Below are 72,089 nucleotides of genomic sequence, written 5' to 3' on the forward strand. Positions count from 1 at the left end.
GTTGAACTCCGGGAATTTGCGTTTAAAGTTTCCCGATTAATAAATCTGAAAACGTCTAGTTTTTCAACTTTTATAAATATTTTTACTAAAAGTATTTCAAATATGAAATTAAATATTTAGCTATAGCTTGAGTCCAAAAATGCTTTAAGAGTTTCCCTTTCAGGTGTACATGTCCTTCAACGGATAGAAACGATTTTAACGATTGTAAGAAAATCAGTATTATACTGGTTTCGGATTCTTAAAACGGTCGTATCTTTTGCATATGAACTCCGTTTTGGACGTTCTATATATTTTCGGGGTCAGGGAAGCACATACTACGAGGCTAGAGTGTTTGTATTTCTAAAAACAGTTTATTCCGGAATTTCAGTTTTTCAGACGAACTCCTACGGTTGCCGTTTGATTTGTTTGCCAGATTACATATTTGGAAGTAGGATATCATCTGGTCATAAGTTATTTCATGCTTAAAACGATTTTTAAATAAGCTTTGAAAAATCCAAACAATGTCTTGTCATAAGTTATTTCATGCTTAAAACAATTTTTAAACGAACCAAGTTTAAAAGTTGTGGTGAGAGAGAGAGAGGGAGAGAGATTTGAATTAATGTTTATAGTGAGTCCTATAATCGAGCTATGTGACTTGAATATATACCCGACTACAACGCTTCATTGGACGTTGCAGTAAAAATTGTAGACACCTATCACCCGCTTCGATTGATCAGTCGCGGATTGTACCTAGCAACCGTAGGTGGTGATGTCAGCCCTGTATAAATCTATACATAAGTATCTCGCTCCGAAGATTAACGATTATAGTAGTTTGGGTATGCTAAGTGTTTAACTCAGCTAATGAATAACGTAGAGTCTCACTAAAAATTCCTTAACTAAAAAGTTTGTGAATAACTCTCAGCCCTAACTTACTTATGGGTAAGTTCTAGACATAATGGATATCATTGTATAAAGTTTATAAAATTCGAGTATGTTTGACATATATGTAAAAGTGTATTGTGCTCGCTTTTACAAAATTATATGTTCCAAATTAATGAACATATGTACATATACAAACTTTATGCATATAAACATATAAATATACATGAATAATAATAGCTTCAAACATTGAAATACTACAAAGTGTTATAACGTGTTTGTCATAATATACAATGTCGCATAAAAATCATACATTTTTGTATCATGTAACATTTGTCATATGGACTAGTTATTTCAGGATAAAATTTTCATAATATGTATATGAAAAGTTTATGTCATTTATTTGTAACAACATGTTAAATTTTTAAATAACATTTTTATAAACTAAATTTATTTTATTTTCGCATAAAGGATAATATATTTGTATATACAAAATATATAAGCAAATGTATATTTATATGTTTATATGCATATACAAACTTTATGCATATAAACATATAAATATACATGAATAATAATAGCTTCAAACATTGAAATACTACAAAGTGTTATAACGTGTTTGTCATAATATACAGTGTCGCATAAAAATCATACATTTTTGTATCATGTAACATTTGTCATATGGACTAGTTATTTCAGGATAAAATTTTCATAATATGTATATGAAAAGTTTATGTCATTTATTTGTAACAACATGTTAAATTTTTAAATAACATTTTTATAAACTAAATTTATTTTATTTTCGCATAAAGGATAATATATTTGTATATTCAAAATATATAAGCAAATGTATCCCCCCCCCCCCCCCCGGAAATAATTAATATATTGAAAAGGGCCATAAGTACTCACCCTTGAAGCGTGAGTTCCAATCGCTCGAATTCGGTTTATTTGAGAAGTTTGACTTTAGAAATCGCAAAGTCATGTTTCTTGAACTTTGAAATATTTCTTGGACACTTTGGTAACAAATTTGAACTACTGGGAACTGATTTGTAACTTTGCTAAAGAGTAGGGGCTTTTTGGTAATTTAATTTAATGAAATAGGACTGATTTGGGAAAGAATTTACCAAATGAGGGGTTATTTTAAACAAATGATTATGAATTTAAAGTTTGGCGATTGGAAATGTTTTACTAGATATTTGTCAAATGGGGGTAACTTTTGAGTAATTTAAATTTAAGTTTGCTTTGACCTTTGACTGGGTCAAAATCGAATACCCGTTTCTTTTTGAAGCTCCATGATCGATCCAGGCTCCATTTAAAAGGATTAGGGCTTTTAGCCTCCTGTCGTCATCAATTGCTTGATCAAAAAGAACCGTGAACGAAATCGGATAGGACGACGACGATTTGAAAGGAACGCGACGACAGACGATGGAAACACAAAATCAGGTGAGGGGTCCGATGGTTGCCGGTCAATCGTAGGTGGAGGGTGAGATAGGCCGATCCCCGTTCACCTTGTGGTTTGATCGTTGTCATTTGTTTGATCGGGCATCTGAAGCAAAGGAGATACGAATGCCATAGCAGTGAATGAAGACGGGAGATGAGGCTCAATTGATAGGTTTGCAAATCCGAGATGGTCTCCGACTCCGAAGTTCGATTAGGCCGAAGAAGGGGACGCGAGGGAGCAGTGGGGTTGCGTTCTTCCTCCTCCGGTAGTAGGGTGCGAAGGGGAGGGTCTGACGAGGGGTCCAATGGGAAGAATACAAACAACAGCAGTAGGCGAGGTTGAAGAACGAAGGGGGAAGCATCGAGGCTTCGGTGGTAATTTTCTCCGGTTGATAGGAGGTGAGTGGATCGGAGATCGCACTATCGTTCGATGTGGATGGTTCATCTGTCGAGCAAGGGAAAGTAAAAACGGAAGTAGATGGGCTCGGCTGTGGTAATCGCCGAGCAAGATGGGGAGGGACAGCCTCCCTCCCGCGACTGCAGGTAATGAATGGGGTGCTTCAGCAGTCTCGGTTCTTTCTTTTCCCCCCCTTTTTTTTATTGTTTAGACAGAAATCGTTAGGTTGTTTGGTTGGGTCGTTTAACAAGGAATGAATAAATGGGGTCTTCGGTGGTTGAAGATAATTGGATGGTTTTTTTTTTTTTTTTTTGGTGTGTGTTGGGTTTGATTCATTTGTTTGTCTTGATAGAAATCACTGGATAGACCTTGGCGTTTGGTTTTGGTGTTTGGCTGAAAATCAAAGCAAATGAAAAACATTAACAAAGATCTTCGGGGTGTTTTGATTTCTGACAGGGGAAATGAAGAAGAATCAGGAATGTATTCAGGTTGAGTGTTCTATTGGCGATGGTATTAGGTTGAGTGTTGAGGGGTGCACGGAATGTGTTCAGCTGTGAAGTGGAAGATATATTTTTTCGTTTATCATTTTATTTACTTAGAAGATTGTATACAGATTGTAATTTTACCATTGTGTTTGAGTGTATCTTTGTATAAAGAGAAATTTGGAAGTAATCAGTGATGGTTGTATAACTATAACAGTTGGCATAATTTGTACTACATAATTAATTTTTGTATTTAGTATTATGTATTTGTTTCATTATGTGATATAATGTGTGTACAGATTAAATTAAATATTTAGTATTATGTATTTGTTTCATTATGTGATATAATGTGTGTACAGATTAAATTAAATATGTATTTGTATATAAATTTATTGGTTGGTATATTTTTCCAATAGATTTAATGTATATTCCTTTTTTTAATAATATTGTATGTATACACAATATTTATGCATTCTCTTAACAGAGATTTAATATGTATGTTTGTGAGATATGCGAAGGATTCGAGATTTGTATAAAATCAGTGTTCAATTTGTCACATATTTTAGGAATTGTTGTATGGAAAATATTATACGACATACATAAATATTTATATATTTAGCGTTGTATAAAAATTATATAACAAATGGGCATTTTGTTTACACAGCTAATTTGAATATTTTCAAGCCGTATAGGACCCAATAAATATATACATTTATAGTGGTCTTGCCATTATACAACTTATAAATATTTTTCACAATAATAACAACAATGTATTTTAAATATATTTATTTATCGTGATGTATGTCTCGATTCTCGTGTCCAATACTGGACGTTGCGAAATTTTTCTGATAGTGCCGATCGATATATTTTTATTCTAGAATTCTACAAACCCGAACGGATAAATTTTTCGAGCTGTTGAACTCCAGGTATTTGCGTTTAAAGTTTCACGATTAATAAATCTGAAAACGTCTAATTTTTCAACTTTTATAAATATTTTTACTAAAAATATTTCAAATATGAAATTAAATATTTAGCTATAGCTTGAGTCCAAAAATGCATTAAGAGTTTCCCTTTGAGGTGTGCATATAGAAACGGTTTTAGCGATTTTAAGAAAATCAGTATTATACTGGTTTTGGATTCTTAAAACGGTCGTATGTTTTGCATGTGAACTCCGTTTTCGACGTTCTCTATATTTTCGGGGTCAAGGAAGCACATACTACGAGGCTAGAGTGTTTGTTTTTCTCAAAACAGCTTATTACGGAATTTCAGTTTTTCAGACGAACTCCTACGGTTGCCGTTTGATTTGTTTTCCATATTACATATTTGGAAGTAAGATATCATATGGTAACTAATAATACTTGAAATAACTCATTTATTTTACATTAGATTTACTAAAACTCAATAATTTTGAGGTTCAATAAAAGGTTGGTGAGTGTTACAGGTTTTCTGCTAATAACAGTAATACTTCTAAAAAGTCAAAAAATTATTTTCTTTATAAGTATACCATATTTAAATAAGCTTTGAAAAAACAATGTCTTGTCATAAGTAATTTCATGCTTAAAACGATTTTTAAACGAACCAAGTTTAAAAGTTGTGGAAAGAGAGAGAGAGAGAGAGAGAGGGGGGAGAGAAAAAGAGAGAGTTAATGTTTATAGTGAGTTGTAACGCCTGTGTTTCCGAGCTAGACATTAATGACGATGTAATAGTCTAGGTTAACCTTTGTAACTCATTTTGAAATAATAAGAATGTATTATTTGAGTATTATGTGTTTTATGCTTAATTGTGTGGCCTAATTGAATTAAGAATAAAAATAAGCGTAAAAATAAAATGTTAGATAAAACCAATATCGATACATGAAGACGTAGTGATCATGACAAGGATTCTGTATATATAAAGAATGCCGAAATCCGAGTTATAACGAAGAAGTTATGATTTGTCGAAGTTTCGCGACAGAACCAACACGACGCTGAATGACGTAAAATATGAATTAAAGATAGAGAGATATCTAGCCTTAGTGATCTAAACGAAAGTCGTAGAATATGTTAAACCGAGAGCATACATAAAAAGAACGTTTAAATCTGACTTCGTATGAGGAGGTTATGATTTTTCTAAGTTTCGACTTAGCGGTATGCAGTCCGAAGTTCGGATTTGAGATTGAGGGATTTCTAGCCGAAACAATCTAAACGAGAATCGAAGATCTCGTCGATAGTAGTCCAATGGTAGAAAGACAGACGAAAACGGATGTCAGATTAAGAAGTTATGATTTTCTAACGAAGTTTTCCTGTCCCGGCCTACTAAAATTAATATAATAAAAATAAAAGTCAAAATTAGCCGACGGAGTCTAAATGAAAGTTGTAGAGCATAATCTCGCCTACGCGTGAATATAAAGAACGTCAAAAACGAAGATCGCATGCGTTTAGTGCTTGAAGTTCGAGGCACGCATCCCAAAGTAGGAACGCCCCACGTTCAGTGCTTGGCTCCGGATTGGCCACATCGATGCTGACTCAACGAATAAAGGATAGGATCGGAACCCCGCTCCTATGCACCGCGTTCGAAGGGAACGCCATGCGTTCGGGGAACGCCCTGCGTTCGCAGCAGACTGCATCCTATAAACAGATCACAAAGGGCAGCCGTTTGTGGTTGCCAAATCTCTTCTCTCTCACCCTTATTTCATCGATATACGTGCAAATTATACCCCCGAATCCCCGGTATCATCCCGACACCCGAAGCGAGTCCCGAAGCCCTGAAGATCCCGAGAAGTAAAGTTTCTGAGCTAAAACTCTGCCCGCGAGAAGCCGGTTTTGTGAAGATCTCCTGGTTTCACCAAAGAAATACTACTCTTAGAGCCGTAGTACTGCCCGATCATCTTCTGATCAAGTGAGTGTGTAGTTACTTTCTTCTAACACATAAATACAAAGTATTTCCATAAAATACGTGCTATGTGTTTATATGTTATGTGTTATTTGAAATGAGTATTGGTTGAATGTTGTATACATGTTTTATGTTATGTATATATTTATATTTTTATCTACAAATATGTTGGGTAGAACATGGGTAGATAGTGAGGTGTGATGAAATAAAAATGATGAGAGACCTCGATGTTAATGTTGTTCATCTAGTCATCTAGCGGAGTATGGATGACGACCACGGACTCTTTCTAGACTGTCCAGTGGAACGCTGGCAGGTTCATAACATGTAGGTGTTGTGAACGATGTGTTCACCGATGTACTCTATCCCCCTCATGGTTTCCTTTAGGACATCTATTGTCCAGGAAACCCCTTTGCAGTAATGTCCGTCCCGATGAAAATCCTAAATTAGGTCCCTGGTAATAGATGTTGTTTTAGGGACGTAAAGTGAGGATAACGGGAATGGGTAATTGGGTTATTGTTGGTTGGTGAAATTAAATATAATTATATATTGTGGGTTGAAAACCCTATATGCTCACCAGGCTCCTAAGCCTGACCCACTCAGTGTTATTTGTATTACAAGTAGTGGTGCGAGGGCATAAGATGGATGAATCATCAAGTTGTTTTGTTTATAAGCCTGTAGTTGTATATAACTGTTGTAAGGCTTATAATATGCCGTTTATGCTTTTGTGTCTGTATCGGAACATGACATCTCGAGTTTTGATTACCTAATGAAAATACATTTCTTTACGAAATGCTTTGATAAATATTATTTTATCATATTTTGTTTGGAAACAAATTCCGCAACTCTTTTAAATCAATGGATTTACTCTGAAATTATTTTAAAAGCATAAATGAAACCGGTCTTTTCTGGCCATGATTTTGGGGATGTCACAGTTGGTATCAGAGCATTAGTTTAAGCGAACTAGGAATTTGTAGGATATCTAGACTTAAACTTAATGTTAAGTGAAGATTTTAAGATGAGTGTCTGTCATACTTTAGACACAAGCACTAGTTTATTTTAGAAAAGTTTCCTAAAATGCTTTTATGTGCTAAATGTTACATGTTTGCCATATATGGTATTATTTGTTTGGATCCATTGTTTGTTGCCAACCGGATCTAGAAGCCTTATGCGTTTAGGATTCTAAGCGTAGGACTACGATATTAGAACTAGCATGTAAACGTTTCAGAGTGATAAGAATGATTTGATTTTCTATCGTAATTGAGGATCTAAATTCACCTAGTTTGGTGTATAGATCAACGATGGCAAGAACAAGAAGTGGCGTTGGAAACGTAGACGAAAACAGGAACCAACGGCTTCAACCACTAGTGATTGAGGAAATACCCGTTGTAGCAGCAGCACTGAGCCAATGAAAATGGCTGGTGTACAATTGATGATTCAGACGATGTTGGATTGTCAGATAGAAGAAACGAGACGTCTGCTGCACCAGAATCGTGAAGAACCTTCGATGCCGATTGTACAGCCCGCATTAAGTGAAGGGCAGTCGGAAGGAAGAAACTTCAGTGGGATTATTGGTCAAGCCAACCCACCGGTGGTTAGACACAACAACCAGGATGGAGGAAATGATGGGCGTGGGTGTAAGTACAAGGATTTCATAGCATCCAAACCAACATGTCTATCCGGAAGCCTGATGCCGGTAGAAGTTGTAAACTAGATCTCTGAAATGGAGACAATGTTTGAAAGTTGCGAATGCAACAACAGACAAAAGACCGCTCTTGCGATCCCTATGTTAAAATCTAGAGTGTTGAGTTGGTGGAAGCTATTAGTCAACCTGATTCCCAAGGAAGAATCTAGCAAGATGTCTTGGGAAGACTTTGTGGAACAACTAAAACTGCAATACTGCTTAGAGCAGGACCTTCTGGAAATCAATAATGAGTTTCAGAATTTCAAAAAGGGAAAGTTGAGCATTACTGAATACGCTGCAAGTTTCACAGAAAAGATGAAGCTTATCTCATACCTAGTACCAACAGAACTCTCAAAGGTCAATAAGTTTGCCCTCTGATTACCAGCGAACTTTGGTCCAATGGTTAAACAAGCAGCCACATTGAAAGCCGTCATCTGGGTTGCTAAGAATGTTGAGACCCAGATCAGGGAGAAAGGTCTAGAGAGGTCAGAGGTTGGTGAGAAGAGGAATTTTGACGAACCCTCAGGGTCCAACAAGAAGGGTAAATTCTCAAAATCCGGTTCGAGAGGAGGTTGAGGAGGCGAAGTGGAATGGTGCGACAAATGCAAGAAGAAGCATCTTAGGAAATGTGGCGGGGAAGCCACACGCTTCAAATGTGGTAAGCCAGGGCACTATGTCAACGAATGCACCCTTACCAAGAAAGTTTGCTATGGGTGTGGTGAGGAGGGTCACATCTCGAAGGATTGTCCAAAAAAGGAGGCAGCAAGACCCAATATTCCACCAAAGCCGAAGGCGAGAGCCTTCCAGATGACACTGGAAGCTGCTAAAGAAGAAGCTGATGTCGCTTCAGGTACAGTTCTCGTAAACGAATTGCCTGCCTAAATTTTATTTGATTCTGGAGCCATTTACTCCTTTATTTCACATGAATTTGGTAGAAAACTAGCTTTGCCTACCGATAGACTAGATAATGCTTTATTAGTCGAAGTTGCTAGTGGCAAGTTTATACTTGTTAGCCATCATATGGAAAACATCATAATTGACTTGAATGGGAATAAGTTCCATGAGGAATTATTGCCAATTGAGTTAAATGGTTTCGGCATTGTGCTGGGGATGGATTGGCTTAGCGCCAATGATGCCGAAATATTGTGCAAGAAGAAGATTGTAATAGTAAACCCGCCAGGGAAAGAGTCATTTATGGTGTATGGGGAAAAACGCATAGTAAATTCTAGAATCATTTCTCTAATGAAAGCCAGAAAGTGTTTGGCCAAAGGATGTACATCGTATTTGGCATTCGCGATTGATGCAAAGAAGGAGAAAAAGGAGATGCAGAGCATTCCTGTCATGTGTGATTATCCGGAAGTATTTCCCGAAGATCTTCCGGGATTACCGCCTAATAGACAAATGGAGTTCAGAATAGACTTGTTACTAGGGACAATGCCAATAGCAAAAGCACCTTATTGATTACCACCAACGAAGATGAAAGAGCTGATGATGCAACTTCAGGAGTTATTGGACAAAGGTTTCATTAGACCTAGTTCATCACCCTGGGGAGCTCCGGTGTTATTCGTAAAGAAAAAGGACGGGAGTATGAGGATGTGCATCGATTACAGAGAGTTGAACAAGGCTACAATAAATAATAGATATCTTTTGCCAAGGATTGATGACCTGTTCGATCAACTACAAGGTTCAAGTTATTTTTCAAATATCGACCCAAGTTCAGGATATCATCAGCTGAAGGTGAGAGAGCAGGATATCGAGAAGACTGCATTCAGAACACGATATGGACACTACGAGTTTTTAGTTATGTCGTTTGGGCTAACCAATGCTCCAGCAGGTTTCATGGATTTAATGAACAGAGTTTGTAATCCGTTCCTTGATAAATCTGTGATAACGTTCATAGATGACATTCTGATTTACTCGAAAAGCCAAGAAGAGCATGGCAGACACTTGCGAGAAGTGTTAGAAGTCTTGAAGAAGGAGAAGTTGTATGCTAAGTTCTCCAAATGTGATTTTTGGATTCGAGAAGTCCAATTCTTGGGTTACATGGTCAACCAATAAGGAATAATGGTTAGAAGTCCAATTCATGGGTCACATGGTCAACAAAGATTGAAGTTGTGATGAAGTGGGAACAACCAAAAAGTCCCACGGAGATCCGAAGCCTTTTGGGATTAGCTAGATATTACCGAAGGTTTATCCAAGGCTTTTCTTCGATTGCTACGCCAGTAACAGCTTTGACCCACAAAGGAGTTACTTATGCTTGGAGTGCTAAGCACAAAGAAGCATTCGAGTTGTTAAAGAAGAAGCTATGTGAAGCACCGATTCTTTCTCTACCCAATGGAGTTGAAGACTTCGCTGTCTATAGCGATGCATCTTGTGTTGGGTTGGGTTGTGTTTTGACCAAAAGAGAAAAGGTGATAGCATATGCGTCTCGACAGCTGAAAGAGCATGAAAAAAACTACCCCACTCATGATTTGGAGTTGGCAGCAGTAGTTTTTTCTCTGAAAATATGGAGGCATTACCTCTATGGCTCGAAGTGCAAACTTTTCACTGATCATAAGGAATTAAATATGAGGCAACGACGCTGGCTGGAATTACTCAAGGACTACGACTGTGATATACTTTACCACCCTGGTAAAGCAAATGTTGTTGCTGATGCTCTTAGTCGGAAAGTCAATATTGAAAGAAGAAGGCCAAGAGCGTTGAGAGTAGAAGTTGTCTCAACAATTGTGGAAAGTATTAAGAAAGCTCAAGAGCAAGCTTTTGAAAAGAATGACCGGAAGGAGGAACATTTGGGCAAAACGTTGGTGTTTGGAACAAATGGTCATGGACTGAAGGTATTCCAAGATCATATTTGGGTACCTAAGTCAGGAGGAATAAGAGATCTTCTCATGGAAGAATCTCACAAAACCGTGTACTCAATTCATCCCGGTAGCACTAAAATGTATAGGGACCTGAAACCCTATTATCGGTGGCCGACGATGAAGCTTGATATTGCAAATTACATGGCGGAGTGTGCGACATGTGCGAGAGTCAAGGCACAACATTAGAAACCATACGGGAGTTTAGAACCTTTACCTGTGCCGATGGGTAAGTGGGAAGACATTTCCATAGATTTTGTCACTAAACTGCCCAAAACAAAGAACGGTCACAACATGATTTAGGTGGTCGTAGATCGCTTCACTAAGAGTGCGCATTTCATAGTAGCCAATGAGAAATGGTCTTTGGATAAGCTTGTGAATTCTTACATGAAGGAAATTGTGAGCTTCACGGTGTTCCGTTAACGATTGTATCGGATCGTGACAGCCGTTTCACTTTAAGGTTTTGGAGAAGTCTACAAGAGGAATTGGATACCAAGTTGTGTTTAAGTAAAGCTTACCATCCACAGAAAGATGGGCAGAGCAAACGAACAATACAAACGCTTGAAGATATGCTGAGAGCATGTACCCTGGAATTCCAAGGTAACTGGGATGAACATTTACCTTTAGTAGAATTTTCCTACAATAATAGTTTCCAATCGAGCATAAAGATGGCACCTTATCAAGCTATGTACGGATAAAAATGTCGTATGCCTTCTTGTTGGCTTGAGGCTGGGGAAAAGCAACTTATGGGACTGGAGATAGTCCATCAAACTGCTGAAAAGTCGAAGATAATTAGGGAAAGAATGCTAGCAGCTCAGGATCGTCAAAAGAGCTATGCTGACAACAAGCGAAGACCGATGACTTTTGAAGTTGGAGATTCGGTTTTGCTTAAAGTCTCGTCGTGGAAGGGACTTATAATATTTGGTAAAAGGGGAAAGTTAAGTCCAAGGTTTATTGGACTGTTTAAAGTTCTTTAGAGGATTGGGAACCAAGCTTACACGTTAGAACTACCCGAAGAACTGAATGGAATTCATAACACTTTCCATGTGTGTTATTTGAGGAAGTTCACGGGAGAAGTTCCCAACACAATTCCAATTTCTAAATTAAGAATTGATGAGAACAAAAGGTTGATTGAAGAACCAGAGGCAATCGTTCACCGAAAGACTAAGAAGTTGTGACGCAAGATGGTCAAATTAGTGCTTGTCCGATGGAAACATACGAATAGGCCAAATCTCACCTAGGAGATGGAGAGTGAAATGATGAGTCGCTATCTGCATTTGTTTGTTGATGTGTGATTCCAAGGACGGAATCATCCTAAGGTGGAGAGAATTGTAACGCCCGTGTTTCTGAGCTAGGCATTAATGATGATGTAATAGTCTAGGTTAACCTTTGTAACTCATTTTGAAATAATAAGAATGTATTATTTGAGTATTATGTGTTTTATTCTTAATTGCCTAATTGAATTAAGAATAAAAATAAGCGTAAAAATAAAATGTTAGATAAAACTAATATCGATACATGAACACGAGGTGGTCGTGACAAGGATTCTGTATATATAAAGAATTCCGAAATCCGAGTTATAACGAAGAAGTTATGACCTGTCGAAGTTTCGCGACATAATCGACACGACATTGCATGACGTAAAATATGAATTAAAGATAGAGCAATATTTATCCTTAGTGATCTAAATGAAAGTCGTAGAATACGTTAAACTGAGAGCATACATAAAAAGAACGTCTAAATCTGACTTCATATGAGGAAGTTATGATTGTTCTAAGTTTCGACTTAGCGGTATGCAACCCGAAGTTTGGATTTGAGATCGAGGGAGTTCTAGCCGAAACAATCTAAATGAGAATCGAAGATCTCGTCGATAGTAGTCCAACGGTAGAAATGCAGATAAAAACGGACGTCAGATGAACAAGTTATGATTTTCTAACGGAGTTTTCTTGTCCCGGCCTACTAAAAATAATATAATGAAAATAAAAGTCAAAATTAGCCGATGGAGTCTAAACGAAAGTTGTAAAGCATAATTTGACCTACACATGGATATAAAGAATGACAAAGACGGACATCGTATGCAAAAATTATGAATTTCTGAAGTTCGAGGCACGCATCCACAAGTGGGAACGCCCCGCGTTCAATTGGGGAACACCCCGCGTTCAGTGCTTGGCCCTGGATTGGCCACATCGATACTAACTCAACAGATAAGGGATAGGATCGGAACCCCGCTCCTATGCACTGCGTTCGAAGGGAACGCCCTACATTCGCGGCAGACTTCACCCTATAAATAGATCACAAAGGGCAGCCGTTTGTGGTTGCCAAATCTCTTCTCTCTCACCCTTATTTCATCGATCTACGTGCAAATTATACCCCCGAAGCCCCGGTATCATCCCGACACCTGAAGCGAGTCCCAAAGCCATGAAGATCCCGAGAAGTAAAGTTTCCGAGCCGAAACTCTGCCCGCAAAAAGCCCGGTTTTTGTGAAAATCTGCCGGTTTCTCCGAAGAAATACTACTCTTAGAGTCGTAGTGCTGTCTGATCATCTTCAGATCAAGTGATTGTGTAGTTACTTTTTTCTAACACATAAATACGAAGCATTTCCATAAAATACGTGTTATGTGTTTATATGGTATGTGTTATTTGAAATGAGTATTGGTTGAATGTTGTATACATGTTTTATGTTGTATATATATTTACATTTTTATCTACAAATATGTTGGGTAGAACATGGGTATATAGTGAGGTGTGATGAAATAAAAATGATGAGAGGCCTCGATGTTGATGTTGTTAATCTAGTCATCTAGCGTAGTATGGATGACGACCATGAAATCTTTCTAGACTGTCCAGTGGAATGCTGGCAGGTTCCTAACCTGTAGGTGTCATGGACGATGTGTTCACCGGTATACTCTATCCCCCTCATACTTTCCTTTAGGACATCTATTGTCAAGGAAACCCCTTTGCAGTAATGTCTGTCCCGATTAAAATCCTAGATTAGGACCCTGCTAATAGATATTGTTTTAGGGACGTAAAGCGAGGATAACGGGAATGGGTAATAGGGTAATTGTTGGTTAGTGAAATTAAATATAATTATTTATTGTGGGTTGAAAACCCTATATGCTCACCAGACTCCCAAACCTGACTCACTTAAAAGTATGTGAATAACTCTCAGCCCTAACTTACTTGTGGGTAAGTTCTAGGCATAATGAATATCATTGTATAAAGTTTATAAAAGTCGAGTATGTTTGACATATATGTAAAAAATGTAGTGTGCTCGCTTTTACCAAAATATATGTTTAAATTAATGAACATAGGTACATGTACAAACTTTATGCATATAAACATATAAATACACATGAGTAATAATAGCTTCAATCATTGAAATACTACAAAGTGTTATAACGTGCTTGTCATAATATATAATGTCACATAAAAATCATATATTTTTGTATCATGTAACATTTATCATATGAACTAGTTATTTCATGATAAAAATTTCATAATATGTATACGAAAAGTTTATGTCAGTTATTTGTAACAACATGTTAAAATTTTAAATAACATTTTTATAAACTAAATTTATTTAATTTTCGCATAAAGGATAATATATTTGTATATACAAAATATATAAGGAAATGTCTCCCACCCCCCCCCCCCCCCCGAAATAATTAATATATTGAAAAGGGGACGCGAGGGAGCATTGGGGTTGCGTTCTTCCTCCTCCGGTAGTAGGGTACGAAGGGGGAGGGTCTGACGAGGGGTTGAATGGGAAGAATACAAACAACAGCAATAGGCGAGGTTGAAGAACGAAGGGGGAAGCATCGAGGCTTTGGTGGTGATATTCTCTAGTTGATAGGAGGTGAGTGGATCGGAGATCGCACCATCGTTCGATGTGGATGGTTCATATGTCGAGCAAGGGAAACTAAAAATGGAAGTAGATAGGCTTGGATGTGGTAATCGCCGAGCAAGATTGGGAGGGATAGCCTCCTTCTGGCGACTACAGGTAATGGATGCGGTGCTTCAGCAGTCCCGGTTCTTTCTATTCCCCCCTTTTTTTATTGTTTAGATAGAAATTGTTAGGTTGTTTGGTTGTGTCGTTAACAAGGAATGAATAAATGGGGTCTTCGGTGGTTGAAGATAATTGGATGGTTTTTTTTGTGTGTTGGATTTGATTCATTTGTTTGTCTTGATAGAAATCGGTGGATAGACCTTGGGGTTTGGTTTTAGTGTTTGGCTGAAAATCAAAGCAAATGAAAAACATTAACAAAGATCTTCGGGGTGTTTTGATTTTTGACAGAGGAAATGAAGAAGAATCAGGAACGTATTCAGGTTAAGTGTTCTATTGGCGATGGTATTAGGTTGAGTGTTGAGGGGTGCACGAAATGTGTTCAGCTGTGAAGTGCAAGATATATTTTTTCGTTTATAATTCTATTTACTTATAAGATTGTATACAGATTGTAATTTTACCATTGTGTTTGAGTGTATCTTTGTACAAAGAGAAATTTGGAAGTAATGAGTGATGGTTGTATAACTATAACAATTGGCATAATTTGTAGTACATAATTCATTTTTGTATTTAGTATTATGTATTTGTTTCATTATGTGATATAGTGTATGTATAGATTAAATTAAATATGTATTTGTATATAAATTTATTGGTTGGTATATTTTTCCAATAGATTTAATGTATATTCCTTTTTTTAATAATATTGTATGTATACACAATATTTATGCATTCTCCTAGCAGAGATTTAATATGTATGTTTGTGAGATATACGAAGGATTCGAGATTTGTATAAAATCAGTGTTCAATTTGTCATATATTTTAGGAATTGTTGTATGGAAAATAATATATGACATACATAAATATTTATATATTTAGTGTTCTATAAAAATTATATAACATATGGGCATTTTGTTTACACAACTAATTTGAATCTTTTAAATCCGTATAGGACCCAATAAATATATTCATTTATGGTGGTCTTGCCGTTATACAACCTATAAATATTTTTCACAATAATAACTACAATGTATTTTAAATATATTTGTTTATTGTGATGTATGTCTTGATTCTCATGTCGGACGTTGCGAATTTTTTCTGATAGTGCGGATCGATAGATTTTTATTCTAGGATTCTAGAAACCCGAACGGATAAATTTTTCGAGTTGTTGAACTCCAGGAATTTGCATTTAAAGTTGCGCGATTAATAAATCTGAAAACGTCTAACTTTTCAACTTTTATAAATATTTTTACTAAAAGTATTTCAAATATGAAATTAAATATTTAGCTATAGCTTGAGTCCAAAAATGCGTTATGAGTTTCCCTTTCAGGTGTACATGTCCTTCAACGGATAGAAACAGTTTTAACGATTGTAAGAAAATCAGTATTATACTGGTTTCGGATTCTTAAAACGGTCGTATCTTTTGCATATGAACTCCGTTTTGGACGTTCTATATATTTTCGGGGTCAGGGAAGCACATACTACGAGGCTAGAGTGTTTGTATTTCTAAAAACAGCTTATTCCTGAATTTCAGTTTTTCAGACGAACTCCTACAGTTGCCGTTTGATTTGTTTGCCAGATTACATATTTGGAAGTAAGATATCATCTGGTCATAAGTTATTTCATGCTTAAAACGATTTTTAAATAAGCTTTGAAAAATCCAAAAAATGTCTTGTCATAAGTTATTTCATGCTTATAACAATTTTTAAACGAACCAAGTTTAAAAGTTGTGGTGAGAGAGAGAGCGAGGGAGAGAGATTTGAATTAATGTTTATAGTGAGTCCTATAATCGAGCTATGTGACTTGAATATATACCCGACTACAACGCTTCATTGGATGTTGCAGTAAAAATTATAGACATCTATCACCTGCCTCGACTGATCAGTTAAGGGTTGTACCTAGCAACCGTAGGTGGGAATGTTAGTCCCGTATAAATCTATACATATGTATCTCGCTCCGAAGATTAACGCTTATAGTAGTTTGGGTATGCTAAGTGTTTAACTCAGCTAATGAATAACGTAGCGTCTCACTAAAAATTCCTTAACTAAAAAGTTTGTGAATAACTCTCAGCCCTAACTTACTTGTGGGTAAGTTCTAGGCATAATGAATATCATTGTATAAAGTTTATAAAAGCTGAGTATGTTTGACATATATTGAAACGACCCAAAAATACCACCCAAAAATTTCGATTTTTATTATAACAAAGCCACAAGACTAAGTATCACATAATAAAACCATATGCTGCGTGTATCGAAAACCATAATAAAATACTGTGAGAAAAACTGTATCACAACTGTCATCTAAATATATCAAGAAAACTAGATCAACTCCCAGGACAAGACTGAAACTGTGGTGTGTGCGATGCCATCATCCCGAGCTCTTCCCTTTGCTTGCGGAAGTACCTGAAACCAAAACTGAAACTGTAAGCACGAAGCTTAGTGAGCTCCCCCAAACTACCACATACCAAACAATACATATAAAGCACATCCTGGGCCTTGCCCACTGCATCAGACCGAAGTCTGGAACTGGCTGCATCGGACCGAAGTCCGGAACTGACTGGGACCATGTCCCCTGCATCGGACCAGAGTCCGGAACTAACTGCATCGGACCGAAGTCCGGAACTGACTGCATCGGACCAAAGTCCGGAACTAGCTGCATCGGACCGAAGTCCGGAACTGACTGGGACCTTGTCCCCTGCATCGGACCGAAGTCCGGAACTGACTGATCATAGCATATCATAACACATATCCATTATTATAATCACACATATACTGCATACTGCATCGGAACAGAGTCCGGAACACATAACACAAACATGCTTGAATCACAAAGACATCAAGCGCTCTAACTACTGCATCGGACCAAAGTCCGGGACTACTGCTAACTAGACGGGCCGGCATTGTGGCCGTAGACCCGTTCCTACTGAAAGGAGACTCACCTCGTGAACTGGCTGCTGTGTGAATGGCTCTGGAAGCTAACTGCTGCTGCTCCGGTATCTCCCCGGCTACAAGTCCATAAACACACTCAATCAAATACTAAACACTGCATTGGGGTAAAATGACTCTTTTACCCTTGGTCAAAGTCAATTCTCAGTTGACCTGACTCGCCGAGTTGGGCCGCCAACTCGCCGAGTCTCTAGTCTCACTTCTCAACCCTACTCGTGGCTACTCGTCGAGTATGGCATCGACTCGACGAGTACCCTCTCGATCCAAGAACTCAGACAATCTTCATCCGACTCGCCGAGTCATATGAACAACTCGACAAGTTGTTCTTGAGCTTAAGAAGATTGCCTTGGACTCGCCGAGTTGTATGAACAACTCGTCGAGTCCCTTCATTACTGAGTCTGCTCTCCAACTCACTGAGTCCACTCTACTACTCACGGCTTCCACTCGACAACACTCAAAAAGGGGAAAAACGGGACTCGCGTCCTGACTCGCCGAGTCGTTCTTCCGACTCGCCGAGTCGCTTGCATGCAGCAACTCAAAACTCGATTTTGTTTGAATCCAGTGTATAAAACTTATAGATCTGGACTCCCTTAACTCGATTAGCACGTAAAGATTCTATCTTTACATGCCCATATGCATCCATGAAGCTAAAATGGCTCAAAAAGCACAATAAAGGCTAGATCTAGGGTTTTCATGCAAGGTGAAACGACCCAAAAATACGACCCAAAAATTTTCATTTTTCAATATAATCAAAACCATAATATGAATATCATAACATAAAACATATGTGATGTATCCCAATTCATAATAAAATATTGTGCGGAAAACTATATCATACTACATCAATCCAAAACAACTAAAACCATCCCCAGGATAAAGGCTAAACCATAGTGTGTGCGATGCTGTCACCCCGAGCTCTTCCCTTTGCTTGCGGAAGTACCTGAAACCAAAACTGAAACTGTAAGCACGAAGCTTAGTGAGCTCCCCCAAAATACCACATACCATACAATAACATATAAACACATATTGGGCCCCGCCCACTGCATCGGGCCGAAACCCGGAAACTGCATCGGACCGAAGTTCGGAACTGACTGGGACCTTGTCCCCTGCATCGGACCAAAGTCCGGAACTAACTGCATCGGACCGAAGTCCGGAACTAACTGGGACCTTGTCCCCTGCATCGGACCAAAGTCCGGAACTAACTGCATCGGATCGAAGTCCGGAACTAACTGCATCGGACCGAAGTCCGGAACTATCTGGGACCTTGTCCCCTGCATCGGACCGAAGTCCGGAACTAACTAACTGAACATAGCATAGCATATCAACTACCATAAACACATATACTGCATACTGCATCGGGCCGTAGCCCGGAACATATAACACATAACACATAAACCCTGTCTGAGCCACGAAGGCATCAAACATACCAACTACTACATCGGACCGAAGTCCGGAAACTACTGCTAACTGGACGGGCCGGCATTGTGGCCTTAGACCCGTCCCTACTGGAAGGAAACTCACCTCGAAAGCTGGCTGCTGAGTGTGTGGCTCGGGAAGCTAACGACTGCTGCTCCTGAATCTCCTCGGCTACAAGTCCATAAGCACACTCAATCAAATACTAAACACTGCACTTGGGGTAAAATGACTCTTTTACCCTTGGTCAAAGTCAACTCTCTTTGGGCTGACTCGCCGAGTTGGGCCACCCAACTCGCCGAGTCCTACTCCCACTTCTCAGTTCTACACGCTGCTACTCGTCGAGTGTGGCATCGACTCGACGAGTACCCTCTTGATCCAAGAACTCAGACAATCTTCATCCGACTCGCCGAGCCGTATGAACAAACTCGACGAGTTGTTCATGATCCTAAGAAGATTGCCTTGGACTCGCCGAGTTGTATGAACAACTCGCCGAGTCCCTTCATCACTGAGTCTACTCTCAACTCGCTGAGTCCACTCTCTAACTCACTGGATTCACTCGACACTGACCAAAATGAAGGAATCGGGGACTCGCGACCCAACTCGCCGAGTCGTTCTTCCCGACTCGCCGAGTTGCCGCCATGCAACTGATTTTTACTCGATTTTGTTTGAATCCAACACATACAATTGATAGATCTGAGTCCAATAAGCTGATTTACCACGTAAAGTTTCCAACTTTACGTGTACAACCTCATGAGAAAGGGAAATAAGGCTAAAAGATGCACAAAATGGGTAGATCTATGATTAATATGCAAAGTAACTCCAAAAAGACAGTAGATCTGGGCTCTACAACACCCCAACATCCAGATCCAAAGGTATTTCGACTTATTAAGACATTCATGCAAACATAAGGCTTGGAACAAACATCAAATAGCTCTTAGAAGAGCTCTAATGGAAGTTTAAAGCATATAACAAGAAGGGAACTCCGAAAATACCTCAATAAACTCAGATTTGCCCTTGGATCTTTGCACTACAACTCGTTTCCTTGCTCTTTCTTCTTCTCCTTCTTCACACCTTCACAAAATGGCACCAAATCACTTATAAGCTCTCAAGGGAGGATTAGGGTTCTCTCACTGTGTTCTCAGGGTGAGGGAGGCGAGAATGGGGCTATAAGGTGGTTTAAATAGTGGGCAACCCGGGGATTTAGGGCTTCACCCAGACGGATGGACTCGCCGAGTCCAGGATATGGACTCGCCGAGTCCCCGGCTCACGCGTGCTCGCAGCCGCGACCCTACTCGGCGAGTCAGGCTATGAACTCGCCGAGTTCCTCTTGCAAAACTTACAACAATTACCAAGGAATTAACATACCGGAAACGGGTCGTTACAATTCTCCCCCACTTGTCTCAGACTTCATCCTCGAAGTCTGCTACGGCTGGATCTGCAAATAACTCTGGGTAGTGCTCTCTCATCTCCTCCTCAGCCTCCCACGTCCACTCAGACCCCTTCCGGTGCTGCCACTGCACCTTTACTAACTGAATTTCCTTGTTCCTCAAGGCCTTGGTCTTCCGGTCCAGAATTGCGACCGGTCTCTCAATATAATTCAGGCTGCTATCAACCTGAATATCCTCTAGGGGAACGACTGCTGACTCATCCACCAGACACTTTCTCAACTGAGACACATGGAAAGTGCTGTGGATCTGACTAAGCTCCTCAGGAAGATCTAACCGATAAGCAACCCGACCCACCCGGGCCAAAACCCTGAAAGGACCAATAAATCTGGGGCCCAACTTGCCCCTCTTCCGGAACCTGATGACACCTTTCCAAGGTGAGACTTTCAGAAGAACCATATCTCCCACCTGGAACTCCAAGTCCGAACGCCTCCTGTCGGCGTAGCTCTTCTGCCGACTCTGCGCAGTCTGCAGCCTACTACGGACCTGCTGGATCAACTCCGTCGTCTTGAGCACCACTTCGGTGCTCCCTATGACTCGCTGACCGACCTCGCCCCAACAAATCGGGGTCCTGCACTTCCTGCCATATAACATCTCAAAAGGAGGTCGATCAATGCTCGCATGATAACTGTTGTTATACGAGAATTCCGCTAACGGAAGATACGTATCCCAACTGCCACCAAAATCTAGGACACATGCCCTAAGCATGTCCTCGAGAGTCTGAATCGTCCTCTCGCTCTGCCCGTCTGTCTGAGGGTGGAAAGCGGTGCTGAAATGGAGACGAGTACCCATCTCGTCGTGGAACCGCTTCCAAAATCTGGATGTGAAACGGACATCTCGGTCAGACACCACTGATACCGGCACTCCATGACGTGCCACAATCTCACGCACATAGATATCGGCTAACTTCTCCGCCGATATACTCTCCTGGATCGGGATAAAATGGGCACTCTTCGTCAACCGATCCACTACTACCCATATCGAGTCCACTCCTCGTGCGGTCCGGGGAAGCTTGGTGACAAAATCCATGGTAATGTCCTCCCATTTCCACACGGGAATGTCTAACGGCTGCATCCTGCCGTGAGGTCTCTGGTGCTCCGCCTTGACCTTCCGGCAGGTCAGGCATCTCTCGACGTACCAGGCGACGTCCCGCTTCATGCAGGGCCACCAATAATCAGGTCGAAGATCTCGATACATCTTTGTCGCTCCTGGGTGGATAGAAAATCGAGACTTATGAGCCTCGTCCATCAATACCTGCCGTACCCCACCCCAGTACGGTACTCATACCCTACCATGAAGCGTCAACAAACCCCGACTGTCGTAATCAAATGAAGCTACTCGGCCCACTATCCTCTCACACTTCTGCCTCTCCTCCTTGAGGCCCTCCATCTGAGCCTCCTTGATCCGCTCCAACAGTGGAGTGATCACTGTCATCCTCATACACAGATTCCTGATAGGGGCCGCCGACACCTTGCGGCTTAGGGCGTCGGCCACCACGTTGGCCTTCCCTGGATGATAAAGGATCTCACAGTCATAGTCCTTCAGCACGTCCAACCACCTCCTCTGCCTCATGTTCAAACTCGGCTGATCCATAAGATATCTCAAACTCTTGTGATCCGTGTATATAGTACAACGGACCCCATAAAGGTAATGCCTCCAAATCTTGAGGGCAAACACAACTGCCCCCAGCTCCAAATCATGGGTAGGATAATTAGCCTCGTGAGGCTTCAACTGCCTCGAGGCATAAGCTATCACATGGCCTCGCTGCATCAGAACTGCTCCCAAACCTGTGATCGAGGCATCACAATAGACTACAAAGTCCTCTACTCCTTCTGGCAAGGTAAGAATCGGAGCCTCGCACAATCTCTGCCTGAGGGTCTCGAATGCTGTCTGCTGCTCCGGACCCCAACGAAATACCACTGACTTCTTGGTCAGTCGGGTGAGCGGCACTGCTATCTTGGAGAAATCCTGAATAAATCTCCGATAATACCCTGCCAACCCTAGGAAGCTCCGAATCTCAGATGGAGACTTCGGGACCTCCCACTGCATAACGGCCTCTATCTTGGCCGGATCTACCAGAATACCCTTCTGGTTGACGAGGTGACCAAGGAAGTGCACCTCGCGCAACCAAAACTCACATTTGGAGAACTTTGCGAAAAGTCTCTCCCTCCTCAAAACCTCCAGCACCTCCCGCAGGTGCTCCTCGTGCTGCTCCTGCGTCTTGGAATATACCAAGATGTCATCTATGAATACTATAACTGACCGATCCAGCATCGGTCTACACACGCGGTTCATGAGATCCATGAACGCGGTTGGAGCATTGGTGAGCCCAAATGGCATCACCACAAACTCGTAATGACCATACCTGGTCCTGAAAGCAGTCTTCTGTACATCCTCATCTCTAACCCGCATCTGATGATATCCGGAGCGTAGATCGATCTTGGAGAACCAAGACGCTCCCTGAAGCTGATCAAACAAATCATCTATCCTCGGGAGTGGGTAACGGTTCTTCACCGTTACCTTATTCAACTCCCGATAATCAATACACATACGATGCGACCCATCCTTCTTTCTCACAAATAGGATCGGCGCTCCCCAAGGCGAACTGCTCGGCCGAATGAAACCCTTGTCTAACAGCTCCTGCAGCTGTGTAGACAACTCCTGCATCTCAGGGGGAGGTAGTCGATACGGTGCCTTGGCTATCGGAGCCGCACCAGGGACGAGGTCGATCATGAACTCAACCTGTCTCTCAGGAGGTATCCCCGGCAAATCCTCAGGAAACACGTCCGGGTAGTCTCGAACAATAGGAACATCATCCACTGTCGACTTGCCCTTCTCCCGGGCATCCAACACGTAGGCTACAAAACCGGCGCAACCCTGCTGAACATAGCGCCTCGCCCTTGCGGCGGAACAAAAGGTCGGTCCTCGCTGTGGCCTCTCGCCCTGAATCACCAACTCTCCCCCACTAGGAGTGCGAACCCTCACTAGCTGAAGCTCGCAATCAATCACCGCCCCATTGGGGCTTAGCCAATCCATACCCACAATAACCTTATTCCCTCGCAGGGGAATAGGTACCAGATCCACTGAAAACTGCTCATCAAATAACTGAAGAGAACACCCTCTGTGCACTCTGCCGACCCTCACGGTCCTATCATCCGCTATCTCAACCTCTAATGGACAATCCAGCTCTCCTGGAGCTCTACTGAACCTCTTGCTAAGCGCAAGAGATACGAATGATCGGGTAGCCCCCGAATCGAATAATACCAAAGCAGAAATGCCGTTCACAGAGAACGACCCCGTCACCACATCAGGAGTCGCTCGCGCCTCCTCTGCTGTCATCTGAAACGCCCTACTCTTCGCCACTGGCGCATCAGCTCGGCCCTGCCGGCCATCTGTAATCCTCAAGGTAGCAGGGGCAGGTGCAGCCACCTTCCCTGCTGAAGCTAGACTCGGACACTGGGACTTTTTATGTCCCCTCTGATTGCACTGAAAGCAAATCAGATCTGATGCTGCGGCGGCAGTAGCAGGGGCCGTACAATCCCTACTCAAATGCCCAATCCGACCGCACTTGTAGCAGCCGGAACTCCCTGCCTTGCATGCTCCCTCGTGCAATCTCCCACACTTGCCACATCGCCCGTGGCTCTGCTGACTCCTAGATCTGTGATCCGAAATCTTGGGCTTTTTGCCCGAACCGCCTGAACCCGAAACTGCCTCCGGTTTCCTCTTCTTCTCCATCTCAAGATCAATCTCCCTCTCCCGAGCTCTAGCAATCATATCTTCCAGCGTTTTACAGCTGGACCGGCTCACAAACTGGCGGATATCGCTCCGCAACATCTCGTGATAACGGACCTTCTTCATTTCCTCATCAGCTACATACTGAGGAACGAGAAGAGCCCTCTCCCTGAACTTGGCGGTGATCTCCGCCACTGTCTCTGTAGTCTGGGTGAGGTCCTGAAACTCCCTAGCTAGCTGTTGCACCTCAATGACCGGTGCAAACTCCGCCCTGAACCTGGTAGAGAAATCAGCCCAGGTCATGGTGTCCAATGCTGCATCATCCCCAATGGCATGCTCGACCTCCTCCCACCAATCTCGTGCCCTGTCCTTCAAAAGACAGGACACCAATCTGACCTTGTCCCCCTCGGGACATCTGCTAGTGTGGAAGGCGTTGGCCACATCCGCCAACCATCTGCTGCTCGCTATGGGGTCTCGCGCCCCATGATAGTCCGGAGCTCCACATGCCCTAAACTCCCTGAAAGTAAGGGTGCGTGACCCCATCATGGCCGCCACCTCGGCACGGAAGGTGCCCAATCTCTCATCCATCAGCTCTAAAATCCCCTCCTTGATCGAACCGAAGATCACAGGAGTCTGCTCTATAATGATGCGCGTAATCTCCGAAGAAAGGAACTCTCGAGTCTGCTCATCCATGCGCTCATCCCCCGAACCTGAACCTGATCCCTCTCCGGCACCTCCGCTGCCGGCTGCTGGTCTCGAACGGAGAACCACCATTCTGAAACACATCACAACTACATCAGAAAACAGAAATGTCTTGAGGGATCATTGATACTACAACTAGCTTCCTGGTCTTGTCTCAGCCTTTCTTGATTCGAGTACGGATCCTCTGCTTCCAGTAGTACGGGCCCATACTACATTCCACATCTATCCGTACTTTCTTCAAGAACTGCCCTGACTCCACCAAGTCACTTCTACTACTACTGATCTCTGCTACTCTCATCCTAGGCTTGCCCCAGGGAAACCTCAGACTCAACTCAACTAGTCCTCAGCTGCTGCAGGTCTCCTTATAATGCTAATTAACCATCACCTGAACACCATCACATGTGACGAAGATCAGATAATCCTTCAAGTAAAAGACCCGTCCCTATAACGGTTGGACTCAAACAAGAGCTGCGCAATAGGGCTAGTTCCATCACTCTGGGATTATTTAACCCTGATCACATGTGGTGTAACGTGTTCACCTAATGGCTAACTTCCATCACTCAGAACTCCCACAAAGCACGAAGCAAGCAGCATTCAGAATAAGGGAACATACTCAGGCAAAACTATTCTCAAAACGAGAAACTGATCTAGCATGCAGTGCTAAGCTCATACTATCAGGCATAACCTAAACAGGCTATCCTACTGCTGTCTACTCAATACTAGCATGCAATACTCATAAAGATGTAACACATAAAGCAGGCACATAAGGCATCCTCCTAGATCCTTAGTCCTATACTAGCATGTTGTTCTACTGAACTGAAACTGAACAAATAACTTGTATGGGTAATTTGGGAGTACTTACTTGAGCTCGGCTGATCGCATGCACCACACCCTTATCTTGTTTAAAAAAAATTCCTTTCTTCCTAAGTGCTTTCAAAATTCTTTTAGAAAACATTTTTCTTTTAAAAAAAAAATCTTTTTATTTCCCCTTAGTTTGAGTTCAGATACACCCGAAAGTGTATCCGAATCCCTCAAACCAGGGCTCTGATACCAACTTGAAACGACCCAAAAATACGACCCAAAAATTTTCATTTTTCAATATAATCAAAACCATAATATGAATATCATAACATAAAACATATGTGATGTATCCCAATTCATAATAAAATATTGTGCGGAAAACTATATCATACTACATCAATCCAAAACAACTAAAACCATCCCCAGGATAAAGGCTAAACCATAGTGTGTGCGATGCTGTCACCCCGAGCTCTTCCCTTTGCTTGCGGAAGTACCTGAAACCAAAACTGAAACTGTAAGCACGAAGCTTAGTGAGCTCCCCCAAAATACCACATACCATACAATAACATATAAACACATATTGGGCCCCGCCCACTGCATCGGGCCGAAACCCGGAAACTGCATCGGACCGAAGTCCGGAACTGACTGGGACCTTGTCCCCTGGATCGGACCAAAGTCCAGAACTAACTGCATCGGACCGAAGTCCGGAACTAACTGGGACCTTGTCCCCTGCATCGGACCAAAGTCCGGAACTAACTGCATCGGATCGAAGTCCGGAACTAACTGCATCGGACCGAAGTCCGGAACTATCTGGGACCTTGTCCCCTGCATCGGACCGAAGTCCAGAACTAACTAACTGAACATAGCATAGCATATCAACTACCATAAACACATATACTGCATACTGCATCGGGCCGTAGCCCGGAACATATAACACATAACACATAAACCCTGTCTGAGCCACGAAGGCATCAAACATACCAACTACTACATCGGACTGAAGTCCGGAAACTACTGCTAACTGGACGGGCCGGCATTGTGGCCTTAGACCCGTCCCTACTGGAAGGAAACTCACCTCGAAAGCTGGCTGCTGAGTGTGTGGCTCGGGAAGCTAACGACTGCTGCTCCTGAATCTCCTCGGCTACAAGTCCATAAGCACACTCAATCAAATACTAAACACTGCACTTGGGGTAAAATGACTCTTTTACCCTTGGTCAAAGTCAACTCTCTTTGGGCTGACTCGCCGAGTTGGGCCACCCAACTCGCCGAGTCCTACTCCCACTTCTCAGTTCTACACGCTGCTACTCGTCGAGTGTGGCATCGACTCGACGAGTACCCTCTTGATCCAAGAACTCAGACAATCTTCATCCGACTCGCCGAGCCGTATGAACAAACTCGACGAGTTGTTCATGATCCTAAGAAGATTGCCTTGGACTCGCCGAGTTGTATGAACAACTCGCCGAGTCCCTTCATCACTGAGTCTACTCTCAACTCGCTGAGTCCACTCTCTAACTCACTGGATTCACTCGACACTGACCAAAATGAAGGAATCGGGGACTCGCGACCCAACTCGCCGAGTCGTTCTTCCCGACTCGCCGAGTTGCCGCCATGCAACTGATTTTTACTCGATTTTGTTTGAATCCAACACATACAATTGATAGATCTGAGTCCAATAAGCTGATTTACCACGTAAAGTTTCCAACTTTACGTGTACAACCTCATGAGAAAGGGAAATAAGGCTAAAAGATGCACAAAATGGGTAGATCTATGATTAATATGCAAAGTAACTCCAAAAAGACAGTAGATCTGGGCTCTACAACACCCTAACATCCAGATCCAAAGGTATTTCGACTTATTAAGACATTCATGCAAACATAAGGCTTGGAACAAACATCAAATAGCTCTTAGAAGAGCTCTAATGGAAGTTTAAAGCATATAACAAGAAGGGAACTCCGAAAATACCTCAATAAACTCAGATTTGCCCTTGGATCTTTGCACTACAACTCGTTTCCTTGCTTCTTTCTTCTTCTCCTTCTTCACACCTTCACAAAATGGCACCAAATCACTTATAAGCTCTCAAGGGAGGATTAGGGTTCTCTCACTGTGTTCTCAGGGTGAGGGAGGCGAGAATGGGGCTATAAGGTGGTTTAAATAGTGGGCAACCCGGGGATTTAGGGCTTCACCCAGACGGATGGACTCGCCGAGTCCAGGATATGGACTCGCCGAGTCCCCGGCTCACGCGTGCTCGCAGCCGCGACCCTACTCGGCGAGTCAGGCTATGAACTCGCCGAGTTCCTCTTGCAAAACTTACAACAATTACCAAGGAATTAACATACCGGAAACGGGTCGTTACACAAGGTAACTTCAAAAAAGCAATAGATCTGGGCTCTACAACTTCTAAATGAACAGATCTAAGGATATCTCGACATAATAGGGTATCCATACAATCATAAGGCTTGAGAAAAGCATCAAACTAGATCTAGAAGAGTTCTAATGGAGGTTAAAAGCAATAAACAGGAGGAAATCCGAAGAATACCTCAAAGAACTCTGATTTGCCCTTGGATCTTTGCTCTACACCTCTTCTCCTTGCTCCTTTCTTCTTCTCCTTCTTCAAGCCTTCAAAACTTAACACAAGAACACTTAGATCACTCAAGGATGGATTAGGGTTTTCTCACAGCTTTCTGAGGGTGAAGGAGGCGAGATTGGGGGCTATAAGGTGGTTTAAATAGTGAACAACCCGGGGATTTAGGGTTTCTTCCAGGCAGGCAGACTCGCCGAGTCCCGAATATGGACTCGCCGAGTCGCCGACTAACACGTGCTCGAAATCCCGTCCCTACTCGGCGAGTCAGGCTATGAACTCGCCGAGTCCCTCTTGCAAACTTCTAATTAAATACTATGGAATCATCATACCGGGGACGGGTCGTTACATATATGTAAAAGTGTAGTGTGCTCGCTTTTACTAAAATATATGTTTCAAATTAATGAACATATGTACATGTACAAACTCTATGCATATAAACATATAAATATACATGAGTAATAATAGCTTCAATCATTGAAATACTACAAAGTGTTATAACGTGCTTGTGATAATATACAATGTCACATAAAAATCATATATTTTTGTATCATGTAACATTTGTCATATGGACTAGTTATTTCACGATAAAAATTTCATAATATGTATACGAAAAGTTTATATCAGTTATTTGTAGCAACATGTTAAATTTTTAAATAACATTTTTATAAACTAAATTTATTTTATTTTCGCATAAAGGATAATATATTTGTATATATTTTATTTGAGAAGTTTGACTTTAGAAATCGCAAAGTCATGTTTCTTGAACTTTGAAATATTTATGGGACCATTTTGTAACAAATTTGAACTATTGGGAACTGATTTGTAACTTCGCTAAAGTGTAGGGGCTTTTCAGTAAATTAATTTAATGAAATAGGACTGATTTGGGAAAGAATTTACCAAATGAGGGGTTATTTTAAACAAATGAATTTAAAGTTTGGGAATTGGACTTGTTTTACAAGATATTTGTCAAATGGGGGTAACTTTTGAATAATTTAAATTTAAGTTTGCTTTGACCTTTGTCTGGGTTAAAATCGAATACCCGTTTCTTTTTGAAGCTCCATGATCGATCCAGGCTCCATTTAAAAGGATTAGGGCTTTTAGCCTCCTGTCGTCATCAATTGCTTGATCAAAAAGAACCGTGAACTAAATCGGATAGGACGACGACGATTTGAAAGGAACGCGACGACAGACGATGGAAACACAAAATCAGGTGAGGGGTCTGATGGTTGCCGGTCAATCGTAGGTGGAGGGAGTGATAGGCCGATCCCAGTTCACCTTGTGGTTTGATCGTTGTCATTTGTTTGATCGGGCATCTGAAGCAAAGGAGATACGAATGCCATAGCAGTGAATGAAGACGGGAGATGAGGCTCAATTGATAGGTTTGCAAATCCGAGATGGTCACCGACTCCGAAGTTCGATTAGGCCGAAGAAGGGGACGCGAGGGAGCAGTGGGGTTGTGTTCTTCCTCCTCAGGTAGTAGGGTGCGAAGGGGAGGGTCTGACGAGGGGTCCAATGGGAAGAATACAAACAACAGCAGTAGGCGAGGCTGAAGAACGATGGGGGAAGCATCGAGGCTTCGGTGGTGATTTTCTCCGGTTGATAGGAGGTGAGTGGATCGGAGATCGCACCATCGTTCGATGTGGATGGTTCATCTGTCGAGCAAGGGAAAGTGAAACCGGAAGTAGATGGGCTCGGCTGTGGTAATCGCCGAGCAAGATGGGGAGGGACATCCTCCCTCCCGCTCGCGACTGCAGGTAATGGAGGGGGTGCTTCAGCAGTCCCGGTTCTTTCTTTTCCCCTTTTGTTTTTTTTTTATTGTTTAGACAGAAATCGTTACGTTGTTTGGTTGGGTCGTTTAACAACGAATGAATAAATGGGGTCTTCGGTGGTTGAAGATAATTGGATGGTTTTTTTTTTTTTTTTTTTTTTTTTTTTTTTTTTTTGGTGTTTGTTGGGTTTGATTCATTTGTTTGTCTTGATAGAAATCAGTGGATAAACCTTGGGGTTTGGTTTTGGTGTTTGGCTGAAAATCAAAGCAAATGAAAAACATTAGCAAAGATCTTCGGGGTGTTTTGATTTTTGACAGAGGAAATGAAGAAGAATCAGGAATGTATTCAGGTTGAGTGTTCTGTTGGCGATGGTATACAGGTTGAGTGTTGAGGGGTGCACGAAATGTGATCATTTGATTTACTTATAAGATTGTATACAGATTATAATTTTACCATTGTGTTTGAGTGTATCTTTGTATAAAGAGAAATTTGGAAGTAATCAGTGATGGTTGTATAACTATAACAGTTGGCATAATTTGTACTACATAATTCATTTTTGTATTTAGTATTAAGTATTAGTTTCATTATGTCATATAATGTGTGTATAGATTAAATTAAACTAGTGTGTGAACCCGTGGTGAACGGGTCATGTTATTGGCGGACGTGTGGTAGTAGTAATAGAACACTATTGGGTGTTGATGACGAAAATTGAAATGCGGACTTTGGACGAGAAATTGTCTGAAACGTACGTCAAACCGCAGAGTTGAGACATTATTCAAAATATAGATGGTGAATATTTATTGAGTTATATGGCGAAATTTTAATAGCCATAAAGTTTACTATTGTTAGTTGTGTTGGTTATGATAGATGTATATAGTTCAAGAAAAAAAAGTTACCCTTGCAAATTTTTAAAACGCGAAATAACTTTGTTTCTGACGTGAAATCTTGAATGGATTCAAAATTGAAGGATGTCGTAAAGGTATTGCTTTTGCAACGTAAAACAAACTTCTATTTTGTACAACATGAACAAAAATGGTTCAATAGATACCAACACTTCTCACACACACGACTATAAACATGAACAATAAACACACTAAAAACTATAAATTGAAAAGTAAATGTCATTAGATATCAAACAAATCTATAGAAATAATAAAAGATTACAAGTGTTTGGAATTTTTTTGTGTGAATATGATAGTTTTATTGAATATTTACGGATATTTGGCATGTGTTCCTTCGTCTGCTTCGCCGTGGTTTTTGAATTTCTCTCGTTTGGGACGTGGTTTTTTTGGTTCACAGACACCAAGAGCAAGAGGATGAAGAGGAGAGGTGAAGGAGGCTGCCCTAAAATGTGTTCTAACCCTAGAAGTATGCTTGTCCACTTTTTTGAGCCTTAAGGGTTCTATATATATAGTGAGGCTATTAGGGTTATCTAACAAGGAAACCATAATTTGGATGCTTAAGCCCTAAGCAACCCATGGACTCCTTTCCTTAAAGGCCTTGGACGATTTCTTATGCGTTTCCCCATAGAATTCGTTCACTCCTTAATATAAGGCAATCCATAGCCCAAATTGCAATTATCTTATAATTACAATTCCAGTCCCTTATGTTTAATTAATCTCTTTTAGTCACAAAATTAATTACCAATTAATTATTGACTAATATTAATTAAACAATATGATTTCTCCTTTAATATATTATTCTCATAATATATTAATAAATCATATTTAATCCTTTTTTCTCCATAATTCATCCTATCAAGTTGCTTTGGTGAAGGCAACCCAAAAGGACCATGCACCATCGGGTCAAGTACATACCAAAATAGTTATGGACTTAGACACTAATCCAACAGGTAATAATTGTGTAACAATCAAACGTGTTCCATTACAAAGACCTTCTCCTTTATTGATATTCCTCATTAGCATAAATGGGATATTAGCTTTCAAATTTAATGTATATGAAGGAATACCAAAAAAGTGAAGATTGTTTAAATAATCTTGGGGATATAAGGTATCTAATTCTAAGCTATCATGGGTTTGTGACTTAATAGAATCACAGCTATTGTATACCACCCCTTGACTATTAGTTTTTGATAGAATTAAAGCATTGACTTGATTAGCTGTTTCATTTTTTGGACAAATAATGGCTCTAATAGATAACTCTTCAGGTGATGGATTGGAAATTATATATTTGCCATATACAAAATGTATTTGATTCTAATCCTTTGTCTCCTGATTCGATAAGGAAACAATGAGGTATTTGTATAATGTTTGTGCTTTCTGGATCATTCTTGTCTGGAGTTCCGATATTTCCATTTCCAATATCGAGAAGCCATGAAGCAAACTGTGATATTCGATTAACATCCTTATTTGAATTGACCGGTTAGGATAAACGCATATTATGATGCAATTTGAATACCATAAAATGTGACCGTAGATAGGAATTAGGTAGAGTTAGGCTAATTATTTGTGATTTTCTACTTTTAGGCTGAATAGGAAGAGTTTGTCGAAAGTCACCTCCTAGGAGCATTGACATCCCACCAAAAAGATGGTTATCATCTTCAAGGACATCTTTTAGTGATTTATCAAGAAACTCAAAGCAACGACGATCACTCATTGGAGCTTCATCCCATACGATCATAGAAGTCCTCTTTAGGAGCTCTGCTAGCTGTGTTTTTTTTAATATTACATGAAGACTTGTCGGTAAAGTCAATTAGAATAACAAATCTAGAATAAGCAGTACGACCTGAAGGCAACAAAAGGGATGCAATGCCTGAGGCGGTAACAGCCAGTATAATCATTCCCTTAGATCTGAAATATGAAAGTATAGTTGTCCATAAAAAAGTTTTTTGTGTACCACTAGATCCATATACAAATAATAGCAGTTGATTTTTGTTTCGTTCAGCATCCACAACTCTTTCATAAATTGTAAGTTGATCCGTATTCAATTGTGATACCATGGATGTATTTTGAGAAATTAAGAGATTTGTATCATAATTAGTCTCTTCAAGAAGAAGACGATTTCTGAGAATGGAAAGAAGAGATGGAGATGGCATTGGCAATCCAAATTCAACAAGTGATTTGGAAGGTGTTGAAGCTAGTAATGTCTTTTGAATTTCGAGAAGTATTTGTTGTTCTAGTGTATCAACAAGTAGCATTACATTTGGATCTGTAGAATTGAAAGTGAATGTATGGGATATGTCATCGCCCATTTTAGGTTTTGCGGCTTCCCATAACAAAAGAGGGTTTCCTACTTCACAATACAAAAGTAGATGAAAGAATAGAGAACGAAGTTCAGATGAGGTTGCCCAAGACGATGCTTCTTCAAATGTTGTTAGCCACTCCTTATCGTCACCAGTTAACCCTAATGCTTCACATGCATCACGAAAATTTGAGTATGTGTTTTCACGAATGGTTCTAATGTCATAGAATGATTTACATCCTTTTTGATGTTATAGTAAAATCTGTAGATAGAAAAACTCCCCAGCTGTTGGATGTACATATGCAAGTCTGCCAATGGTATTATTTGTTGTGGTAGTCCTATGAATCCATCTCTTATCTTTGGTGTCCCAACTGTATTTAGAAGGGTAATCATTGTATGTCAAGTCAATTCCACGACCATCACGTTGATTATTGTGCAACCATTTCGTTAAAGTGGTAACACCAAAACCTAGGGTATCAATTAGAGAGCTTAATTGACTGTTTTCTTTGAAAATAGTAGGTTGCATCCCCTCCAAATGGACAACCAAGACTTGTATAGGTGGATCTCGTTCATGAATGGGGAAATTGAGGATGCGCCATGTTGCTTCGTGTGGACATATATACCGACCATCAAGAAACGACTTGATTTCATTTACAACGCCAGGTATGGTAGAGGAAGTAGTAGGAGTATTTGCCTCTGATGTTTGAAGAGTGAAACGAACGCGATCAACCCCCTTTGAAGTGTACTTAAATAAGTACTTAATCATCATATTCCAACCACAATATTCGACATTGATGTGAGCATCAAATTGACTACACAAACATTTATTGTATCGAACTACACAATTGTTATCAGTTCTAATCCCGCTTTGTAGGACATGATACGATCCATCACGTCTTTTATAATGCACGTAACCATTTTCATCAAAAGTTGTTAATGGGTTGAACGGTTTTGGGAATCCTTTCTTACATCTATCATCTACCATACAGGGGCACCAATATTCAGTGAACCAAAAGGACCATGTAGAATGCATGTAGTAACAGTCCTATATAGTGATGGTTTAAGTATGGGATCAGGAAGTTCAACGGTTATGTATTTATCATTATCTGCACCTTCTTGAATTTTATAGGGTGACGTTACCCATAATAATGTATGGCAATGTGGTAAACCCCATTTTTGGAATTCAATTGTGTAAAGATCTGTGAATAGAATATTTCATAATGATGTTATATAAGACATAAAGGAATAGAAGGCAATAAATAGGAAGAATGAAATAAGAGAACAAAAATTTACATGAAATAACATCTCCAAAACTTCTGTCCTCTTTAAGGAAGTTAATGAAAGCATGAACTTTGATTTTAAAGATGCGTGCAATGATATCTAGTTTGTTTTGAATATCATGTTAACCAATAGCATCCATGTATCTTCTATACTCAGGTTATTTAACATTGCAAGTGAAAGTGATGAAATAATGTGGCTTACCATGAACCTTGCATATGGCAAGAGCATCCTGATAGTGTTTATACATATACCTAGGTCCCCCAACGAAAGTTGCAGGTAGAAATACACGATTTCCAATGACATGACTGTCCGAATCACCTCTGGAAAAAGCATCGTAAACACCACTGATGTACTCTATACGCAATTGTTGCTGATGGTGTTCAATAAAGTCAAGCATAGATTGTTCAATGCAAGTATATGCATCCACTAAATACTGGTGGAAAAGACGGCGTGCTCGTAAAATAAGAGAGTAAGTGTGTCGATCATGAATTTGATAACTGCAATACATATTATTTGTTAAACTTCTGTCAGAGTTAATACGTAGATGCAAGCCAGGAGACCATCCTTCTTCACCGTACGGGAACAATAATGGATACTGCAAAGGCATGTAAGTTGCATGAAGCTTACTGACACGCCGAGGTGACCCAGACTTTGAATAGACAACAATGTCATAGGCAACCCCAGTAACATCATCACCACAAATAATACAACCTAAACTTCCACGGACCGGTGGCCCATATCTTCTGTCAGGTACAACACTAAATAAACGTACACCATATGAATCTAAATTCATTGACTGAGCTATTTCTTTCGCAGTCTTAAACTTACGAACATACTCATTATGTGTGTGTAACATATGACTTAAGGAATCTACAACATCTGCAGACAAAAGTACTTCCCCCTCACCATGAAAAGAATTAAGTCTATTAGCAACCTCATTTTCAGTATTACACATGTACAATTGGAGAAAACGGGGTTGATGAACGTCTTGAGGATAAAAAGATCCTATCCAATGGTAAATCTAACCACTAACCTTAAACACATATGGTGCACGACCATTGTTGATTGAGTCGTCTTTGTTTGAACCAAAAGACGTCATAGATAACATGGAATTATATGCTCTTATGTTATACATGAAGAGGGTGTTTGTTTTTTCCCTGCAGGTCTGCATGACCTCTTCTGTCTGCGAGGCGCAGACCACGCGCAGACATAATGGTTTGCAGTCCGTTTGTTTTTCTGAAGTGCGCAGACATAAAAACGTCTGCGCGAGGTCTTCACCACGCAGATATGAGATAGCCACTTCTAAAGTCTGCAATGCCTTTGCCCTAAAAAAAACACGCTTTTTTTGGATTCCGCCTCCATTCAGTCGTCCAACCTCCCAGGCTCACCCAAAAAAAACCTCGACGAATCCATCTTGCAGCGAACGCCGAACGTCATCGCCGATTGCAGCCCTCCTCTCCGATCAAAACCGCCGATCGCAGACCTCCTCTCCGATCCAGCGTCCTCCGATTGCAGTGTCGATTGCAGCAGCGAGCGAACAGCAAGGGTTTGTCACCTCCTCTCTGAAATAGCGAGCAATCGGGTCTGTCACCTCCTCTCTCTCTCTGTCAGTTTCAATTTCAATTCAACTTGTTTGATTCTTCAATTTCTTGTTTGATTCACATCCTTGTTCAATTTCTTGTTTGATTCACATCCTTGTTTCACAGAAAATCTTGGAGGTGTATAATCTATAATATATTCTTGCTAAAATTGAAAGCCAAATTCCCAGCAAATTGAAAATCTTATCTGTAAACAAATTGGATTTGTAAACAAATTGGATTTATATTTTTCTTTGATTGGAAGCCAATATACATAACTGTGAAGCAAAAGATAACATATTATCTTGTTGATTGTGATTGTTTATGTGTATATGATTTTTGATTGTGTATATGTATATGATAGTGTATATGTATATGATTGTTGATTGTGATTGTTTATGTGTATATGAGTTTTGATTGTGTGTGTGTGTGTATATATATATATATATATATATATATATATATATATATATATATATATATATATATATATATAATTATTGATTGTGTATATGTATATGATAGTGTATATGTATATGATTGTTGATTGTGTATATGTATATGATAGAAAGCATCAAAAAGAGTCATAAGTTTTGTTTATTTGATAGAAGTAAATTGGAAAACTCACTAGCTTTTTGAATGTATGTTGGTACTAATGATTTTGATTTATAAAGTTTTTTAGAAAACTTTGAATTAAAACACTCTAATTGAGGTTATTTATGATTGAATAAAAAGTTTCACATTATTATGATTGAAAATAAAACAAAATTACAAATTTGTCGTGAAAATAAAAAGTTTACTAAAACAAAATTTATTGAAATAATGTTGTGAAAATAAAACAAAATTACACATTATTATCATTGAAAATAAAACAAAATTACAAACTTACCCTTTCAATTCCCTAAATAGGTAGCCCTTTTCGATTTGTGGATGATATAATGCTGTGAAATAATATTTGTCTATGTTATATTGGTTATTAGAAATGGGAGAAAAACAACAATGGACCAATGAGCATTTAAAATGCTTATTGGATACTTGTATTGAAGAAGTAGAGAGTGTTGGTAGAAAAGGATTGAGTTTGCAGAAAGATTCATGGATAAGGCTTGGAAGAGTTCTTAAGGAGAAATTTGGGGTTGAGTTGACTCAAAAACAAATGAAAAACGCATATGACAATCTGAAAGCCAAATACACTGGATGGGTATATTTAAAAAACAAAATCGGTAATATATATAATTCTCAAACAAACACTTTTAATTTAACAGCCGAGGAGTGTGATGATTTTAAGAAGGTACATACACATTAATATACAATAATATATATATATATATATATATATATGTATATACATATATATATATATATATATATATATATATATATATATATATATAACATTTACGTTTGAAGTTGCCAAATATTCTTATACTATTTCTTGTTACATTTGGGTTTAGGGGCATCCGAAAGCTGCTTCTTTGAGAACAATTCCACTGCCTTTTCCAGATCTTTGTGCACGTCTTTTTGATGGAAATAGTGCTACTGGTAATTTTAGGAGTTACTTAATCCAATCATCATCAGTAGCTGGCGCATCCTTCTGTCGTGTTCCACCACTTCAGATCACTGCCACCCCTTTTGATGCAATGGATGATGATGGTGTTGACACTTCTCATCATGAGCCACCACCTTCTGCTGCTTCACCTTCTGCAGCTTCACCTTCTGCTGGTTCACCATATACTGCTACACCATCCGGTAACCCCAACAAAAGGGCTAAACCCTCAACTCCTGTAGCTCCTAGTGCCTCACCGTCTGCTTCTTCACCTGATGGAACTTCTGTTACTGCTGACGATTTAGCATTTGAAATGAAGAAAGCTCTACAAAGTTTGACTAAAGGGTATACAATTCCTCAGTGTTTAGAGAAGTTAGAGGTCCTTCAGTTAGGCCCTACAGATCCTTTACGCTTTGTCGCATATCATATTTTTGGAGGAACCATGAACATGAGAGAGATGTGGATGCATTTGCCCGATGTTCCCAAGATATTACGAGGGTGGCTTGAGATGACGGGTACCAGTTTAGGAGTTTTGAAGGATGGGAAGATTGTTCGATGATTTTCTAGTGTTGAAAGTATTTGTTATGTCTTTTTGCCCTTGTTGGAACTACTTTGTTAAATGTTTTTGCCTTTGTTGGAACTATTTTGTTAGGTCTTTTTGCCCTTGTTGGTACTTGAAATATGATTAATGGAATGTTTATTTGATACTTGAAATATGGTTTATGTAATGTTATTTTGGCTTGAAATATGATAAATGGAATGTTTATTTGATACTTGAAATATGGTTTATGTAATGTTTTTTAAAGTTCTACTTTGTTGATTTTAGGTTCATATGGATCACGATCAAAAGTTACTTCTCGTAATTCTAATGTACCTATACATCCGTTATTTTTGGAAGAGGGGTGTGAAACGATTGCGGGATAATGATTCGGAAATGACGGGACACGAATACACATTGGAGTTATTACACCGTAATCATTTACAATGTGTTGAAGTATTACGCATGTCTCGTGAATCTTTTGTACGACTATGTGCTCATTTTAGAGCAAATTACTCATTAAAGGACAGCAAACATGTATCAGTTGAGGAAAAGATGGCTATGTTTTTGATGATGATCGGACATAATCAACGTTACGTGATTATCAAGCGGAGATTTCAACACTCGAAGCAAACAATTCATAAATTTTTTTATGAAGTGTTGGAAAAAATGATGCTTTTCGCACAAGATGTTATAGTACCAACATCTTTTAATCCGAATCCAAACATTCCAGGACATAATAGGAGGCTACGAAGGGTTTTCAAAGGAGCCGTTGGTGCACTTGATGGCACTTTGATACATGTTGTTGTCCCTGCTAAGAAACAAGACTTATATAGAAGTAGGGGAAAGGGAGATTGCTACCAAAACGTATTGGCAATATGTGACTTCAATATGATTTTTACATTTGTTGTGACCGGGTGGGAAGGGGTAGCGCATGACTCTAGAATATTATCAGAAGCAGTAGCCGATCCACAAGCATCATTCCCGTTTCCACCACCAGGTAAATTTTTGTTTTTTTTTAATATTTTCATTTTAATTTGAAAATTGATTAGTGTTTTGCATTTTTTTCAGACAAATATTATCTTTGTGATGCCGCGTATGCACACACTCGAGGATTTATGGCCCCTTATCGTAATGTGAGGTATTGGCTTGGAGATTTTCGTCAAAGACGTGCATTGACCAATAAAGAAAAATTTAACCATGAACATGCAAAACTTCGGAATGTCATTGAGCGTGCTTTTGGTGTTTTGAAAGCACGATTCCCTATATTGAAGAGGATGGCACCATTCCCGTTTGTGACACAAAGAAACATTGCCATGGCATGCTTCGCGCTTCATAATTATATAAGGAAAGAAGGATTGAGTGATGAGTATTTCGCACGATACGATGAACCCAATGTCCCGTTTCGAAATAACAATGTGGCCATTGATGATGATGAAGACGGGATTCCAACACATGGTACTGCAGCAGACCGTGAATATATGACTCAGTTACGTGATGAAATTGCTGATCAGTTGATGCACAATATAGATTGAATTGTTTTAAATGAAATTGTTATTGTAAAACATTTTTTTTTATTGTATGACTAATTTAGTTGCATGAATTTTATTTTCAATGTTATAAGACTATTATTATTAAAATTTTGGTGTTGAAAAATCATTTTAAGTTTGTAAAATAATTTTATTTAAATTTCATTTTATTTCAGCAGCCTGCAGACGTTAAAAAACAAACAGTCTTCTTATTGCAGACTGCAGACGTTTGGTCCACCTCTTCTGCTGCAGAGGCTTGCAGATGTGGTCCACAGACTGCAGACATTTTGGCTTCAGAAAAACAAACAGCACCAAAGTGATCATCTTCGTAGATGTGCATAAGCACATCAGGCGGACGAAGAGGGTAGGGAAGAACTACATTACCCGAATTATAGCATTTCGTATATCATGGATGGTTGGCTCGGGATAAATACAATACTCTCTCATGATACCAAAAAAGGCCCCATAATACTCACATACGCAAGTACAATTTCCACAGTCATAATAAAAAGGCAATGCTGGTATCTCCTCTAAAAGTGAACTCCTGCGTGATCTACGTGAACGAAAGGTACTGTTGTATTGGAAGTAGAAGCCATATGTCGTCGTTTTGGGGGCATTTGAAGAAAACATTTACTGAAATGGAAATCCAAAAGTTATCGACCTTTAACATACTTTATATGTAATTGAAATGGAAAATTAGACTCTAATAAGGTATTTTTGAAACTAACTATTTTGATTAGTAACTAATTATTGGAGTATTTTTAACACAATTGAGAAGAGATTAATAGGCTCTTTAGATTGTATTAGATGATAGAATCTTTTGTAAAGATACAGGGTAGAGTTGAATATTAAAAGGCTATATAATTTTTTTTTACAATTCTATATTAACACTAATCCAATAGATTGCAAAGGCTCCATGTGTATTATTTAGAAGTCAAATTACATTTGCATACTATATAAACCAACGGCGTGAATAATTGACATAATTATATAACCATAAATAAGAGGAAAGTAACATCTATGTTGAGTAAAAAGTACGTTTCAATATTGCCATTGAGATATAGATAAGAAAATTAGCATTAGAACTCCTCAAATGTTAATCTAAAATTGTAAACAAATTTTTTTAGATAAAATATTTATATAACCGTTTAGTTTAGTGGAAGCAGTTATCATATATTTAATATTAGTGATAATTTAATGCATTTACCGTTTATAAACGATTGTAAACAATCCATAATTATAGGACCGTGGTTGACCACGGGTTCAACACTACTTATTTTTTTAGATACACTACTTATATAACCATTTAACATTACAAAATACGGTAAAGTGCATTATGTCGTTATGTGAAAATGCAATATAAAATCATAGAATATGATAATGATTTTTTCTTAGCTTTTATTAGGTAAAAGTTCAGATTAAAAAAGAAACTTACCTTTTACTAAATTTTTTTATTCATAAATTTACTATTGTGTGTGATTTATGTTGTAGCTAAATAGTTTTGAAAGGTATTGAAAACTTTGTGAAAGAAAAACTATTTTGTAAATTTTCCGTCTAGCATTACTAAATACGGTTAAGGGCATTATTGTCCTTTCGTGAAAATGTAATATATATATTTTTTCAAAATAAACTACTTGTAAACCCATTTAATGCTGAGACCTTAACATTTGAATTTGAAATTTTCTATTTTTTTATTATTATTATTATTATTATTATTATTATTATTATTATTATTATTATTAATTTTTGTTTTTTTCTCACCAATGATGAAATAGTGGATGATACAAATAACTCTTGTGATACTTTAATGCTTAACAATTTGAACCCTTATAAACTTCCAGTTGGTGTAAAACTATCAGGAGACATGAAAGATTGTCCCAAGGGCACAAGGGTCATTTACCAGACAATCCCAATGGGGTTTTATATAGTTTTTACAGATTTGATCGTTAAATAGTTCTTGGGTTTCCATGTTAATACTGTTACAAAATGGTCCCTGTGTCAATAATCTGTTTAATTTTTGCTCATTTTCTATGTTTTTTTTTGTTTTTTTTATCATATAATTAGTTGTAAAATCTAAAATTTATATTTTTGTTTTAGTTTGAAATTATATTATACCCTTTCACTTTTCACTGTAATATGGTTTTCAAGTATCTAACAATCTAGTTTTGAAACCTCCACCTTGATAATAAATGCAATTACTTACCTTTAAATTTAGAGGCAGATCATTTAGGTCAACAATTCACAATTTTGGTATAGGACTTCTATATCATTGTAAACAATAGCAATTGGTTCCAGTTTTAGACAAAACATGTTAAAAATTATAAACCACATGGACTGTTTTTGTAAATTAGTGTAAGGATTGAGAATTTGTGTTTAATTTGGAATAATGACTCCATGTATACAGTATACAGTATCCTGAACAGTGCTATTCATTGGATACCAATTCTGGCATTTTTTAAAGTTAAATGTCATTTTATTTAGTTTTTTTATTAGTATAATGCTATCATAGGTTTAGTTTGCAATTAGTTGTGGCATTTTTTTAAACTATAATGCCATTTTTTAAGTATAATGCTATTATGGGCTTAGTTTGCTACAAGTCCTGACATTTTTTAAAGTATAATGCCATTCTTTTAGTTTTTTTTAGTATAATGCTTTTTCAGGGCTTAGTTTGCTACAAGTTTTGAAATTTTTTACAATACAATGCCATTCTTATTAGCTCTTTAAATTCTAACTGCATACAATCTCTTGAATCTGTTATAAAAAAGATTTCAGGTTAAATAGTAGAAAAAACATTCATGCTGTATGGTTTTACAATTTAGATTTAGATTGAATGAACTTGGAAAAGGTTTTGAAAATTTTGTGATAGAAAAGCTATAAAGGGTAATTTTCTCATAATTGTCATTTTAGAATATGCATGCTAAACATTAGTTTTAATTCGTCTAAAATATAAAATTACATTATTTTAACTTGATTGTTAAGACGCATGTATGATTTTAGAATTTAGTTTTACATTGAATGAACTTGTTAAAGGTTTTGAAAATTTTGTGATAGAAAAGCTATAAAGGGTAATTTTGTCATTATTTATGTTTAGTTTTTGTTAGGAAATAATAAAAAAAAAAAACGAAAAAAAGGGTAAGTGGCATTACTATATGGTTTTAGAATTTAGTAGCAGATTCAATGAACTTGGAAGGAGATGATCATTTACTTTTTTGTTTTGAATAATGGTTATGGTTACTACAGAATCTAATGAGAGTTACCTCTTTATGAGTTTTTTTCATAAATTTAATTATATGTTTGCTTATTTTTAGCTAAATAGTTTTGAAAGGTTTTGAAAATTTGTGATAGAAAAGCTATAAAGGGTAATTTTGTCATTATTACTTTATATGGTTTCACATCTACACTAAGCAAGCAAATTTTTAGAAAGGAAGCGGAATCTTGCGGACGAATCAGTTGAAGGATGTTAATTCCTTGAGATTCTACAATGATGATATTTTGATCAAGGTAATATTAAAGATAGATAAGTTTCTAATTTCTTTTTTGCATTATTCCCATAGACTAATTTATTTCTTGCTTTTGATCACTTGCCATCAGAAGGTGAAAGAATTGTATACATTGAAAGATACACAGGTTCTTATGTCATGGAGGTCAATCACGGAAAATCAGATAATATCATGGTCTTCACAGAAAGGGTTCTTAAAATAGCAAAGATATTTGGTAAGAAGTATGGCTTAGGATAAGAGTGAGATATTTGTTTAAGAAAAACAGAACCAAGATCAATTATACAGAAATTTTAAATCAATTAGACATACCGAATTGTGAACAATAACATAGAACATGCGTTTGGTGGTCGATGTTTGGTGGTGGTAATTGACGGCAGATGTTGTTGGTGACAGAAACCGGATCGTGATTTTTGGACGGGATGTTGATACTCAAATCCAAAAAGTCGAAAACATCACTCAAAAACAAAGAAGGATTAGAAAAAGGAGCAATTGGACCAAAATCATAAGGAAATTGAAAGAATCAACCACTCACCGAAATTGCTCACATGTTTCGTGGCGGTAATTGACGGCAGACTTGTTGGTGACAAAAATCAAAGCCTGATTCGTTGGACGGGAATCGTCGATTGTCAAACCCAAACAGTCAAAGACGTCAATCAATAACACAGAAGGATTGGAAACAGTTGCGATTCAACAAAATTCATACGGTAATTGAAAGAACCAACAGCATACCCAAATTCCTTAGACTACAGGGTTGCGGGCATTTAGTGGAGGCAATAGAGCAGTAGGAGGTTGTCACTGAGGAATCGATTTCCTTTCTTGTTGGATGAGATCGTAATCCTCTGTTTTCGGATGAGATTCGATGGGAGAAGCAAACGATCACAGTCTCGAATTCCGTTATTTTTGGATGAGACGATCACAAGGATGTAGGATTTTACAATCTGATATTCCGTCTTGAGACGTTATATATTTATAAGGACGAAATTGTATTTTTATACAAAGTCATGTGGTAGAAGTCTAAAACTTGAAATTTTAACTGTTTATAGACGTGTTAGGATATAATATATGTATATAATATGTATTTGCATATAAATTTATTGATTGGTATATTTTTTCCAATAGATTTAATGTATATTCCTTTTCTTAATAATATTGTATGTATACGCAATATTTATGAATTCACCTAACAAAGATTTAATATGTATGATTGTGAGATATACGAAGGATTCGAGATTTGTATAAAATTAGTGTTCAATTTTTCGTATATTTTAGGAATTGTTGTATAGAAAATAATATATGACATACATAAATATTTATTTATTTAGTGTTGTATAAAAATTATATAACATATGCGCATTTTGTTTACATAACTAATTTGAATCTTTTAAAGTCGTATAGGACCCCAAAAATATATACATTTACAGTGGTCTTGCCATTATACAACCTATAAGTATTTTTCACAATAATAACCACAATGTATTTTAAATATATTTATTTATCGTGATGTATGTCTTGATTCTCGTGTCCAATACTGGACGTTGCGAAAATTTTCTGATAGTGTCGATCGATAGATTTTTATTCTAGGATTCTACAAACCCGAACGGATAAATTTTTCGAGTTGTTGAACTCCAGGAATTTGCGTTTAAAGTTTCGCGATTAATAAATATGAAAACGTCTAATTTTTCAACTTTTATAAATATTTTTACTAAAAATATTTCAAATATGAAATTAAATATTTAGCTATAGCTTGAGTCCAAATATGCTTTCAGAGTTTCCCTTTGAGGTGTGCATGTCCTTCAACGAATAGAAACAGTTTTAGCGATTTTAAGAAAATAAGTATTATAATGGTCTTGGATTCTTAAAACGGTTGTATCTTTTGCATATGAACTCCGTTTGCGACATTCTATATATTTTCGGGGTCAGGGAAGCACATACTACGAGGCTAGAGTGTTTGTTTTTCTCAAAATAGCTTATTACGAAATTTTAGTTTTTCAGACGAACTCCTACGATTGTCGTTTGATTTGTTTGCCAGATTACATATTTGGAAGTAAGATATCATCTGGTATCTTATAATACTTGAAATAACTCATTTATTTTACATTAGATTTACTAAAAATCAATAATTTTGAGGGTCAACACAAGGTTGGTGAGTGTTACAGGTTTTCGTTACAGGTTTTCTGCTAACAACAGTAATACTTCCAAAAAGTCAAAAAAGTATTTTCTTTATAAGTATACCATATTTAAATAAGCTTTGAAAAATCCAAACAATGTCTTGTCATAAGTAATTTCATGCTTAAAACGATTTTTAAACGAACCAAGTTTAAAAGTTGTGGTAAGAGAGAGAGAGAGAGAGATAGAGATTCGAGTTAATGTTTATAGTGAGTCCTATAATCGAGCTATGTGACTTGAATATACCTGACTACAACGCTTCAATGGACGTTGCAGTAAAAATTGTAGACACCTATCACCCGCTTCGACTGATCAGTTGAGGGTTGTACCTAACAACCGTAGGTGGGGATGTCAGCCCCGTATACATCTATACATATGTATCTCGCTCCGAAGATTAACGATTATAGTGGTTTGGGTATGCTAAATGTTTAACTCAGCTAATGAATAACGTAGCGTCTCAGTAAAAATTCATCAACTAAAAAGTTTGTGAATAACTCTCAGCCTAACTTACTTGTGGGTAAGTTCTCGGCATAATGAATATCATTGTATAAAGTTTATAAAAGCCGAGTATGTTTGACATATATGTAAAAGTGTAGTGTGCTCGCTTTTACAAAAATATATGTTTCAAATTAATGAACATATGTACATGTACAAACTTTAAGCATATAACCATATAAATATACATGAGTAATAATAGCTTCAATCATTGAAATACTACAAAGTGTTATAACGTGCTTGTCATAATATACAATGTCACATAAAAATCATATATTTTTGTATTATATAACATTTGTCATATGGACTAGTTATTTCACGATAAAAATTTCATAATATATATACGAAAAGTTTATGTCAGTTATTTGTAACAACACGTTAAATTTTTAAATAACATTTTTATAAACTAAATTTATTTTATTTTCGCATAAAGGATAATATATTTGTATATACAAAATATATAAGCAAGTGTAGGGGCTTTTTGGTTAATTAATTTAATGAAATAAGACTGATTTGGTAAAGAATTTACCAAATGAGGGTTATTTTAAACAAATGAATTTAAAGTTTGGGGATTGGACTTGTTTTACAAGATATTTGTCAAATGGGGGTAACTTTTGAGTAATTTAAATTTAAGTTCGCTTTGACCTTTGTCTGAGTCAAAATCGAATACCCGTTTCTTTTTGAAGCTCCATGATCGATCCAGGCTCCATTTAAAAGGATTAGGGCTTTTAGCTTCCTGTCGTCATCAATTGCTTGATCAAAAAGAACCGTGAACGAAATCGGATAGGACGACGACGATTTGAAAGGAACGCGACGACAGACGATGGAAACACAAAATCAGGTGAGGGGTCCGATGGTTGCCGGTCAATCGTAGGTGGAGGGTGAGATAGGCCGATCCCCGTTCACCTTGTGGTTTGATCGTTGTCATTTGTTTGATCGGGCATCTGAAGCAAAGGAGATACGAATGCCATAGCAGTGAATGAAGACGGGAGATGAGGCTCAATTGATAGGTTTGCAAATCCGAGATGGTCTCCGACTCCGAAGTTCGATTAGGCCGAAGAAGGGGACGCGAGGGAGCAGTGGGGTTGCGTTCTTCCTCCTCCGGTAGTAGGGTGCGAAGGGGAGGGTCTGACGAGGGTTCCAATGGTCAGAATACAAACAACAGCAGTAGGCGAGCTTGAAGAACGAAGGGGGAAGCATCGAGGCTTCGGTGGTGATTTTCTCCGGTTGATAGGAGGTGAGTGGATCGGAGATCGCACTATCGTTCGATGTGGATGGTTCATCTGTCGAGCAAGGGAAAGTAAAAACGGAAGTAGATGGGCTCGGCTGTGGTAATCGCCGAGCAAGATGGGGAGGGACAGCCTCCCTCCCGCGACTGCAGGTAATGAATGGGGTGCTTCAGCAGTCCCGGTTCTTTCTTTCCCCCCCTTTTTTTTTTGATTGTTTAGACAGAAATCGTTAGGTTGTTTGGTTGGGTCGTTTAACAAGGAATGAATAAATGGGGTCTTCGGTGGTTGAAGATAATTGGATGGTTTTTTTTTTTTTTGGTGTGTGTTGGGTTTGATTCATTTGTTTGTCTTGATAGAAATCAGTGGATAAACCTTGGGGTTTGGTTTTGGTGTTTGGCTGAAAATCAAAGCAAATGAAAAACATTAACAAAGATCTTCGGGGTGTTTTGATTTTTGGCAGGGGAAATGAAGAAGAATCAAGAATGTATTCAGGTTGAGTGTTCTATTGGCGATGGTATTCAGGTTGAGTGTTGAGGGGTGCACGAAATGTGTTCAGCTGTGAAGTGCAAGATATATTTTTTCGTTTATCATTTGATTTACTTATAAGATTGTATACAGATTGTAATTTTACCATTGTGTTTGAGTGTATCTTTGTATAAAGAGAAATTTGGAAGTAATCAGTGATGGTTGTGTAACTATAACAGTTGGCATAATCTGTACTACAGATTAAATTAAATATTTAGTATTATGTATTTGTTTCATTATGTAATATAATGTGTGTATAGATTAAATTAAATATGTATTTGTATATAAATTTATTCATTGGTATATTTTTCCAATAGATTTAATGTATATTCCTTTTTTTTTTTTAATAATATTGTATGTATACACAATATTTATGCATTCTCCTAAGAAAGATTTAATATGTATGTTTGTGAGATATACGAAGGATTCGAGATTTGTATAAAATCAATGTTCAATTTGTCGTTTATTTTAGGAATTGTTGTATGGAAAATAATATATGACATACATAAATATTTATATATTTAGTGTTGTATAAAAATTATATAACATATGGGCATTTTGTTTACACAACTAATTTGAATCTTTTAAAGTTGTATAGGACCCCAAAAATATGTACATTTATAGTGGTCTTGTCATTATACAACCTATAAATATTTTTCACAATAATAACTACAATGTATTTTAAATATATTTATTTATCGTGATGTATGTCTCGATTCTTGTGTCCAATATTGGATGTTGCAAAAATTTTCAGATAGTGCGGATCGATAGATTTTTATTCTAGGATTCTACAAACCCGAACGGATAAATTTTTCGAGTTGTTGAACTCCAGGAATTTGCGTTTAAAGTTTCGCGATTAATAAATCTGAAAACGTCTAATTTTTCAAATTTTATAAATATTTTTACTAAAAATATTTCAAATATGAAATTAAATATTTAGCTATAGCTTGAGTCCAAAAATGCATTCAGAGTTTCCCTTTGAGGTGTGCATGTCCTTCGACGGATAGAAACGGTTTTAGCGATTTTAAGAAAATCAGTATTGTACTGGTTTTGGATTTTTAAAACGGTTGTAAATTTTGCATATGAACTCCATTTTGGATGTTCTATATATTTTCGGGGTCAGGGAAGCACATACAACAAGGCTAGAGTGTTTGCTTTTCTCAAAACAGCTTATTACGGAATTTTAGTTTTTCATACGAACTCCTACGGTTGTCGTTTGATTTGTTTGCCAGATTACATATTTGGAAGTAAGATACCATCTGGTATCTTATAATACTTGAAATAACTCATTTATTTTACATTAGATTTAGTAAAACTCAATGAATCAAATTATCTAGAGACTTACTGTGAACTTCACCGTTCACAATCATTGACCTAAATTATAGGATGTCACAGAACAACGACAAGTCAAGAGCCTATAGCCCCGTGTGTTGAAAACGAAATGGAAAGTAGACCATAAGTCTAGATACACATATTATTGATGGATTGACGAAAGGTCATGAGCTAATTGGTGGATTGGCGAAAGTTTGTGAGCCATTGTTTATATGAATGTGTATATATTTTTATATATGGTATCTTGGGAAACTCACTACGCTTCATGCTTACGCAATTGTTTATAAATGTTTTTCAAGAACTTCATTGATTCATAAGAAGGGCAATGCTCGACTGTACATACACACATTGTAACCATGTTTACACATAAATTATGGATACACTGATTTAATTGAATAAATAAAATAAAATTTGGATAGAAAATTAAGAAGTTATAAGTGTTGGATTAGTGTCTAAGCCTGTAACTATATTTGGTATGTACTTGACCCGGTTGTGCTTGGTCCTTTTGAGTTGCCTTCTCCAAAGCAACTTGACAAAGTAATTTAAGGAGAGAGAGAGAGAGAATATTGTGGTTTATTAATATATTATAAGAATAATATATTAAAGGAGAAATCATATTTATTTAATTAGTATTGGTCATAAATTAATTAGTAATTAATTTGGTGACTAAAAGAGATTAATAAAATAAAGGGGTATAAACTGTCAAATGTATGATAGTTGAGTTTTGGGCTGGAGAACCTAATGGAATAAGGGGAGAACGAAATTATGATGGGGGATCCATCATATTTTCGTCCAAGGCGTTATTCGAGAAGGTTCCTTGGGCTGCTTGGTGGCTAAGTTGTCCATTAGGGTTTAGACTGAAACTCTAGAAGCCTGCAAGTATAAATAAGACTCCTAGGCTATGGAAATCGGCTAAACTGGCTTGCAAGAGAACCCTAGGGACGATTCTTACAATCTCTCACTCTCTCTTTCATATTGTCTTCTTGCTTGTGGGGTTTGTGAACCATTAGAGGAGTTACAATTGTGACTCTAAGCTCAAGATCAAGAAGATTACAAGGATTCAAGCCACTTGGAATAGGCAAAACACTTAGATCTGGTTTCTTTATGATATTTTCGAATTATATATGATAGATCTAGTTTTGTAAGTCTTAGATTCAAAGCATGTACAATAGAGAAACCTAGATCCAAGCATTAGGGTTTGTATGAGCACATAGGACTGTTCTTATGCATAAAACCCATCAGTGGTATCAAAGCCTTGATTGGTTTCAATTGTATGTGATGCTTAATTGTTTTGCTTGCTGAAAATCGAGTTTTCTTGCCTCTGCCTGACTCAACTCGGCGAGTCAGTATCTGGACTTGGCGAGTTGGCCCTACTCGGCGAGTTTGTGCGTCAGGCAAAGGATATTTCGAGATTTAGTTGCTATTTTGTCTTGGATTTGATGCCTAAATCGTTTTTTGAAGTTAAAATCTGAATTTTACCTTTGTTAAATGATTATCCTTGCCAAAACAATACATAATTTTAAATCTTTTGAATATTAGTTGTATATTTGATAAATATGGATTATTTAAAGTTATTTGGTAATTATATAATGACTAAAATAAGATTAGGTCAAATATAGATTATTATGAAATTAATTGTTTTAAATACTGACTCGGCGAGTTGGCCCTACTCGGCGAGTTCAGAGCTGATTCGGTGAGTTTGTGTGTCAGGCAAAGGATATTTCGAGATTTAGTTGCTGTTTTGTCTTGGATTTGATGCCTAAATCGTTTTTTGAAGTTAAAATCTGAATTTTACCTTTATTAAATGATTATCCTTGCCAAAACAATAGATAATTTCAAATCTTTTGAATATTAGTTGTTTATTTGATAAATATGGATTATTTAAAGTTATTTGGTAATTATATAATGACTAAAATAAGATGAGGTCAAATATAGATTATTATGAAATTAATTGTTTAATTTAAAATTATTTGTTATTTGATCCCTTGTGTTTTGAAAAGTTCAAAACTTGGCCTCAAGTTTTGAAATTTAAATTTTGTGATTAAATGTTTAATTTTGAATAATTTAAATTTCAAACCCTTAGAATTTTACAAGTTTAAAATTCAACCCTATACTATTATATATTATTACAAGTTTAATTAATTAATATATATATATATATATATATATATATATATATATATATATATATATATATAACTTAAACTGTTAGTCTTATCGTTAGTAGGCCTTATTCACGAAGTCAATCTATAAGGTGGGTATAAGGTTGCTGCCTATAAAATGACGCTTAATGGGTGTACACTGACACCCACCGCTTGCTTGACTGGTGGAGGGTCGTTAGTTGAACGGGTATGATAGGGCAACCCTCTCCTCATTAAAAGTATAATGTAAGATACAAAGTAACTACATGTTTTACAAATTCCTAATCTTAGTTACTTTAGGGTAAAATGTGAAAATGATGCTAATCCATGGAATTACACTTTGTATCCTTGTCAAACGTTGGTGGAGCACCTGTGGTTAACCGACACTCTAATTTGGGGATGACATTGGTAGCGAAGGGTGACTCGATGTTTGTCATAGATCAATGGAGCGTGTGTGGTTTACCGGCACATTGACTAGGTGATAGAGACATTGAGTGCACCATGTTGATTCGCATGGTTATTCACAGCTTGTTTGCGATCCTCGGTATCCCAGTCGCAAATTTGAAGTGCATATCGAGATTTAAACATGCCATTGAAAAGTTCAATGAATCTTAATGATCTAGGAGTTTTCAATACATTTAAAACCTAAATTTCTTTTTCGTTTTTCATGGTGAGGATTAGTGAATCGTCATTCACTTACCTTCAAATTATTTACTTTTAGAGTACGACATCCCTTTCTAAGTTGTAAATAATGTTGTTGGATCCTAGCCCTAATTTCTCATTTGGGTGTTTAATTAGGGATTCATTTCTAATCAAACTTTGTTCCTTTCTTTTTCAGATGTCTGCAAACAACGCTTCGAGGTCATTCTCGTTGATGAACCTGTGTCAGGAAATGACATTTGATGGGTCAAACTTCAACGAGTGGATGAGGTATATTCGCATGATCACACGCTACGAGGACAAAGAATATTTCCTCGATGAAAAGCTTGAAAAGATCATCCCAGATGTTGCTACTCCTGAAGAGTTGGCCGCCTTTGAGGCCCACGAGCGTGATGCTACGAAAGTTCACTGCATCATGTTGGCCACCATGAACCTCGAACTCCAAATGTCCTATGAGGACATGTATCCGCATGAAATGCATCAGGATTTGCTGGACAGGTATCACCAAAGCGCGAGGCAAGAGTGCTATGATATCATTACTAACATGATCACCGCTAAGATGGGGAGTGGAGAATCCCTAACCTCTCATTTGCAAAAAATGAAGAGGTATGTTGATCGTCTTCTCAAACTTATTGTTCAGTTTGATGAGGATTTGGCTATCGACATAATCCTCCACTCCTTTCCCTCCTACTACAACCAGTTTAGGATGACCTATCACATGAACAAAGAAGAGGTCTCCTTGAGCAAGCTCCAAGGACTCTTGAGGAATGCTGAGAGCAACCTCAAAGACAAATCTGTTACTCCATCCCTTGCTGTGGCCGCTTCTGTGATGGTAATAGGTCAAGGAAAGTGTAAAAAGAGGAAGGCTCCATGTAAGAGCCACCATAAGGGGAAGCCCCGTGATGGTTCGTTCTCAAGTGGGACCAAAGCAGGCCCTGCTAAACCCTCCTCCGATCCCAAGGAAGCAAAGTGCTTCTATTTTCACCAAAAGGGACACTGGAAACGAAGTTGCCCTCAGTATCTGCAAGATATAAAGGATGGGAAGATTAAGCCCACCTTTGCAGGTATGTATTCTATTAAATCTAATAACTCATCATTTGCTACTTCATGGGTTCTTGATACATGGCATGGTTACCACATTTGTTCTGATATGCAGGGCCTAAAAAGAAGTACAAAGGTGGAACATGGAAAGATGAACCTGATTATGGGAAACAGATGATCGTCGCCTGTGACCAAAGTCGGTGTTTATTCTTTAGTTTTGAGTAATGGGTTAGGGATAGATTTAAACAATTGTTGCTATTCACCAGATATGGAAAGAAACGTTATTTCATTTCATGGGTTGTTTAGACAAGGTTTCAGATATTCTTTTGATAATAGTAATGGTTCTATTAATGTTTATTTGAATGGTGTCTTTTACTTCAATGCATTACCTTGTAATGGGATTTATGAATCTGTGATGGATGTTGATAATTTAGGAAATAATGTTTTGAATATTGATTTGTCTACTAGTCTAGACAAAGCATGCTTGTGGCATTGTCGCCTTGGCCATGTCAACAAGAAACGCATAGCCCAACTCCAAAAGGATGGAGTGTTGGAGTCATTCGACCTTAGGGACGATGACACGTGTGAATCTTGTTTACTTGGGAAGATGACCAAGTCACCGTTTACTGGCACTTGTGAAAGGGGTGAGGGTCTATTGGATCTCATACACACTGATGTGTGTGGGCCCTTTAGATCCACCATAAGGGATGCTTTCCGCTTCTATGTGACTTTTACGGACGATTATAGAAGATATGGATATATCTACTTAATCAAGCAAAAGTCGGAAACCTTTGAAAATTTTAAATAGTTTAAGAATGAAGTGGAGAATCAGTTGGGCAGGAAAATCAAGATGCTTCGGTCAGACCGAGGAGGAGAGTACCTAAGACTTGAGTTTCACGACTATTTAAATAATGCGGAATTGTTTCGCAATTGACGCCTCCGAGGACGCCACAATTGAATGGTGTGGCCGAGAGACATAATCGGACCTTGTTGGACATGGTTCGTTCTATGATGATTCGGACTTCGTTACCGATAGCTTTCTGGGGGTATGCCTTAGAGACTGCCGCCCATATCCTTAACTTAGTTCCCACCAAGAAGGTTACCAAGACTGCTCATGAGATGTGGACAGGGAAAGCTCCCTCGTTGGCACATATTAAGGTTTGGGGTTGCGAGGTTTTCATAAGACGAGAGACTCACGACAAGATTGGACCTCGTAGTGAGAAGTGTTATTTCATCGACTATCCGCAGAAGTCTTTTGGCTATCTTTTCTATAGACCGAGTGACAATGTTGTCTTCGTTGCTAGAAGAGGAGTTTTCCGAGAAAGGGAATTGGTAAGCCAAGAAGACAGTGGGAGGCAAATTGAACTTGAAGAGATGCAAGATGAAAGCGATGAAGGAACCTCTGACACTGGCACTTAACCTGAGGAGGAAACTCTTGTTGAACCTGTTGACGAGTCCTTACCTCTTCGACGTTCCACTAGGGCTAGTGTTCCACCCCAATTGTATGGATTTCATATTACTATTGAAAGGGATACATTTATTAGTGATAGTACACTAGTAAATTTGGACGAACCTAGAAGCTACAAGGAAGCCATGGCAGACCCGGAGTCTGCGAAATGGAAAGAGGCGATGGACAGCAAGATTCAATCCATGTATGACAACCAAGTGTGGAATTTGGTTGATAATGTATCGGGTCGCAATACAGTCGGGTGCAAGTGGATCTTCAAGAAGAAGACAGACATGGATGGGAAAGTGCATACTTATAAAGCGCGATCGGTTGCGAAGGGCTTTACTCAAACTCCCGGAGTTGACTATGATGAGACCTTCTCACCAGTTGCAAAGATAAAGTCTATTAGGGTAATGCTTGCAATAGTTGCGTTTCATGATTATGAAATATGGCAGATGGACGTGAAAAATGCTTTCCTTAATGGAAAGTTGGCTGAGGATGTTTACATGAATCAGCCAGAGGGTTTTGTCGATGCGAAGCATCCAAATAGAGTATGCAAGCTTGAGAAATCCATTTATGGATTGAAGCAAGCGTCTCGTAGATGGAATCTTTGTTTTGACGAGAAAGTTAAAGAGTTTGGCTTTCTGCGAAGCGAAGATGAATCTTGTGTATATGTGAAAGCCAGTGGGAGTATAGTGACCTTCCTCGTATTGTATATCGACGACATACTGCTCATAGGAAACGAAGTCCCAACCTTGCAGGAGGTCAAATCCTGGCTTGGGAAATGTTTCACTATGAAGGACCTCGGAGAGGCTGCTTATATTCTAGGAATAAGGATAGTAAGAAACAGGGAAAAGAGACTGATAGGACTCAGTCAGGATACATACTTGGATAAGGTACTAAAGCGTTTTAGTAGGGAAAATTCCAAGAAAGGGGAGTTGCCAATCCAAAGCAATACCAAGTTGAGTAAGACTCAGAGCCCGAGTACAGAGGCAGAGATAGCTGATATGAGACGAGTACCTTACGCTTCCGCAGTAGGCTTTATCATGTACGCTATGACTTGTACTCGCCCTGATGTGGCCTTCGCTTTGAACATGGTCAGCAGATATCAGGGGAACCCTGGTAGAGCCCATTGGATTGCAGTTAAGAATATTCATAAGTACCTACGAAGGACCAAGGAATGGTTTCTAGTCCTCGGTGGGAGTGATGACTTAAGGGTACGAGGGTACAGTGACGCTAGTTTTTAGAAAGATCGGGATAATTACCGATCGCAGTCAGGCTGGGTCTTTACCCTAAATGGAGGAGCAGTGACTTGGAAAAGATCCAAGCAGGAGACCGTAGCTGATTTAACGTGCAAATCAGAGTACATTGCGGTGAGAGAAGCATCAAAGGAGGCTATATCGTTTAAGAACTTCATTGGAGACCTTGGAGTTATGCCATCCATAAAGGAGCCAATGGAAATTTTCTGTGATAATGAAGGGGCGGTTGCCTTAACCAAGGAACCAAGAGATCATGGTAGATCTCGACATATCGATAGAAAATACCATTTTATCAGATATCGGGTAAAAGAGGGACTCCTCGTTGTGAAGAGGGTATCATCAGAAGAAAACCCAGCAGATCCCCTTATGGAGGGATTGAGTAGGGTCAAACACTTGCAGCACGCTAGGAGCATTGGGCTAAAGGATGATATAAGTTTGGATTAGATAGGAAACATGTAATAGATAGTTTGTACTTGACATTTGATGAATAAATAAAATTGTGTTATTTATGAGTAAAGCTACTATATTGTGTTGGTTATTTATCTATTGTTTCAATTTTGCATGTTTTGACTTCCTGAATGATAGGATTATTCAAACAGTCCACAGTCGGTCATATTTTGGAAGTATATATGAATGAAGATTGTCATGAATTGTTTGTAGATTGTCTAAAAGGTTTTGGGCATAGCAAAGGTTTGCTGCAAAGTTGATGAGTGCTTATGAATATGATTTGAGCATTGGAATAAACTCGTATTTGCTGGTATCACTTCGTGGTGTTTTACCTTAAGTGATCGCAAAGCGATAATATCATATAGTCTTAAAACATAGAGATATAGTTATTGTTTGCTGGTTGGTTATGCATTGATGATGTGTAAACGCATCAGTAACTTGATGTTATAAAACACATTATTGTGCATGATTCAATTAGTAAATAATAAATGCATATGAGTCGAAGTTGATATGTTCCTTTTATTCTATGAGAATAAAGGTGATATCTTGGCCACTCGATGATTTGGTTTGACTTATGTGCCGGGCCCGGTCAGAATGAAGTTGATGTGTTCAACTAAATTCTATTTCAAATAAATCGGAAATCGAGGAACAAATGCTGGACAATAAGCATTGTCAGCACGATATCCAGAACAGAGGATTATAAGATCCCTTATCTGAAGGACAAGTTGATCAGAGTTGACAGCGAAGTATAAGAGCTACGATTGCTAATCGGATTCTAAAGTCATATGTGAGATATAGTTACTAGACTTATCCAAGTGGGAGACTGTTGGATTAATGTCTAAGCCAGTAACTATATTTGGTAAGTACTTGACCCGGTTGTACAAGGTAATTTAAGGAGAGAGAGAATATTGTGGTTTATTAATATATTATAAGAATAATATATTAAAGGAGAAATCATATTTATTTAATTAGTATTGGTCATAAATTAATTAGGAATTAATTTGGTGACTAAAAGAGATTAATTAAATAAAGGGGTATAAATTGTCAAATGTATGATAGTTGAGTTTTGGGCTGAAGAACCTAACGGACTAAGGGGAGAACGAAATTATGATGGGGATCCATCATATTTTCGTCCTAGGCCTTATTCCAGAAGGTTCCTTGGGCTGCTTGGTGGCTAAGCTGTCCATTAGGGTTTAGACTGAAACCTTAGCAGCCTGCAAGTATAAATAAGACCCCTAGGCTATGGAAATCGGCTACACTGGCTTCCAAGAGAACCTTAGGGCCGATTCTTAGCATCTCTCACTCTCTTTCATATCGCCTTCTTGCTTGTGGGGTTTGTGAACCATTAGAGGAGTTACAATTGTGACTCTAAGCTCAAGATCAAGATGATTACAAGGATTCAAGCCACTTGGAAGAGGTAAAACACTTAGATCTGGTTTCTTTATGGTATCTTCGAATTATATATGATAGATCTAGGTTTGTAAGTCTTGGATTCAAAGCATGTACAATAGAGAAACCTAGATCCAAGCATTAGGGTTTGTGTGAGCACATAGGATTGTTCTTATGCATAAAAACCATCAATAAGTTGGTATTAAAGCCCAGGTTTGAGAGAACTAGATGAACATTCGTGTGATTCCCAACTCAAAGTATGGATCTGAATAATTAATACACATTTTATAAAAAGAATAATACAAAAAGGAATGAATGTGATATGTATAGTCAGCCAAAGCTCAGAAAGGAAAATGATTCGTGAAATATCCATATTTGTTATGATTGTTGATATGTGAAATGTTAGAAATGCATGCTAGTATGTTGGTTAGGGATTTTTTTTTCAGGAATTGACATTTAGAATTGTTTGATACTTAAGATGCCTTATAGCCTAGAAAATTGCTTGCTATTTGTTGCTAGGAACCTATATGGAAATTAATCAGTTTTTTGACAAATACATTAGGTTGCACGCTCCAAGAATTACATAGTTTGAGATTGCTTGAATTGGTACTATTACACAGCTCTTGTCGGAGTTTAACAATTGTAGTGTATGATCTTTCAGTCAACAGACTGTTTGATTTTAAAGGCATGTAATCATATTCGTCAAATAAATAGTTAATCTTTGTACAAGTTCTTCCTCGGAAAATAGTAAGGTGAAGTGGAAGGAATCCTAGGAGAGGAATCTAGGAACATGGGTGATTAGGCCCTTATAACACTAGGTGTGTGAAAAGTCCCATCGGTAGCAGAGTGTAGTGACTTGGAAACCTTAGGGAAATTCTTGGATCTGGTATGAATAGGTGTGGAAGGTAGTATGGGCCCATATTGGAAACACATGATCTATACTGGAATCAAGAAAAGCAACAAAAGTTGCTAAGGAATTGGTAAGGGTTTGAAGATTATCCCTATTTAGCTCTATAAAATTTAATTAATCCATATCCATTCCCATCTTCAGCATGGTGATGATCACTAGAGCAAGCGGTTCTGGTTCTGGATCGGAAGGGTCAAGACCGAGTGAGACTGATATACACGAATGGATAGAGGCAACGGTATCAGAAGCTGTAAGGGAGATGATTCCAGAGATGTTCCAAACAATTAATACTGAACTAATAGCCTTGTTTGATTAATGATATGTTGTCGTTGCTAGTATTGTTGTCGCTACAGTTGTCACACCCCGAAACCGGAACGGCGGAAACGTTCGGGGGCGGAGGACGTCATATACAATATCATCACAAATGAATAATAGTAATGAAAGCAACAACAACCATTGCATTAATAATATACTGTTTACATTGTACTCGAAACATAGCTTGAATGACTCCAAATGTATATAGTAAAAACTACGACTAGAAACTATTATGCTCCGTCTTCTTGAAAACCTGTGTGTAACGCCTGTGTTTCCGGGCTTGCCATTTTTAGCAATGTAATTGTCTAGGTTAACCTTTGTAACCCGTTTCGAAATAATAAAGATTTTATTATTTAAGTATTGTGTGTTTTGTGCTTAATTGCTTAATTATGTGGTTTGATTAATTAAGAATAAAAATAAGCGTCAAAATTAAAGTGTAAAATAAACTTGATATCTTTGGTTGATGTTGTAGTAGTTGAAACGAGGTTTCCGAATATATATAGAACGCTCAAATCTGACTTCATATGAGGAAGTTATGATTTACCGAAGTTTCGGCTTAGCAGTGTGCAGCCCGAAATACTCGATTTGAGATCGAGCGGTATTTAGCCGAAGCAATCTAAACGAGGATCGAAGGTCTCGTTGTTGGTATAGAAGCGATAAAAAGTTAGGCGAGAACGGACGTCAAACGAAGAAGTTATGAATTTATAACGAAGTTTTTCTGTCGCGGCCTATTAAAAATAAATAATAAAAATAAAGTTAAAATTAGCCGACGGTGTCTAAATGAAAGTTGTAGAGCGTAGTCTCACCTTCGCGTGGATATAAAGAACGTCGAAAACGGAGTTCGTATGAAGAAGATATGAATTTCCGAAGTTTATTAAATATTTTGTAATTAAATTTAATTGAAAATTCGGAAGCATTATCCGAAGGAGTCACCGGTCTGATCCGAGGTACGCCCCGCGTACTCCGAAGGTGTCGACACTCGCAGCAAGTGGCTCGGATGACGCATGCAATGACGATTTTGGAAGCAGTACGCACCGCGTACTGCAGTACGCCCCGCGTACTCAGAGGCTCCAGCCTCCTATAAATAGGATCTGAAGGCAGCCGATTCTTTTGTTCATTTTCTCTTTTCTCTCTCCCGTTTTGCATCGTTTTGTGTGCCAAAAATACCCCGAAGCCCCGGTATCATACTCGAGCCCCGAGGCAAGTCCCGAGATCCCGAAGATCCCGAGAAGTGCGGTTTCCGAGCCGAAGCTCTGCCCGCGAGAAGTTCGATTTTTGTGAAGATCTTCCAGATCTGCTGAGGATTACTACTTCTGCAAGTTGTAGTGCTGTCCGATCATCTTCTGATCAAGTGAGTGTGTGGTTACTTTCTTCTAACGCATAATTATGAAGTATTTTATACGAAATACGTGTTATGTGTATAATATTGTTGTTTATATGTGTGAATGTGTATTCGCTTTCTTCTATCTCATAGATTTGATTTATTCTCTATAAGATATGTGTTATGTATGTGTGTGCCTCATCTGTTATGTGAAATATGTGTTGATCAAAGCATGCTATACAGGTTTCTATCTATGTATAAAAATGTATATTTTTATCTACTAATATGTTGGGTAGATAGTTGGTGTGTAATGAACAGATGAGAGGCCTCGTTGTTGTTTGATTTAGTCATCTAGCGGAGTTTAGATGACGACCACTGGCTATTCTAGACAGTCTTGTGGAAACATTAGCAGGTTCGCCACCTGTAGGTGTTAATGAACTTGGGTGTTCATTCGCTGTACTCCATCCCCCTCATGGTTGCCTTATTTGACTTATATTGCTGAGGTACCCCCGAAGCATGTGTTGTCGCCCCGATGAAATATTCTTAGACTAGGTCCCTTGTGTTAGTTATTTTAGGGACATAAAGTGAGAATAACGGGAATGAGTAATTGGGTTATCGTTGGTTGGTGAAAATTAAATATGATTATTTATTGTGGGTTGAAAACCCTATATGCTCACCAGGCTCCCAACCTGACCCACTCAGTTTTATTTGTATTACAGGAAGTGGCGCGAGGGCATGAGATGGATGAACCATCAGTTGTTTTGTTTACAAGTCTGTATATGTATATATTTGTTGAATGACTTGTAATGTTATCGTTTATGCTTATTGGTCTGTATCGGAACATGACACCCCGAGTTTTGATTATATAATGAAAAATACATTTATTTTATGAAATGCTTTGGTAAACATTGTTTTATCATGTTTTGTTTTTGGGAACAAATTCCGCAACTCTTTCAAATCAAAAGGATTTACTCTGAAATTATTTTAAAAGCATAAATGAAAATCGGTCTTTTCTGGCCGAGATTTTGGGGATGTCACAGTTGGTATCAGAGCATTAGTTTAAGCGAACTAGGAATTTGTAGGATTTCTAGACTTAAACTTAGAATGCTAAATTTTGAGATGTGTGTTTGTTATATTTTAGACACGAGCACTGGTTTATTTTAGGAAAGTTGCCTAAAATGCTTTTATGTGCTAAATGTTATATGTTGCCATATATGATATTATTTGTTCGGATCTATGGTCTGTTGCCGACCGGATCTAGAAACCTTATGTGTGTAGGATTCTAAGCATACGTCTACGATATTAGAACTAGCATGTAAACGTTTCGGAGCGATAAGGATGATTTGAATATCTGTCATGATTGAGGATCTAATTTCACCTTATTCGGTGTGTAGATCAAAATGGTGAGAACAAGAAGTGGAGTTGGAAATGCTGACGAAAACAGGAATCAACCACCAGTGATTGAGCAAGTACCTGTCGTAGCAGCAACACCTGAGCCAATAACCATGGCTGGTGTGCAAATGATGATTCAGACGATGTTGGATCGTCAGATGGATGAAACTAGACGGTTGCTTCAACAAAATCATGAAGAACTGTCAATTCGTGTGGAGGAGCCTGAATTAAATGAAGGGCACTCGGAAGGTGGAAACTTCAGTGGGTCTGTTGGTCAAGCCAACCCACCGATAGTTAGGCAAAACAACCATGATGGAAGGAATGATGGAATGGGATGCAAGTACAAGGACTTTCTAACTTGCAAACCATCGACCTTCAATGGAAAGGAGGATCCGATTGGGGTTATGGATTGGATCTCCGAAATGGAGTTAGCCTTCATGACGTGTGGCTGCAGAGGCAAGTTGCAGACTATATATGCAGTGCGACAATTCTGAGGTGGAGCTGTTTGTTGGTGGAACACTCTAGGGAAGACGTTGAGCCCTAATGAGCCACTGCAATTGTCATGGGCAGAGTTCTTGGTGCAGTTCAAGCGCAAGGTCTGCTCGGCTCAAAATTTGTTGGAGTTGGAGAACAAGTTCCTGACATTGACGAAAGGCAGCATGTCAGTTGATGAATACACCAATAACTTCACCGATAAGATGGAGTTTGCTTTGCGCATCGTTCCAGATGAGCTGACAAAGGTGGATCGGTATGTGAAGGGACTCCCATGGGAGTACGAGGTGCCAGTACGTCAGGCACTTACTCTAGAGGCAACTATCTGGGCTGCCAAGTCTGTTGAGAACATGATAAAGGGAAGAACCACCGACAAGGTTGAGGTTGGTGAGAAAAGGAAGTTTGAGGGAACATCTGGTTCCGGTAAGAAGGGCAAATTTTTGAAATCTGATTCGAAAAAGTTTGGAGGAAAGGGAGGCGAAGCGAAGTGGTGTGATAAGTGTAAGAAGAAGCACTTTGGGAAATGTAGCGAGGATGTAACCTGCTACAAGTGTGGGAAGGTTGGACATTTTGCCAATGAATGTCCGAACAACAAAAGGATGTGTTTTGGTTGTAATGAAGAGGGGCATATTTTGAAAGACTTTCGGAAGAAGAAGTAGGCAGCTAGGCCTAACATTCCACCAAAGCCGAAGGCGAGAGCCTTCCAGATGACACTTGAGGCTGCTAAAGATGAAGTTGATGTCGCTTCAGGTACCTTTTTGTCGTTAACGAACTACCTGCTCAAATTTTGTTTGATTCTGGAGCCAACTACTCCTTTATTTCGCATGAGTTTGGTAGAAAACTAGCTTTGCCTATTGATAGACTAGATGATGCTTTATTAGTCGAAGTTGCTAGTGGCAAGTTTGTACCTGATAGCCATCGTATGAAAGACATCTTAATCGACCTTAATGGGAATAAGTTTCACGAGGAATTATTGCCTATCGAGCTTAATGGTTTCGACATCGTGTTGGGAATGGATTGGCTTAGCGCCAATGATGCCGAAATTTTGTGCAAGAAGAAGATAGTTAAAGTAAACCTGCCTGGGGAAGATTCGTTTATGGTGTATGGGGACAAACGCAGAGTAAATTCTAGAATCATTTCTCTAATGAAAGCCAGAAAGTGTTTGACCAAGGGATATACATCATATTTAGCATTCGTGATCGATGCTAAGAAGGAAAAAAAGGTGATGCAGAGCATTCCAGTGGTGTGTGATTATCCGGAAGTGTTTCCCGAAGATCTTCCTGGATTACCACCTGATAGACAAGTAGAGTTCAGAATAGACTTGTTACCAGGAACCACGCCAATAGCAAAAGCACCTTATCGATTAGCACCGACGGAGACGAAGAAGCTGATGATGCAACTTCAGGAGTTATTGGACAAAGGTTTCATTAGACCTAGTTCATCGCCCTGGGGAGCTCCGGTGTTATTTGTGAAGAAGAAAGATGGAAGTATGAGAATGTGCATCGATTACAGAGAGCTGAACAAGGCAACAATAAAGAATAGATATGCGTTGCCGAGGATTGATGACCTATTTGATCAATTGCAAGGTTCGAGCTATTTCTCGAAGATCGATCTAAGGTCAGGATATCATCAGCTAAAAGTAAGAGAGCAAGATATCGAGAAGACTGCATTCAGAACTAGATATTGTCACACCCCAAAACCGATAACGGCGGAATACGTTTCGGGGTGGAGGACGTCATGTACAGTATCATCACAATTGCATAATAGTAAAAACAAGAAACATACAACCATTGCATTACATAGTGAATTTAATTACAAACGTGTTTTGTATTGTTCAACAAACACCAAAAGTAAATCAAAAATAAGAGATGGATCTTGTATGCTCCACCTTCTCCAAAAATGCTGCACCTGTACCTGTCTATCTTTGACCTGAGGATACAAGTTATTTTGAAAACGAATATCAGCATAAAGCTAGTGAGTTCATAAGAGTTTAGTGTGAGTTTTTGTATAAAAATCATTAGAACCGATAGTATGAAAAGCTGTAATTTACATTCATAAGTAGTAGAAAACTTAGAAAATCCTATATTTTCCAGAAATACTTTGTAAGTGAAAACCTTTAAGGAACATGTAATTTTCATCATTGAAGAAAACATTCATTGTGACAGTATAATAGTGGGTTTCCAATAAGTAATGCAATATGGTAGGTTATGCCTGAAGTCCATAATAGTGGTGCAAACTTTCTTTAGTATTAAATACTTGTTTACTTCGGGATATTAATTTTTGCTTTTTGTTTAGTATTTTAGTGTGGTTATATTGTATTTCTGGTATGTTATCGATAGTGTGAGTAATAGAGGATCCCATGACCTTCCCGGTCATACACAGTGTAGTGAAGTAGTGGCATCCCTGGGCTTGTACGGCTCAGACTGAAGTTATCAGTCGGGATGTAATAGCGTCTGCCCCGTATAGATCTATACATATAGCGTCGTCTTCTGCCAGAAGACTCTGGGCGTAGTGCGTAGCGAATAGAGTATCTCGTAGTGGGTTAGTGTGTTATCTCTTGATTAGTTTTTTCTCTTGTATTATAGCGTAGTAGTCTTTCGTATACTCGTAGTATGTTCTCGTATTAGTATATAGTATCATTATAGAGTGTATTATAGTGTGTAGAGTAGTAGCTATAGCGAGTAATAGTGGCCTTAACTATACCTATTATAGTTAACTTAGTGCGTATGATTCTTGTCAATTTAGTGGTTTAAACATTTAATGAAATGAAAATACTCGTATCCAGCACTAATATATATGATATATAAGTAAGAAATCAACGACAGTCGGACGGATACCAACTACCCTAAGCCCACAATCAAACAAGAACAGGAATTAAGGCGAGCTATCGGTCCTAAGTCCTTCAAGCCTTATTTATATAAATATATTGGTGTGGTTACATTTTATAAGGAATTTATTTAATAAAAATCTTGTCAAAAGGGAATATTTAGAAAATTGATCTTTTATCCGAAATGGTTTTGAAAACGAAAATCCTTTTTATAAAGCATAGTGGTAAATCACATGTGATTTGAACTACGGATAGTGAATCACATGTGGTTAATTTCCGTAACACGAATAAATGACTTGTATGAATTTCCATAAACATGTATAATTGACTTGTATCCACCCCTAAAACATATAAAACATTTGAAAGGTTCATTAAAGGGGTATGAACTCACCTGAAATCGCGTAAATCGGGTGAATCGGGTAAATCGGGTAAAAGTGTCGACTGAGTGCTTTGTGCCAAATAAAGACTTGTGCACCCTTTAGGCCCCTAATGTCATATGAAATATGTATTTTACAACAAATTAATCATTTTATGCTTTTCATTAAAGTATTTGGGCATTCTAGCATTAGTTCGGGGTTTTAGGGCCTAGAAGGGGTTCCCGGGAGTGGTACAAGGCCAAGAAGGATTTACGGGAGAGTCCATGAGTTCAGTCCATTGGATTTTACGGCCCAAAGGCCACTCCTTGGGAGTTTACGGCCGTAAGCCCCTTAGGCTTGGCCGTAAACTCAAGTGGTCCTCCAAAATTGCAAGTTAAGGCCTTTAATCACTTCCCTAAATTCTTAGCAAGTGTCTTGAACTAATATGGAGGATTTAAACCCTCATTTTGTGACATTTTGGGGAGTTTACGGTCCAAAATTGTGCTTGGGCCGTAAAATCCATTAAGTCCCTCAAAATGTATGTTTAAATGGTACAACACACTTCCCTTCACCTTAAATAAATACTAGAAGGCCTTAGATGGAGTTTTGGGACATTTTGGCATAAAAATTGGGGAGTTTACGGCCCAAGTATAGCCTTGGCCGTAAACTCTTCTTTTGGCTTCAAAATGAGATGCTTAATGGTACAACACACTTCCCTTCACCTTAGATAAATACTAGAAGACCTTAGGTGAAGTTTTAGGGGCATTTTGGCATATTTATTGGGTGTTTACGGCCCAAGCTTAGACTTGGCCATAAACTCCTCTTTTTGCCTCTAAATGGTGTTGTTTAATGTACTTAAATATTTCCTAGGGTCATAGCTAAATTCCTACATGCCCTAGATGAGTTTTTGGGACTTTTATCAAATGTTTTTGGGTGTTTACGGCCTAAGCATAAGCTTGGGCCGTAAACTCCTTTTTAGGCTTCAAAAACTTAAGTTTTCACGTCCAAACTCCCCTAGGTAAATCCCTTAATTAGTATATAAGCTTAAAGGAAGGAAAAATGGGGCTTTTGTCAAAGTTTTAGGTGTTTACGGCCTAAGGGGCTTCTTAGGCCGTAAACTCCACTTGATCCTCTAAATTCTATGATTTTTGGCCTCTAAATGCTATGGACAATGATTAGAACAAGATAGGGAAGAAACCCTTACGTTTGGAAGCCGGAATTTGCGGTTTTGGAGTCGGGTTCGGGTCTAGAGAGAGAAGTAGTGAGAGAGAGTGAATGTGTGGTAAAAGAGCTTAAATGTAGTGCCCATTTGTTTATTTATGTCTCGGGTATTGCACCCGATACACGGCTACCCGATGCTAAAGTTTAATGGGTTTAAAACTTTTTACCCGGGTGAAGTGGTTGAAAAGTAATATAACTCTATTTGGTTAAACGGGGTTAACACATACAAGTTATATTTACTTATGATAATATCAAGACATATAAATAACTAGATATTTGTTTATTGACGACTCCAAATATTTCAGAAAAATAACATATAATGACGAATTCCGTTAGTGAAGACAGGATTTTGTAACGGCAATAATTTGGGTTGTCACATCATCCCCCCGTTAGGGGAATTTCGTCCCGAAATTTAGAATTCAAATAGATAAGTTATTACAATACTACTAAGCAAAGAGATGAGGATATTTGAGTTTCATTTGATCCTCACGCTCCAAAGTGAATTCCGGTCCCCGCTTGGCGTTCCACCGAACCTTCACGATTGGGATGCGGCTCTACTTCATTCGTTATACTTTCCGATCCATAATTTCCGCAGGCTCTTCCACGAAGTTGAGGCTCTCATTGACTTCGATTTCGTCGAGAGGGATCACGAGAGCCTCGTCGGACAAGCATTTCTTCAAGTTTGAGACGTGGAAGGTAGGGTGTATGTTGCTTAGTTCGTGGGGTAAGTTGAGTTTGTAAGCTACAGGGCCGATTCTAGCGAGAATCTCAAAAGGCCCTATGTACCTTGGGTTTAACTTTCCACGCTTTCCAAAGCGTATCGTGCCTTTCCAGGGAGAGACCTTCAAAAGAACTCGGTCTCCCACCTGGAATTCCAAGGGTTTTCTTCGTTTGTCGGCGTAGATTTTCTGTCAATCCCTAGCGGCTTTTAGTCGTTCACGTATCTGTACAATCTTCTCGGTCGTCTCTCAGATGATCTCCGGACCAGTGAGGGCGCTGTCAGGAACTCGTCCTTTAGCTAACTGAGTGTCACCCACTTCAGCCCAGCACAGAGGGGATCTGCACTTCCGGCCGTAGAGGGCTTCGAATGGAGCTGCCTTGATGCTCGTATGATAACTATTGTTGTAGGAAAACTCCACAAGAGGCAAGTGTGTATCCCACGATTTCCCGAAGTCGATCACACAAGCTCGCAACATATCTTCTAAGGTTTGGATCGTCCTCTCACTTTGTCCGTCGGTCTGCGGATGGTAGGCTGTACTCATGTCCAGTCTCGTCCCTAGTGCCTTTTGCAATGATTGCCAAAATCTAGAGGTGAATCTACTATCTCTGTCTGAGATAATAGATATAGGGACGCCATGCAGTCGCACTATTTCTTTTATGTATGTTCTTGTGAGTTTCTCCATCTTGTCCGTTTCTTTGATGGGTAGGAAGTGTGCGGACTTGGTCACCCTGTCAACAATGACCCAAATGGTATCTAATCCACCCGCTGTCTTGGGTAGTTTGGTTATAAAGTCCATTGTAATCCGCTCCCACTTCCATTCCGGTATTTCAGGTTGTTGGAGGAGTCCTGATGGCTTTTGATATTCGACCTTGACCTTCGCGCAAGTAAGGCACTTACTCACAAAGGTAGCGATCTCTGCTTTCATGTTCGGCCACCAGTACAGCTTTTTGAGATCCAGATACATCTTATCTGAACCCGGGTGGACGGAGTAGCGAGTGTTGTGTGCTTCCCTCATGACTAAGTATCTGAAACCCCCATGGCGTGGAGTCTAGATTCGGTCCATGAAGTAGGAGGCTCCATCACCCTTAACCTCCAAATTTTTATCCATTCCGCGCAGGGATTCTCCCGTCACGTTTTCAGGCTTTAAGGCTTCCAGCTGAGCCTCTTTGATCTGCGTGCATAGATGTGAATGGATGGTCATCGTCAATGACTTGGTCCTTCGAACAGAATACTCCTTCCTACTCAAGGCGTCTGCTACTACGTTGGCTTTCCCCGGGGGATATCTAATTTCACAGTCGTAATCGTTAAGTAGCTCGACCCATCGACGTTGCCTCATGTTGAGTTCTTTTTGGTTCAGTATGTGTTGGAGGCTTTTATGATCAGTGTACACCACGCTCTTCGTCCCATACAAGTAGTGTCTCCAGATTTTTAGTGCGAAGACGACCGCTCCTAACTCGAGGTTGTGAGTAGTGTAGTTCACTTCATGGGTCTTTAGCTGTCTCGAGGCATAGGCAATCACCTTTCCCCGTTGCATCAAGACACAACCGAGCCCCTGATTTGATGCATCGCAATATACAACAAAGTCTTCTGTCCCTTCGGGAAGAGATAATACTGGTGCGGTGCATAGGGCTCGCTTCAGGGTCTGGAATGCCTTCTCCTGTTTCTCTTCCCAGTCAAATAATACACCCTTCTGTGTTAACATAGTGAGAGGCTTCACAATCCGAGAGAAGTTTTGGATGAATCTGCGGTAGTAGCCAGCGAGGCCTAGAAATTGACGAATTTCTGTAGGCGTCTTCGGTGCTGACCAGTTCTCAATAGCTTTAATTTTGGAGGGATCCACGTGGATTCCTTCTTCACTAACCATGTGACCCAAGAATTCAACTCTTCGGATCCAAAACTCGCACTTAGAGAACTTCACATATAACTTTTCAGATCACAACGTTTCCAGGACTCATCGTAAATGATCTCTGTGTTCTTCCTCGCTCCGAGAGTAGACGAGTATATCGTCGATGAAAATGATGACGAACTGATCTAGATATGGGCGACACACCCTATTCATTAAATCCATGAATACTGCGGGGGCGTTAGTCAGTCCAAAGGGCATTACTACGAACTCAAAATGCCCGTAACGGGTTCGGAAGGCTGTCTTCGGAACATCTTCCTCCAGCACTCGTAACTGGTGATACCCGGATCTAAGATCGATCTTGGAGAAGTAACTTGCTCCTTGCAGTTGGTCGAATAGATCGTCGATACGAGGGAGAGGGTAGCAATTTTTGACCGTGAGTTTATTGAGTTCCCTATAATCGATGCACATCCGAAACGATCCGTCCTTCTTTTTCACGAACAAGACCGGAGCTCCCCAAGGTGAGAAGCTCGGTCTTATAAAACCCTTGCTGAGCAGTTCGTTGAGCTGACCGAATAGTTCTTGCATTTCGGCAGGCGCTAAACGATAGGGCGACTTAGCTACGGGAGTAGCTCCTAGGACTAGGTCGATTCTGAACTCAACCTGACGTTTGGGAGGTAGACCTGGAAGGTCTTCTGGGAAGACATCGGGGAATTCACATACAACGGGAATTTCCTTTGGATCTTTCACTTTCAGACTTGTGTCGACGACGTGAGCAAGAAATGCGCGATATTCCTTACGCAAATACTTCTAAGCCTGAATACTGGAGATGATACGAAGGCTCGTACCCGGTTTATCTCCGTAGATCAATAGGGTATCGTGATTTGGAAGATTCAAGCGAATGGCTTTGTCGGAGCATAGGATATCGGCGCGATGAAGACTCAACCAGTCCATACCAACAATGACATCGAAATTTTTGATTGAGACTGGTAGAGATCGATTGGAAATGGGTGATCGTCTAACGTGAGAGTACAACCTATGTAGATTTCGTTAGAGCTTTCTGTCTTCCCGTTAGCCATTTCTACGATGAATGTTTCTTTTAGTGGTTGAGGGGTTTGTTTGAGTAATTGTTTAAAGTTTTGATTTATGAAGCTTCTTTCTGCACCACTATCGAATAAGACACAGGCATAAGAGTTGTTGAGAAGAAACGTACCCGTGACTACTGTGGGATCCGCTACCGCTTCATTGTGGCCGATAGCGAGTAACCTTCCAGTTCCCCCAACATTTGTAGCCTTCAGACAGTTCCTTTTGAAATGGCCAGCTTCGCCGCAGCCATAACACGTCGGGGTCACTCCCGAACCCGGAATTTGAGAAATAGGTTTGGGAGGATCCTTGCAGAATCGCACTGTATGGCCCTTCCGCCCGCAGTTGGAACACTGCAATTCACGGCAGGGGCCGTTGTGGTGGAATGGGCACTTGGGCAGATTCCTGCTATAAGCTTTTGGCGGGGCTGGAGTGGCTGGGGTAGTGGCAGCATGGACCGCCACGATTTGCTGGTCCTTGGAGGTGGTTTGAGTTTTCTTGCCCTTTTTCTTATCCCATCGCTTCCTCTTTCTATCAGATGAATCGGGTGGTGCACTGGTAGTGGGGGTTGATGTTGCTGGAGTGGGAGAGATTTCATGGTTGATCAAACTCTGGGCCAATTCCTTGGCACTGTCGAAGGTGGTAGGGCGTGAGGCCAAAACGTTTCCTCGATACGGGGGCACTAAACCCCAGATGTACCGTTCAATCTTCTTGCTTTCGGACGGGATCATATTGGGACACATGGCCGCCAAGTCGCAAAACCTGGCCGTGTAAGCTGTTATGTCAGTCCCTTTCATCTTGAGGTTCCAGAGTTCTTCCTCAAGTTTCTGAACTTCGCCCCTGGGGCAGTACTCCCCTCTCATGAGATCCTTTAGAGTGTCCCAGCCCATGGCATTGGCTGTGACCAAGGAGAGTGCACTGACATGGCCGTTCCACCACGACAAGGCCCTGTTAGTGAGGGTAGCAGTAGCGAACTTGATTTTGCTCTCTTCGGGCAAAAGCACATTTCAAACACAGCTTCGGTTCTTTCGAACCATTGAGATAGTGCCAGAATTCCTCCTATACCGTCGAAGAAGGCAGGTTTACAATTCATGAAGTCCTTATAAGTGCATCCCTGCACTCGTTGGTGGACTTCAACAAATCTAGAATTCCCACCGTTCACATCACCCGAGTTCATTTGGGCCATGGCTGCTGTCACAGCCGCAGTCACTGCTGTTTGGAACAACACCGGGTCGAACTGCGGAGGAGGAGGTGGTGGAGGAGGGGTTTGAGTTGCTGGTCTTCCTCTGCTTGGACGCTTTCGTGGAGGCATCCTTCACTGGAAGATCATAGAAATGATAGCAATAGTAAGAGCCTATTGCGAATATGAATAGAGTGTCTCATGGATTGAATCACATAATTCAAGATCAGAATGAGATTCATAGCAATAGAGTAATTAACTGCCAATATGCTGGTATTAATGATGCAACACAAGTTCATGAAAATTGACCTAACAGTAGGTCTTACATAAAACCATAGAGTAAATGTTGGCAGTTTAGAGGTTTAACTAGAGTACTTTAAGCTAGGAATGTTTACAGACAAAAGACCTATGGAACATAGGGAGAAAAAGGCTAGTCCTTTAAACAAAAGAGTGGGGTAATTAGACGTCTCCTACTGGCGACGGTTACTTGTTGGGCGAATCCTCAGATCCGCTAGCTGACGCATAACTTCTTGAAGGTGTTGATCATGAGTCCTTTGGCGTGCTCGGAGTTCCCTAACTTCGGCTCGGGATGCAGCCAGCTGATGCTGCAGAGCCTCGTTGGTCCTCCTTGACCTGTCCATGGCTTCTTCGAGTTGGTAGATGCGAACCGTGTTGAGGTTCGAGTTGGCATCTACTTCCACAACTCGACCAATAGCAGCTTGGCCCTGCTCGACATTCCTGGCAATCCTTCGGATCATGATGGGCAGAACCCGATCTGCTGATCCTCCTTCGCTTATGTTGTAGAAGCTTCGGTCTCCATTGTAAGGCAAGGGTTGACCCTGCTCCTCGCTCCATCGGTGCAAGGATATGGCCCACATAGGAGTAGGACCCTGAAATGCCGGACGGGGGTTAGGGTTCGGGGCTTCAGGAGGTTGGTTGTTAACTTCTGGTTCGGAGCTCAAGCTATCCGAGAAGCCTTCAGCATGATGATCATCCAAAGGGATCGGGTGATCATCGTCTGACTCCTCGTCGAGCCATCCTCCATTGCCCTCGTTCGGATAGTACGGATCGCCGGGATGGTGGAAGCCAGCCATGCTATCTACGCGAGAAAGGGGAAAGGAAAGGTTAATAGACGTACTATTCTAAGATACTT

At 39.1% G+C, this 72,089-nt stretch overlaps 1 protein-coding gene and 2 long non-coding RNA genes across 3 annotated transcripts; all 3 read right to left on the minus strand.

Moving 5' to 3' along the window:
- Nucleotides 1–18,248: 18,248 nt before the first annotated feature.
- LOC145063398 (uncharacterized) lies at nt 18,249–20,049 on the minus strand. The gene is made up of 3 exons (XR_013687936.1): nt 19,941–20,049; nt 19,054–19,119; nt 18,249–18,472 (listed from the first exon to the last, which is right to left on the minus strand). It is a non-coding gene; the product is annotated as an uncharacterized LOC145063398 (long non-coding RNA).
- A 12,552-nt stretch (nt 20,050–32,601) lies between these two features.
- On the minus strand, nt 32,602–35,415 carry LOC145064047 (uncharacterized). Its single transcript, XM_079011575.1, has 5 exons — nt 34,662–35,415; nt 34,473–34,559; nt 34,162–34,378; nt 33,458–33,991; nt 32,602–33,394 (listed from the first exon to the last, which is right to left on the minus strand). Exons 1-5 carry the CDS (start codon nt 35,413–35,415, stop codon nt 32,602–32,604), a joined length of 2,385 nt encoding a protein of 794 aa, XP_078867701.1.
- A 4,659-nt stretch (nt 35,416–40,074) lies between these two features.
- LOC145062110 (uncharacterized) lies at nt 40,075–44,089 on the minus strand. Its single transcript, XR_013687436.1, has 3 exons — nt 43,877–44,089; nt 43,457–43,744; nt 40,075–40,280 (listed from the first exon to the last, which is right to left on the minus strand). It is a non-coding gene; the product is annotated as an uncharacterized LOC145062110 (long non-coding RNA).
- Nucleotides 44,090–72,089: the final 28,000 nt, after the last annotated feature.

Source organism: Lactuca serriola, chromosome 7 (genome assembly GCF_051521515.1).
Source record: "Lactuca serriola cultivar US96UC23 chromosome 7, Lser_US96UC23_V15, whole genome shotgun sequence".
NCBI lineage: Eukaryota > Viridiplantae > Streptophyta > Magnoliopsida > Asterales > Asteraceae > Lactuca > Lactuca serriola.

What these genes read in the sequence shown, in the direction of transcription:
- LOC145064047 (XM_079011575.1), bottom strand. Translation starts at nt 35,415, where the DNA reads ATGTGTAATACTGAAAATGAGGTTGCTAATAGACTTAATTCTTTTCAT. An exon ending in TGCCATATGCAAGGTTCATG is followed by an intron (nt 34,560 to 34,661) that starts GTAAGCCACATT and finishes AAAACAAACTAG; the next exon opens with ATATCATTGCACGCATCTTT. An exon ending in AATATTGGTGCCCCTGTATG is followed by an intron (nt 33,992 to 34,161) that starts GTAGATGATAGA and finishes ATGTTTGTGTAG; the next exon opens with TCAATTTGATGCTCACATCA.